Source organism: Hibiscus syriacus, unplaced genomic scaffold (assembly GCF_006381635.1).
Source record: "Hibiscus syriacus cultivar Baekdansim isolate YM2019G1 unplaced genomic scaffold, ASM638163v2 tig00112114_pilon, whole genome shotgun sequence".
Classification (NCBI taxonomy): Eukaryota; Viridiplantae; Streptophyta; class Magnoliopsida; order Malvales; family Malvaceae; genus Hibiscus; species Hibiscus syriacus.
This window is the reverse complement of record NW_024063255.1, coordinates 646,289-717,595: the sequence shown is the minus strand read 5'-3', so window position 1 is coordinate 717,595 and position 71,307 is coordinate 646,289. Positions and strand designations below refer to the sequence as shown.

The 71,307-nt window shown below is 32.0% G+C and overlaps 6 protein-coding genes, 2 non-coding genes and 2 pseudogenes across 11 annotated transcripts; 6 read left to right on the top strand and 4 right to left on the bottom strand.

Annotated features, from left to right (window-relative positions):
• Positions 1–9,127, top strand: part of LOC120174723 — a 19,767-nt pseudogene extending 10,640 nt beyond the window's left edge.
• Positions 9,128–14,609: 5,482 nt separating this feature from the next.
• Positions 14,610–17,630, top strand: LOC120174726 (eukaryotic translation initiation factor 6-2-like). Its single transcript, XM_039181495.1, has 8 exons — positions 14,610–14,691; positions 15,747–15,792; positions 16,004–16,100; positions 16,170–16,255; positions 16,332–16,376; positions 16,554–16,684; positions 17,026–17,136; positions 17,239–17,630. Exons 2-8 carry the CDS (start codon positions 15,783–15,785, stop codon positions 17,494–17,496), a joined length of 738 nt encoding a protein of 245 aa, XP_039037426.1. The 5' UTR covers positions 14,610–14,691; positions 15,747–15,782; the 3' UTR covers positions 17,497–17,630.
• Positions 17,631–19,326: 1,696 nt separating this feature from the next.
• LOC120174724 (protein BTR1-like) lies at positions 19,327–22,057 on the bottom strand. 3 transcript variants are annotated; one of them, XM_039181492.1, is made up of 9 exons: positions 21,989–22,057; positions 21,755–21,871; positions 21,212–21,450; positions 21,029–21,135; positions 20,571–20,764; positions 20,117–20,241; positions 19,714–19,809; positions 19,573–19,634; positions 19,327–19,470 (listed from the first exon to the last, which is right to left on the bottom strand). In XM_039181492.1, coding segments are annotated over exons 1-9 (1,038 nt in total). In that variant the 5' UTR covers positions 21,990–22,057; the 3' UTR covers positions 19,327–19,373. The 3 variants fall into 3 exon arrangements, with proteins under 3 accessions (XP_039037423.1, XP_039037425.1, XP_039037424.1); XM_039181494.1 differs by having other exon boundaries at positions 20,117–20,178; XM_039181493.1 differs by having other exon boundaries at positions 21,755–21,852; positions 22,029–22,051.
• A 5,783-nt stretch (positions 22,058–27,840) lies between these two features.
• LOC120174722 lies at positions 27,841–32,218 on the top strand (annotated as a pseudogene).
• Positions 32,219–33,288: 1,070 nt separating this feature from the next.
• On the bottom strand, positions 33,289–41,739 carry LOC120174729 (centromere protein F-like). The gene is given in 17 exon segments (XM_039181499.1): positions 33,289–33,758; positions 34,314–34,453; positions 34,611–34,703; positions 34,834–34,892; positions 34,895–35,733; positions 35,735–35,949; positions 35,951–36,107; positions 36,109–37,492; positions 37,495–37,842; positions 37,845–37,925; positions 37,928–38,465; positions 39,078–39,099; positions 39,101–39,244; positions 39,328–39,365; positions 39,903–40,046; positions 40,147–40,344; positions 41,591–41,739. Coding segments are annotated over 17 exon segments (4,716 nt in total). The 5' UTR covers positions 41,672–41,739; the 3' UTR covers positions 33,289–33,523.
• Positions 41,740–48,333: 6,594 nt separating this feature from the next.
• On the top strand, positions 48,334–49,170 carry LOC120174728 (ribosomal protein S1, mitochondrial-like). The gene has a single exon (XM_039181497.1). The coding sequence runs from the start codon at positions 48,424–48,426 to the stop codon at positions 49,045–49,047; it is 624 nt and encodes a 207-aa protein (XP_039037428.1). The 5' UTR covers positions 48,334–48,423; the 3' UTR covers positions 49,048–49,170.
• Positions 49,171–51,283: 2,113 nt separating this feature from the next.
• LOC120174727 (dihydrolipoyllysine-residue acetyltransferase component 1 of pyruvate dehydrogenase complex, mitochondrial-like) lies at positions 51,284–61,820 on the top strand. Of its 2 annotated transcripts, none has more exons than XR_005521195.1 (23): positions 51,284–51,494; positions 52,089–52,139; positions 52,531–52,585; positions 52,654–52,687; positions 53,732–53,781; positions 53,884–53,928; positions 54,113–54,186; positions 54,483–54,552; positions 55,561–55,749; positions 55,838–55,882; positions 55,986–56,059; positions 56,647–56,716; positions 56,858–57,253; positions 58,385–58,445; positions 58,680–58,724; positions 58,815–58,898; positions 59,828–59,904; positions 59,976–60,038; positions 60,379–60,449; positions 60,539–60,597; positions 61,039–61,099; positions 61,182–61,262; positions 61,371–61,389. XR_005521195.1 is itself a non-coding variant. In XM_039181496.1 (23 exons), the coding sequence occupies exons 1-23, from the start codon at positions 51,391–51,393 to the stop codon at positions 61,427–61,429; spliced, it is 1,920 nt and encodes a 639-aa protein (XP_039037427.1). In that variant the 5' UTR covers positions 51,284–51,390; the 3' UTR covers positions 61,430–61,820. The 2 variants fall into 2 exon arrangements, 1 of the variants encoding a protein (XP_039037427.1); XM_039181496.1 differs by having other exon boundaries at positions 60,379–60,446; positions 60,534–60,597; positions 61,371–61,820.
• A 681-nt stretch (positions 61,821–62,501) lies between these two features.
• LOC120174579 (mRNA cap guanine-N7 methyltransferase 2-like) lies at positions 62,502–66,591 on the top strand. Its single transcript, XM_039181378.1, has 10 exons — positions 62,502–62,713; positions 63,141–63,235; positions 63,748–63,819; positions 63,926–64,035; positions 64,838–64,960; positions 65,090–65,182; positions 65,436–65,504; positions 65,598–65,686; positions 65,769–65,866; positions 66,290–66,591. Exons 1-10 carry the CDS (start codon positions 62,533–62,535, stop codon positions 66,482–66,484), a joined length of 1,125 nt encoding a protein of 374 aa, XP_039037309.1. The 5' UTR covers positions 62,502–62,532; the 3' UTR covers positions 66,485–66,591.
• Positions 66,592–68,752: 2,161 nt separating this feature from the next.
• TRNAI-AAU lies at positions 68,753–68,827 on the bottom strand. Its single transcript has one exon. It is a non-coding gene; the product is annotated as a tRNA-Ile (tRNA).
• A 1,814-nt stretch (positions 68,828–70,641) lies between these two features.
• TRNAN-GUU lies at positions 70,642–70,715 on the bottom strand. Its single transcript has one exon. It is a non-coding gene; the product is annotated as a tRNA-Asn (tRNA).
• Between the last annotated feature and the right edge of the window lie 592 nt (positions 70,716–71,307).

The following is a 71,307-nucleotide window of genomic DNA, read 5'->3' as shown; positions in this document are numbered from 1 at the left end:
TTGATTCGAACCTTAAAATAGTTTTCCACTGATAATTTAAATCTAAAAAACAAAAAGGTCCCACAAAAGCATTACTTGCCTTATCGGAAAAGCAATGGTGAAAGTGATAAAAAAAAAAAAAGAAAAAAAATGTTGGATTTCGGATGATGTAACGTTTCTCCCAATATTAGGGTTTATGTGAACCTTTGTTGAAATACTGCAAACTAGGCCACAATATCCTTTTTAACCTTTTTCTTCTCTTTTTATTTATGCTCCATTCTCTCATAATTTGTTTCTCATGTTGATTATATACATAGTTTTAAAAGATATATTTAATTAAAAGAAATGATAAAATTATCCATAAAAAGTGGTTGATAGATTTTATAGATTTTTTTGAATTAATTAATGGTATTTGATCTATTTACCGACTAATGCAGATCAGGTACTACATATGCAAGGGCGACCCTCCCAACCCAGTTTGCTCCATTCGCAAACGTCAGGGTTCAAACCTCTGGCCTTGCTTAAGGAATTTAGTATATCATCTCACTATATCAACTGATTGTTGGTTATAGATTTATTTTGATAGATGTAGAAGAGTAAGCATATAAGGGCAAAAAATGAAATATAAATGTTGTTGTTTATTGACTTTTCTAATGAGACATTTTGAATGAGATAGAGGAAGTACTGTTCATTGTCATTTCTTTATTTCCAAATATATTTTGTAATTTTAAATATTTTTAAAATACATCCATCCTTGCAAGTAATTGTTTTTTAACTAAAGTATCCCTATTACTTCAACGGTATTGTTTATTAATTACTATTACTATTATTGTTATTTAGATATTAAAAAGGTAAATTATACTTAGGGTCACTTAATTATAGGTTTGGAAATAAATATGTCACTTTTTTTTTCTAAAATTACAAACATATCACTTAATTTTAATATTATCACAAACATGTCATTATATCGTTAAAATTGAAGTGGGCATCTAATGTGACATATTGTAATGATATTTTTAGTCCTAAAGTTTATACATTCTATTAATTTTATCATATTTTAAAATAATTCAATAATTTGAATCATTCATATTTAAAAAATCTATTGAATTTTTTGTTGTTGTGATTATCAAATCGAGTGAACCCATCAGATAAATAATTGTTAGATAACTACATTCACTTGTAAAGTAGTACAAGTTATTGTTAAACTATTACTATACTAGGAAAACAACATGAAAGTAATATAACATTTATAAGATACAAAAAAGCAATTTAAGAGAGGAATAAAAACTAAAGTGATATGATTTATAAATGCGAAGGTTAAATTTATTAAATTATTTTAGATTAAGACTAAAATGATAAACTGTATAAATTTTAATCATTAAAAATATCGTTATTTCGTTTAATATTTAATGATAGAGTAATATATTTATAATAATATTTTAATTTAATAACATGTTTATAATTTCTAGAAAAATAACTTATTTGTTACCAAATTCATAGTTAAATGAAATTACGTGTAATTTACCGTAAAATTAAATGGTTACAATTATGTGTATTACTATTTAGTATAATAATTGTGCAAATTTTAAATTCAATAAACATGTTAAAGCAGAGTATATTTATGTTGTCAATAAGTGAAGAAAGTTCTGAAATCATCTCAGACTTAGAAAAAATATATGTTATATTGTTTAATTAGGATGGTTATGGGTCTATTGAGTCAGGTTTTTGGCTTACTCGAACTCAACCTAAGTATAACACCTCATTGTATTTCATCTGACTCGATCCGAGTTTAGGTAAATTCCATTCGACTCGAGATATGATCTGATTTTTGGAGTAAAAACATGCACCCAACCTATACACATATATTACTTTTATTAGATAAGATAGGGACCTAAATGAAAAAATATAGAGACGTGTATTATAGCAATTATTCATAAATATACAAAGGTCAATTATAATATTATTTATGAGTTGGGATATGATAAGATATTTTTCATCCTAAACTGGAATTTGACTCAACCCAACCTTATTATTCAAAAAACTCGATATAATTTAAAACCAAATTTTCAATAAAAAGAACTTGATAATATAAAATCAATTCGACTTGAAACTTGTTGAATTTAAGTCGAATGCTTATCTTTAGTTTATAGGGTAAATTACACATTTAGTTCCAAAACTATTACTTTTATTCTATTTTGGTACCCAATTTTTTTTCCAAAATCATACATAATTTTTAGTTCTGATACATGTCATTAAAAAAATTAACAAAACTGTTGATGTGATACTTTTTTTATTTTCTTCAAAGATGTCGTGCCATTATCTAAAGATGATATGTTAATATCACTGTTAAATTTTTAACGATGAGATATTACAATAAAATCTAAATTAATGTTATTCAAGTAAAATGCTTATCCTTAATTTTTATCGTGAATGTGATGTTACAAATTTACGCTACCAATACATTTAATAATAATCCTATAAATAAAGCCGGCTTATAATCGTTATTTGAGAATAATAAAACATTATTTTAAAATTATATTTAATAATAATGAAAAATGTGATATATAATAAAAATAAATGATCGTGTTAGTACATGTTGTGATGATATTATTTCAGCTTGGACATGTTCTTGACCAGGAGATTGTAATTATCTTTTAATGTTTTATGTAATATTTGTTAATATAAATTACAATTTTAGAATTTCATAAGTTTAAATTTTAAAATAATAGAATTCATTAAACGGCTTTAGTAATTAAAGTAAAAGATGTATTTTATAGAAGTATACTAATTACAAGTAATCACAAAAATTCAAAAAATTTCTACGCGCCATTTACAAGGTCTAATTAGGAATTTCATCTCTTAATTCTTTTATATTTAAACTCAAGTACGACAGTTTCTTTCTATTTCTTCCACCAAAAGTTCCTTTTAAACCCCTTGTCCTTTGTGCACCGCCGTCAACGTCTTAATCTACAGAGGTGTCGGATTGTAAAAAAATAATCGTTTATTTCTCATTTTGATGAATATTTCGTCATTTTTAGTTCACATAGTTGATTTTTAGTACGTTTTTTTTCTAGACATCGTTAGAAATTATCGTTGGAGGACTCCACATTAAAGATGAATTTTTCTTTTATAAGAATTTTGATGATTTCTTACAAGACATATTGTGTTGTGTCAACGATAATGAGATATGATGTGAATGTAACGGTGGACGTCTATATCATGGTCTTATTTATATCTATGTATCATTGTGTAAGCGATATTCGGTAAGCATGCTTGTTTATTGCATTTTATATCTTTCTATTACATTAAATCTTTCGATAGAAAAAGTATTTCGCCCTTTTATTTTAAACTATTAGGAAATTAATCTTTTATCCCAAAATTTGATCTTTATACTTTATAAAACACATGAACTTGAACATGCCGATTTTTACTAGGGTCGGCCCAATACATGTGTCAGATGGGCCTTGGCCCAGGACAACATATATTTGAGGGGCATCAGTTTATAAACACATATATACAGTATGTATATATTTGACCCAAAAAATTAACCCAAATCCAATAAAACAAGCTGCCAGCGCCGCACACCAGCTCAAGCCATCCTTGTCGTAATCACCAAATCTACAAGCAGTAACCCAAATCATCAAAATTCAATATCTACTAAATCATCCCCAAAGTCAAAGAAGAAAAAGCAACCTAAATCCCTAAATTTTCGAGATTTTACTTCACCAAATAACGAAGAAAAATCAACAAGAGGATAAGCAGGAGTCGGTGGAAAAAATAGAAAAAGGGAACCATTTCGAGCACAAAAAAGGGGAAGAAAGAGGATTTGAAAAAACCATTCAAGAAAAGGACCATTAGCAAGCAAAATACACGAAAATGGAGTGAGCAAAGGCAACCATTCGATTAAAAATCCTCATCCTATTCGAAACACTTGTAACATAGAGGGTAGGATTTATTATTTACAGAGGTATGGATTTTTCTTAAACAATACCATGCAACCATTTTCTGTTTTTTATTGTTCTTGAATCAAAATAAAAAAGTAAAATAAGGTTAGATGTGTACCGAGGTTATTTGAGTCATCGGAGTCCAAGACCGAAGCTTTAGATTTCTTTCGAGAGGCTGGCCTCATGGCTTTCGATCGGGGAAAAAGAAGTGAGTGGAGAGAAGGGAGAGGGCCGAGCGACTAAGGGTTCTTTGCGTGAGTGGAGTTTAGGGTGTAAATTAATCTTTGACTCACCTTTACATGGCAATAGGAGACACGTTTTGTCTGGTAATACGACAATGGTAGTTTGGAATTAGACACCTACTCATCTCCATGATTCATTGGTCATTTCGATTTTGTGTTTTGAACATTGCAATTTCCAGGCTATTTTCCTTGATTTATGATGTTCTTGCCCCTAACAAACCACACATTTCTCCTCTTATTTTATCCTTTTCACAACTTTTAATTATTATTATCTTTTATCAATGGTCAATTCCCCCTATATGTTCATTTCTTTTGCATATTTTGTTTCTCTAAGGTTTAATTCTGTTTTTGGTCCTTGTACTTTTGCATATATAAATTTTCTATTATAGGGAGGTCATTATCTTTACTGATTCTGAATTTTATCTATAATTTTAGGGTCTATGTTAAGAGTTCATAACTGGATCTTTCAATAATATCATTTCGTTTTAATTCAGACCCTTAAGTAATAACATTGTTTGAATTTTGATTGTGTAGTAGCAAACTTAGTTTGATGAAGAAGAAAAAATAGTGGTTAAATATTTTCGTTCAAGACATTTTTTAGAGTGATTGCTTCTAATTATTTTAATTTCATCATCATTAATTTTCCAGATCAATTGATTGTGAGAAAGAACAAGTGAGAAAGAACAAGTCAACAACATTAACTTCGGTTACCGGTCAGGTTGTATCTTTCCCTACTAATATATTTGTTTTATTGTTTACTTGCTGTTATATTTGTTTTATTGATTACTTTTAAATATGTTGTCTCGAAAACAATCATCGAGTGCCCAAAATAGAAAACGAAAAAATAAAGAACAAGAAATGGCTAATTCTTTACATGGGTCTTTAGATAGATTTATTGTTAGCCTGATTAAACTTTCTAATAATCCGATTGGAAATTCCAATGATTCATCTAATACTTCTAATAATCATATTGTAAATTTATGGGCATAAAATTATTATCTCGCCCAGGGCATTAAAATTCATTGGACCGACCCTAATTTTTACTAATTCTTTTGTACAACAATTGTCGAATATTAATTTATAGCCCAACAATCTAACAATGAAGGTCAATGGTGTTATCTAATTGAACATGTTCCATAGTTTTCAAGATATACGAGATTAAACTCCAAAAAACAAAGTATATTGACCAACTTTTTTATCTTCATCAAGTAGAGGGACTAGTTTTATAATTAATCCTTTTGTTCACTGTTATTTTTTTTAATTAATCACTAATTTTCAATTTATTAATTAAATAATATAAATCAGATTTTTACCATCATTGATTTTTCATACCATACTCTCTTTCCCCCAAACAATTAATTTACCCTTCGTTTTTGGTAAGTAACTTGTTATTTTTTTCCCATTTGGAAATATATAATTATATTAATAATACTAAATCCATTTGGATATTTTGAAAAATTAAATTAGATTTATTACCATATATTTCACACAGCAGTTAACAGTACACAGTAACAGATAGCGATGAAGTAGAAAGTACAATAATTATTTTTACTCAGAAAACCCAAAATAAAAATGTTGAAATTTCTTGCAATTGAAGGTACCCTTTGTTTCTTGTCCGTCAATCAATAAGTCCTTTGTTCTTTCATTTCATTTCATTTCATTTCTTCCTTCATCAACGAAAAAAACCCTTTTTTTGTTCTCCACGCCCGAAAAGTTTCGTTATGAGTCGTGAAACTTCTTTAACTTTAGCTCCGGTACCGACTTCCGGCCCGGCGGCGGCGAATACTGGAGGCTCGGCAACGGCTTTAGCTCCTGGGTTTCGATTCCACCCAACTGATGAAGAGTTGGTTAGCTATTACTTGAAAAGAAAGGTTTCCAACAAGCCAGTCCGGTTCAACGCCATTGCCGAAGCCGATATTTACCGGCATGAGCCTTGGGAACTTTCAGGTATAGTTCATTTTTGGATAGACTGTTGAAATTTGCTCAAGATTTTAGAGGCTAAATGTGAATATAATTGTTAATTTCTGTATTCTTTTTAAAAAAAAACAGAAGCATTAACTGTTTTGTGTTTTATTTTATGAGAACTTTGCTATTATTCTTATGCTGTTTTGCAATGGGTTTACTGTTTGGATTTTTACCTATGGTACTAAAGTTTCTTCTCTGTGATTGTTTTTCAGACAAATCGAAGTTAAAAACGAGAGACCAAGAGTGGTATTTTTTCAGTTATTGGACAGGAAGTATGGGAATGGGGCGAGAATGAACAGAGCTACGAGCCAAGGGTACTGGAAGGCCACGGGGAAAGATCGAGAAGTACGACGCAACAAAAAGCTTATGGCGATGAAAAAGACACTCGTATTCCATAGCGGGAGAGCTCCGGACGGGGTGCGAACAAATTGGGTTATGCATGAGTATAGACTTGTTGAAGAAGAATTAGAAAGAATTGGGGCATTGCAGGTTAGAGACTATACAAACTGATCTCCGTAGCGATAGTGATTTGTTATCCGTGGCCGCGTTTATTTGATATTAGGGCCTACATTTTTATGCATGTTAAGAGATTGCAGCACATTTCAGATAGATTTTGGATGATGAGAGTTATCAATTTTTATCATGAAATACTTGGTGATAATGATTCGTTATCTATGGTTGTGTTCATTTGATATTACAACCTACACTTTTATGCATGTTAAGAGATTGCAGCACATTTCAGATAAATTTTGGATGATGAGAGTTATCAAATTTTATCATGAAATACTTAGTAAATTATGCCTTGGGTGATGGATGAGTCCGCATTGGTCTGATTATATTTATACCGAAGAACTGAAATACTTGAGAGTCGAGACACGTTTTTCTGTATGGGGAAATTATGAAATATGGAATAAGGTGAAAACAAATATGAGCTTGAATTCTTTGTATGTCGTTTGCTTTTGTTTCATTACTGTATGGGATGTTAGAAAATTTAGAAAATAAATAGTAAATGTGATTCCGGATACCACAGTTATGATGCTATCATTCCATTCGGAGGATAATATATATGCATGTAGCTCGTGTTAATTAAGATTCAGACCTTACTCTACAGGATCCATTAGTACTTTCGAAACCTTATGTTTTGAAGCCTTAAAAATATTCTCTACAACCTATTATTTATTTACAATTTTGGAAACTAATGTTGTAAGTATTGTTTCTTTTTGTTTTCTTTTTGCCCCTCTCTCTATCTTTCGAGTGGAGAAGGGGTATGTGCTATGTAGGGTATTCCATAAGAACAATATAGGACCACCCAATGGAAACCGATATGCACCCTTTATTGAGTCGGAATGGGATGATGCGTCAGCAGCTGTGGTTCCGGGACTAGATGCCGGGGATGATGGTGTAGCTGGAAATGATGCAATTGCTGGCAATGATGTGGCATCTGCCGAGAAGGCGGTGAATGAAAGTAATGCTGTCCAAAGGATCGGTTTTGAGCAGGTTTATGCTTTATTTTTTTTTCTCAAAAAATTTCTTGAACAATGGTGAACAAGATTCTGAGATAGCCTATTGAGTTCCCAATTACCGTATTAATTATAAAAGTAAGTTTAATAGTTTGTCCAGAACTGGTCTGAACTTCCAGTAAGTTTTGAGGTAGGAGTTACCGGATTGCTCTTCCTCTTGGCTCCTTCCTAGAGATATTTGAGTTCCGACTTCCCGAGCAATCCTCATGACTAGCTAGGATGGGATGCAATACTAGGTACGGTAGCCTGTGCGATAGAATTAGTCGCTTCCTTTTCTAGATTTTGGATAGTATCCATATGCAATCCTATGTTATAGAAACCGTTCAGTTCCGATAGACATAAGGTTGATACGGTGTGACAGACTGCATATTATTTAGAGCACCTATATGATTGTATTAGGTAAGATATTGAAATTTCAACAGTTCGTCCTCTGCAGTTTCATTCCAATGCCTTTTTTCCTGCATTGTACGGAGCGTAATTGATTGGCTGCACTTGTTTCATGTGTGCATCATATTCTAGTTTCAAAATTCGACATAACAAATCGTTTTTTATACTTAGTTCTGCTACTAATATGTCTTATTTTTTATATTTCCCCCCTTCTTGTACTGATGATGTATGCAACAAAATGTAGAATTCAAACCCTTATGGTGCAAGAACTATAGATAGCTCGACTCCGTTGATTTAGTTTTATCTTTGATGTATAAGGTTTAGCGCTTCCGACTTTCTTTTTTCTCCTTTCTTCCCTGATTATTTGTAGGAAACTATAGTTGTACTATCGAAAAGTCGTTGGCCTCGTCTTCTTACATCTCAGTTGCTTCTAATGCTTCTTTTAAAATGGTTGTAGGAAACTCGATATGCTGGTGAGGATGCTCTGCCTGATGATGAAGTTCCTAGAGACTCATCAGATGAGAGAGCAGATTACCGTATTCCATTGCCTCCATGCAAGGTCGAGGGAGCCAATGATTGCCCTCCGGTATGCGTTCTTAATAGAGAAGCTCCCTTATCTCTGCTCCAGTACAAGAGAAGACGTAATAATGATTCGGCTCCCAACGATACAAATGCTTCTGAGAATTCAACCCGATCAACTCAAGATCGTTGCTCATCAACAACGACAACAGCAGCGACGGTCACGATGTCGCCATCATCCGCGACGACAACTGCAATTTCTGCACTCCTGGAATTTTCTTTAATGGAATCTCTGGAACCCAGACAGAACAGGCCCCGTGTTCCTTCACCGGTATTTGACACTGCTAATCTAGATTCGGTGGTGCCTCCTGGCTGCATGAAACTCATCAATGAATTGCAGAACGAGATCCATAAGATCTCGGTCGAGAGGGAGACGCTGAAGCTTGAAATGATGAGTGCTCAAGCTATGATAAACATCCTCCAGTCGAGAATTGATTACCTTGGCAAGGAGAATGAGGGCCTGAAGAGGAGAAACCTTGAGGGTAGGTACTTGTAATGTCCTCAGATTTTCTTATTCCATGTATGAATAAAATTCCGATGACATTAGAAATTGGGTTTGTTTTTTATTGTTGTTGGACAAATGTTGTAGCTTTTTTCCTGCTTATGAAAGCCCTAGTTGAATACATTTTAAACTCGGTTTATTTCATTTCACAACTTTATTTTACAATATCAAAATTCAATTTAAAGAAAATCTAATTCTTTCATTTCATTGGTCTAACTCATCCTTGGTGACTTAGATTCGATTTTTGTTGTAATATATATATATATATATATATATATATATGTAATATGTGTGGGTTCGAATCTAATTTTATACTAGTCTAATGTTTGAACAATAGTTAGATTAATAATTTAAGAGTTATATTACAAATAAGTACCTAAATATATCATCTTTTTCATTAAGTACTTAATGTATTTTTAAGTCTAAATGAGTACTTAAAGTTATCTTTTTAGTCAACATAAGTATTTAAAATATTCAATCTTTTTCATTTAAGTTCTAAAAAATTGACATGTGATATTAATTAAAGAATAATTTAGGTATTTATATGAAAAAAAAATTGAATATTTTATGTACCTATTTTGACAAAAAAAATACTTTTAAGTATCTATTTTGACAAAAAAAAACAACTTCAAGTACTTAATTTGATAAAAAAAACACTTCAAGTACTTTGATGAAGAAAATAATATACTTTAGGTACTTATTTGTTATATAAGTAATAATTTAATTTCTGTGACATGGACGCTAGTAATGCTCACAGCTGGAGTATTAAAAAGCTGCTGAAACTGAGACATACTGCTCTTCCCATCTTGAATGCTGGTACGATTTACACTAGAGATATTTGGGAAGCTGTTAGAGATAGTAGAAGTAAGGTGTCATGGCATAAATTCATTTGGTTTCCTATGCATATTCCTAAGTTTAGTATGATCTCTTGGATGGCCATCCTTGACAGACTTCCAACTAGGGATAGACTGTCAAGGATGGGTATTGTCTTTGATACTCAATGTGTTCTTTGCAATAAAGCTATCGAATCCAGGAACCATTTTTTTGATGACTGTAACTTTGCCAAATTATTGTGGAATTCTATCTTAAATTTGGCTCATGTGCACAAACCTCTTTTACCTTGGGAAGAAATGACCGAATGGGCTTGTGTTGAATGGAAGGGGAAATCTTTAATCTCCACCTTGCTGAAAATTACATGAACTTCCTACATCTATATGATTTGGGAGGAGAGGAATAGAAGAATCTTCAAACATAAAACTAGAGAAGCTGCTTATCTTCTGTCTCTCATCAAGGACATTGTTCGGATTCAACTAAGTGGGAAGAAGATCAATAGAAACGATTTTTGTAACTATAATATCTGCTGTAATTGGGGCATAGACTAACCTTTATTTTGTTGTATATTGTTTATTCTCCCTGTTGGGACGATTTGTAGTTCTGTTTCTGGATAATAAAATCTTACTTATCCAAAAAATAATAATTTAATTATATATTATAATGATAATCCTTATTATAGTTACTAAAGTTTGAGTAAGTTTTTGTTTTCTCGTGAACTTTCAAAAATTACAAATTGATCACTAATGTTATCGATTTATAACAGAATGATCCCTTGACGTTAACAGTTACTACTAAGATAACGAAATAGTGATGTGGAGCGTTAAGTCAATTGACTTTGTTGTCCAACGGTTAAAATAATTGGTCAAAACCCATCAACATTGTTTTCCTCTCCATCGCTTCATGAGAGATTGAGATTTTAATACAAGAACAAAACAAACAATAAATTGCAATATTGTTAAAGCAACGAGAGCCGAATACATCTATTTTACTTATTCAAATAAACCCGTTGAAAAACCTAGAGATGGATAACCATGCATGGCAAAAAGTGGAGCGTGAGAGCGAAGCAATGGTTGTGTCTCTAAAAAATAAACTGGAAACACTGAGAATAAGTATGAGAATAAGTATATGGACGGAGTCAGGATTCCAATTTAAGGGGGCAAAATATAATTATAGAAAATAAGAGACAAAGTATAATTAACCATAGAAAACGAGGGGGACAAAATCAAAATAAACAAAAATTAGAGCTCTAATTTAATATTTACCCATATTGTTTTTAATAATAAAAAATATAGGGCAGTTCCCCCTCCATGAATAAGTAGCTGCCAACAATAACGTCAATGATGCAGAATCATGGTATGAAGTTGAAGATCAACAATACTAAAAAGAAGAAGAAGAATGACAATGGTTTACAAATGTTGTGGTACTCCAATGAGAGGAAATGCTTATAGTTCTTGTGTTTACCCCAAAATATCAATGACTAAGGCAAAGGCATACATTGACAAAGTCAAAACAAAGTTGCAGGCCTAACTCTTCTCCATTTCAATCTTATAAACTCAAACCTCAATTGTTGATTCTGTTATTAGACCCGAATATAACTTGCTAGCCACCCCTTCCTCTCAAAGTCACGATACACTTCACTGGCATGGCAAACCTGCATTTTGTTAACAGAAAACACAACTTCCCAAATAAAGACTCGCAAAACCACGTGGTTTCTCTGAGTAGCGGCTCATTTTTATCTGGAGCCTAATTATTTTTTATCAGTAATATCTGTTGTTCGGCTCCTTCCTTTCCATTCCCTTCTAATTATGTGCCCTTTATTTTTCCACCCTTTGTTCTTCTTAATCTGATGCTTACATTCCACCATTGAAATACCCGAGTGTTCTTACATCCCTTAACCTATCGCTTAATTACTTGGAAGGACAAATCCCAAAAAGTATAGCCAAGTTTGATGGAGATTCATTCTAAGGAAATGTAAAACTTTACAGGAAACCGATGACGAATGATTGCATAAAAGAAGTTCCCTCGTCGGTAGCTTCAAGTTTGTCACCATCGAGTAAAATCCAAAACTAAAACCAAACTAAAATCGATAAGAGTCAATTCCATTTACCATGGCAACGTGTTAATGCTTGTAGCCACGGCCATGTTTTTTGTACTGTGCATTGTGGTAACCTCCCTCTTTTCAGCAAACTGTAAGACTAAGAATGAAGATGGTGTAAAAGATCAAAGTAAATAAACCGTAAGAAACGAGGTTTGAATATGCTTAAAAGAAGGGTCAAAGTTGAAATCTTTCGTAGTTCTATTTGAGCATGTCAGTGTGATGATGAACCAAAGCTTGTGCCACATGGTGGGATTAATTTCTTCATCCTTGGCAGGAATGTTAATGGCGAGAACAGAGCAAGTTCTAGAGAACGAGAGAGCAAAAGAGGCGCTGATAAAGAATCCAAACAGAGTGAAAGCAGTGGTGAAGATGGTGTTCATGGTGTCGGGCCAAGAAGAGCAAAAGTGCTGCCAACTTGTTGATGAAGATGCGTAAGGAATCATTGGAAGCCAGGGAAGAAGGAATAATGGGTGGAGCTTTGACGCAGTAGCTGTTGCAATTAGTTGAAGAGTCGGTTAACAGGAGTCAAACGAGCTCTCCAGTGTGGCGCAACGGTCTAGGTAAGCGTTTAACGGTCCAGCTGGGCTTTCTGTTACCGACTAATTTGCAACTTCTGAAAGTTTAGTGAAGAAAACAAAAATTTACTCAAACTCTAGTCACCATTTTCTTTAGTTTAGCCTTTTTTTAATAGTAATCCTTATTATAGTTAGAATAAAACTTAAATGGGCCCAACCCAATTCTAAACGGCGCATTGTTTATTCATTTATTTATTCTTAATTTTAAACGGCGTATAATATATGGAATAAAATAAGATAAACGGCTCACTATTTGACTTGATGTCTTTTTCTCTTCTTAAAAGCTTGAGTTAATTATATTATATGTCCTCAAATTATAATATTTATTTTAAATTAATCTTTAAACTTTTGAATATTTTAATTTCATCCTCATACTATGACCATCATTCTAAATTAATCCCTAAACTTTTGAATCATTCAATTTCAACCCCAAGTCATCCAAATATGTAATTAGTTTTAAGTATAGTTTAACCTAAATTTTATTTTTTTCAAACATATAATAATATAACTTGGCCTAATGATTTTATTAACAAAGGATGTGGTTAGTATATACGTATAGTTTAGGATGAAATTGAATTGTTCAAAAAAATTTAGAATGAAGGTCATAGTTTGAAGATGAGAATGAAATGTTTAAGAGTTTGATGACTAATGTAGAATGATCGTCATAGTTTAGAGATAAAATTAGAACATTTAAAAGTTTATGGACTAGTTTAAATTAAAAGTCATAATTTGATAATAATGCAATTAACTCTAAATCTATAAAGAATTATAAATTTTATTAAAATTATACAGAGATTATAAATAATTTTAACAATTATATAAAAATAAAAGAATTCTAACAAATTCTAAAAGATGTATATTATATTACTTTTTATACGTAACCGGGTTAAATTATTAAAATTATTTATTTACATGGAAAATTTTGAATATAACAAATTCGACATATTTTCATAATATTGAATAGATAAAATTAATTTAATTGAAATTTTAAAATATTTTTATAATTATTAAAATTATGTTTATATATCAAATAAACCCTTCAATTGTATTAAAAAATAAGTGAACATCTTATTTGAATAGTATATAAAATGGATCTTTATTTGAAAAATACGGTAAAAAAGTAAAAAAAATAATAATATAAATTTAATTATATTTTTTTTAAAATAAGAGTTCTTTAATCTATAATATTTTAATGAGGACTTATTTGATCGAAATTTTTTATATAAGACTTCTTTTGATCTATTATCTAAATTAGGGAGGCACTTAATTTTTAACTACAATTAGAATGGTCAACATAATATATAAATCTAAATTTATCCATAATAAAATAAATTTTTATATATATTTTTTAAATAATAATTAAAAAATAAACTTCAACCAATCAATTATTTTCACTTTTAATAAATTTAACGATTTTTAGTATACAGTATTAGAAATATAATCATAAACTACGACTCAGACAATAACCTCTCTTCATAAAAGTGAAGGTAAATTATTTATTTAGTATCTAAATTATTACTTTTATTTCACTTTAATATCTAAATTTTATTTATTTTCTCTAAAATCATACATCACGTTTAATTTAAGTTTCAATTTAATATTATGTTGTTAAAATTTAATGATGATGTTGATGTATCACCATAAGATACTATCACATCATCATTGAAAATATAAAAAATATTGGGTCAGCAGCTCGGTTAATCTTTTAACAAAAGGGTGCCAAATTAAAACTTAAATTTTAAAAGTTAAGTATGATATTTAAGAAAAATAAAGTTTGAGTACCATAACATAATAAAAGTAATCATTTAGGTACTAAACATATAATTTACCCTAAAAGAGATCATAATTATTAGAAAAATAGTCATAATTATTTAATTAATATAATAATTAGTTAAAAAGTAATTGTAATTTTTCATAAAACCAAATACTAGCAAAATAGATTTGTTGCTTTAAAAATCCCAGACTTACACAATAACCTCTCTTCAGATATCCCCCAGCCGCCAAACAACCCTTTCTTCTTCCTCCCAAGTCTTCTTCTCCCTTGCCTTCCAACATCAACAAACAATGTAATCTTTCAAAACCCTAAAGTTTATTTGAAAAGTTCTTCTTTTTTCCCTATTGGGTCACGGGATTTGCAGTTATTTCATCACTCTGCTAATATTTGATTGATTTTCTTCATCTCACTGCTTGCTATTCTGTCTCATCTCATATACTCTCTATGTTTATCGGCCACCGCTATTTGAAACCCTCACTTCCTGGGAATTTAGCAGTTTGCTCTGTCCTAAATTATATTATTTTTATTAATAAATCCCCCTTTTATTGGGGCTTTTGTTTACTGTTTGCTAGTTTGGGTTTCTTTGGTTCAATAAGACAAGATTTTTGAGACTTCAATTTTCAGATTCATTTATGTATATTGTAATTCGTGCCTTGGAGCAGCTAATATGTAACATTCTTTCAATGAATCATGATTTTGTTCTTTTTGTTTCTGTTGGCATTTGATGTTTTTCCTGTGGATGCTTAAGGATCAATTTGGAATTGATTGTTATCGGTTTGGATTTATTGTCATCAAATGGAAATTTTTCAAGGAGTCGGTTCAGATGATACAGTTTCGGGCATTTAGTCCAACGATAGGCTCATGTATATCTTAGCAAGTTTTACAGCCCTTCAATATATGCCAGGGATTTGGGTTTATGCCGAAAGTCGAAGTTTAGATTTTTTTGTTCAAACTTTGTTCTAGTTTTGTGAATGAAAATTGTTTTGATGGTTTTATGCTGACCAAAGTATAGATCTTGGAGGAGATGTATAATGAGATTTTCAAAACACGTTTTATGTGTTATTGTTATTTGATATCCAGAAAATTTCTTTTGACCCTTGTTGCGAGGACTTGCTAATGTGATGTTTATTCTTTGTAATCGAAATTGCATAAGTGAGAGCAAAAGTTGGGAGATTTTGGGATAAATTGAAACATTTGGCATAATGTCTGTAAAGTACAAAATTTTGTGCTCTTTCTTGGAGAAGTTCTGTTTGAGTCTCCAATGTGATCAGTTTTGCATGTTTTCTTCAGTACAAAATATTGGTTCTTTTTTTACTGGTTGATTTAAACCCGGCTTTTTTATTGCAGAGGTTGTCATCTTTCATCAATTGTTTCTGCTTGATAATGGCAACTAGTAAGTTTCGTTTCAGCTTTCGGTATGCATATGTATTTATATTTAATCTTCTTTTGATGCGCTAAGATTGTCATAATATTGTTATGGCTTGTATCCCTTATATATAGATTGGCACTTGGAAGTGTTTTTAAATCACTTTTGTTTCGTAGTTTTGCATCATTTTGGAGTAACTATGTCGACAATCATTAGTCTCATATGGTGATTTATGCAGGGCTTCAGTTTGAAAATTCATGTGAAGTTGGAGTCTTTTCCAAGCTGACCAATGCTTACTGCTTGGTTGCAATTGGAGGGTCAGAAAACTTCTATAGGTGAATGTCTTCTGCAGTTTACTTTTCGTATTCTTGATAATATGCTAAGGTTATATTGGTACCTTGCAGTGCTTTTGAGTCGGAGCTGGCAGATGTTATCCCAGTTGTTAAGACCTCTATTGCTGGCACTAGAATAATAGGACGGCTATGTGCTGGTGAGAATTTTTTAAGGCTTTCTGGATCTTATCTGTTACTCTGACTTTGCTTATCCAAGCTTTCTTTGTTCGGCAGGAAATAAGAATGGGCTACTTGTCCCCCACAATACAACAGATCAAGGTAATTTTATGAGTTTTCACGAAGAAGGAAGAGTGGTGTCTTCCTTCTATTGTTATTTTTACTGATTTGGATCTGAATTGTGGCATGTAAACCCTAGAGGCTATTAATCGCATTTTTCCTTTGTGGGCAAATTTTCTACCTTCTAACATTAATGTTGGTTATTCTTTCTTATCGAAGAACTTCAACACTTGCGGAATAGTCTACCAGATCAAGTTGTTGTTCAGCGCATAGAGGAGAAACTGTCTGCTCTTGGGAACTGTATTGCTTGCAATGATCATGTTGCTTTGACACACACTGATCTAGACAAGGTAAACTTATATATGCCATACTAATAATTTATTAAATTATTACCGAGTGCGGTGAAGAGGACCCCGCCTTTCCATTTTATTCGAAGGAGTGAGAACATGTTTGAACTTGCATCAAAATTATTGACTAAACTATGACTTTCGTTGTGGGTCTTTACATCTTGGTTTGAAAGGATCCTTTAAAGATACCTTAACATTGATCTTAGGCCTAATTTCAACTAAAGCTGTCGGTTCCTTTTATGTTTCCAAGTAAAAGATGGCACGAGCATGAATGTGTATTCTTTTGCATCTTTATGATATTAAAATATGTTTATAATGTTCTGGTCGTCCGCAATTTGAACCAGGAAACTGAGGAGATAATCGCAGATGTTCTCGGAGTAGAAGTTTTCAGGCAGACAATTGCTGGTAATATTCTTGTAGGGAGCTACTGTGCCCTTTCTAACAGAGGTGGCTTGGTAAGATTTAATCTCTTCTTTAAGCAACGATAACTACCTCGTATTTTCCCTTTGTATACATATATATATATATTCTGATTTTGGTTGTTGAAATGTTGCAAGGTCCATCCTCATACATCGATTGAGGACTTGGATGAGCTCTCTACGCTTCTTCAAGTTCCATTGGTGGCTGGTACCATAAACCGTGGGAGCGAAGTGATAGCTGCGGGGATGACGGTAAATGACTGGATGGCCTTTTGTGGGTCGGACACCACAGCAACGGAGCTATCTGTGATTGAGAGTGTGTTCAAGCTGAGAGAAGCGCAGCCTACTGCCATTGTTGAGGAGATGAGGAAGTCATTGATTGATAGTTATGTTTAATTTTTTTGTCTGGCTTTTGCGTTTATGTCATTGCTATATTACAATGTTTAATGTGATCTTATTATAAGTTTTATGAAACAAAAGGGGCCTTCTGTGTGATTTTTAAATTTAAGTTGAGAAAACAACGAAATGTATATTGTGAATTCAGTTGATGAAGTTAAGGGTTTTGCTTTTATTTTTTATTTGAGAAGAAAGAAGAAATTTAATTTGCTTAGTTAATATTGGGTTAGCAAGATTTATTTGTTTGATTGTCAATTTTAATTTCTTGAAATAAAGAAATCGAATAAAGGCAATTTTTTAAAACATAATACATAGTAAGATAAAATATATCTTAATTTATAATTTAATTATTCAATTAAAATGTATTTAGAAATATATAAATTTCAGTGACTTAAATATTGGACGGTCTATCATGATAATAATTTTAGTTTCTAAAATTTATAGATTATTTTAATTTGATCTTAATTAAATCAATTGATGAAATCTTTAAATATAAAGAGATAGATTTATGAATTAGTATTAAATTGATAGAAATAAATAATATATAATTTAATATTAAACCTATTATTATATTAGATCGCATCTTTAGTAATTATAAAAATTTAACAATTTGTTACCTATTTGTAATAAATTTTAATTGAGTGACTAAATATTAATTTTCAGAAAAAAGTAAGCCATTTATAACTAAAACTAGTAAATGAGTGACCTATAATATATTTTACCCTACAATGTAATACTCGTAAGTCACCCAAACCCGATGGAATTTGTCTAATATGTTTGCCCTAATTTTCTTTTTTTTTACATCGTTAATTTTTTTCATTTTTTATTATAATGTATTTTTATTTTTCTTATTTTTAAATTTTTAATAATTTTGTCTTTATGATACATTTTCTCTGTTTTTATAGCACGTTTTTATCTGTATTTTTGACGTGTTTTTTCTATGTTTTTTCTAGGATTTGATACGTTGTTTAACTCTAATTTACGATTTATTGATGATTTTTCAATAGCTTAATTCTTTTTTCGTTTGACGATTCAATCAAATATATTCATATTTACATTTTATTCGAGTTTATTTGTTTAAGTTTTTAACATTTTCTTTGTATGATCTTTGTATAATCTTAAGCTAATAATTCTCTTGTATTAATGGTTATAGTAAAATATTGTTATTATGTATTTTAGTTTACAATTATAATTGTAAAAAATTAGTTGCTTGTATTAAACAAAATACACCCAAACCCAATTTAATTTAATTTAAACTCATTTAGAGACTTAAAAACCGAATCCATTCAACAAATCAAAATCCAATTGCCAGTACGAAGATATCCTAATCTGATTATTTTCTAAATCCTAATATGAAGATATCCTACTTGCCTCAATCAACATCACCACCATCATCCTCGACAACAAACTCCTCCGCCATCAACAACGGACTGCTCCGCAATCAACATAAGCATCATCCGACTCAGCAGCGGAATTCCATCAAACTCAAATTTGCATAAATTCAATGTCAAAAAAGGGTATTACCCTCTCAAAATTACAACGATTCAGCCGTCTTAGTGAAAGCATAATATACTAGACACCTGTTACAATTTATTTAACCAAATGACATAATGCTAATTCGAATTCTCAGTCGAGCTATGACAATCTATTCCATCATCTTTTTTCCTTTTTTAAAAAAAAAACAATAAATTTAGTCTGTGTTCCGAAGAGCACCTAATAAGAACTCTGCTTGATAAAAATTTCCCGTTCTTGCTGCTTGCGTCAATGTTGTTGCCTTTGTCAACTCATGAGGATATGTTTCTAGTCAAAACTATATGAGGAAGTTGTAATCGGTTCTATCAACAGACTCAACAAGAATGGTTCGGATAACCGGAAAACTAAGTCATCACCCTCTCAGTGGCATTAGCTACCTTCTGCATTATCATGGACTCCGCTTGACGGACTGCTCTCTGTGATCCGGTGATTGTCACTTTCCTGCCGAAGGTAAAAGATATGGCTTTTAAGAAAAGAAATAAAGAAAACCACATCCTTAACTTACTACTTAGGTAGCAGAACGACAGTGCAGGATTGCTATACCTATCTGTTGTTCCAGACATGAAATCGCCTCTGTCCGATATTTTTATCCTCGCCCCACTTGCCTGCAATGACAAAGCGCTCAAGTTTGGAATATAAGTAAAATAAATGAACCAAATGGTATCTGTTTTATCACTTATAAACCTGACTAATTTCCATGATATTCCTGCCACCACGACCAAGAACCAGGCCGATATGGCCATCTGAAACACCAATAGTGATAGAGTTGCTACGATCCTCCTGGACAGACATATGAAAGACTTGAATCAAGCACAATACATTATTCAATTTAATTTAGAAATAATAAGGATTTAGGAAGATATCAAAATGGGAATAAGACCAAAAATACTGCAACACAAAAGAAATGTGATATAATGCTGCTGAAATGTGTCTGTAAACAGCAACGAAAATGAGAATAGGACCATCTTATATAACCGTATAGAAGTCAAATTAAAACAAATTGATGTAGTTTCTCTTAGCAGTAAACAGAGTAAATAGCGTCAGTTACCACACATTTACAGATAAAGCACGATAGAAAAAGGTGAACCTTTTGATTCGGAAGCTTCCCTCCAGTCCCATTTAGTGGATAGCTCATTGAATTGCAAGTCGCTGTTGCAGCAGAAGGAAGCACATATGCATATGGAATACCATGAAAACCAGAGAAGAAAACACCTAAAAAAAACACCATGCATATGCAACAGATTTTAGTTGGAATAGTGCAACAAATATTATTAAGGATGATGAACCCCCCCCCCCACACACACACCATAAAAAAGCGCTAAACATTTAATGTTTAACATCATACAACCGCTAAAAAGCTAACTTTGCCAAATATGAAAGGTAAATAATATGATTGCATATCAGGATTAAGATACAACTATTAAGGAGGCAGCATGATAAGGCATGATATAGAAAGCAATAGTGGTGCTCATGAAGCAGAGACAAGTAATGCAGGGTAGAAGTCCCTTTAGACTTGGTGGCCAAATAAAAAGAAAAAACACCTGCATATGAAAATGGAGCATTTATAGCTTGTGAGTAGTGAGGGTCTTCACTAAGCTTAGACAGAACCAATTCAATCGCTCGCATCTGCTCATCTAGAGTGCCAGTCAGTGTCACTAGCCTATCATTCAAGCCGTAAAAATTGTTATCCTGTGGAGATATCTTAATGCCAGCTTGGGAATCTTCAATAAATGACCTACAGAAGGGCATAAATAGCATTAAGGAATTGCAATATCTGTTGAAGTATCCAATACTCGAATAAGGGGACAATAACACTGACATCACATAAAACAAGCATTTTTGTGTGTGGGCATTATATTCTCATTTCCTCTGATGCATTAGCACAAAACAGCAAGGATGCTATGAGCTCTTCTTACAAGATGCAAAACAAAAATTATTTCATAGGTCAATTTTCAAATCATATTGATAAAAAATCAGAGTATCCATGTAGATTTCTTACTTTATGGTAGCCCCTCCTTTCCCAATTATGCTGCCACAAGAGCTATTGGGAACAATTAGCCTCACCTTTGTTCTTGGTTTAGCATCATCATTATCTTCAAGATTGAGCTGACAAAGAGAAAACTACATAAGTAATAATTTAAAAGACAAAAAATTTAGAGTTAAAAGTCATCATAAAGATCACCTCATTCAATAATTTCTCAAGGATAAGTTCCATAACTTTGAGTATTTCATCAACTGTTCCAGAGACCATAATGATTCTATCGGATGTTCCCGGGAAAAATTCATGATTGCGCGACAACTGAATTCGAGCTCCTGATTTTGACTGGAAATCTGTAATTGTTGAACCACCCTTTCCAATTACAGAACCAGCCACCGCATTTGAGACAAGAAATCTAACATATGTAGGCTTCTCCCCATTTTCTGACATAAGACGAACAAGAAAAGAAATAATCACTTAGCTCAGAGAATTCCATTTCATTGTTGATGAGGAATTTTGGAAGCAAACATAAAAAGTTCAATCATTAGATCAATCTCACACATTAATCATTACACTAGAAACATAAAATATCCAGATTCAAACAATTTCACACATTAATCATTACATTATAAACAGGAAATAAATTAAGATTAACGTCATTAAGTCAAAAGCAGAGAACAAACAAAAAATAAAAACACAAAATGAAAAGCTTCGACGGAGAAAATGGAAGATCAGATCAGGAATTACCAGAAGTCAGCGATCTAGGCGGCGTCGATGATCTCTTCCTCGCCGCCTCCGGTGATGATACGTAAGACGACTCCGTCGACTCCATTCTCACTCCTCTTGCAGACCTAAACCAAAACAGTAAATCAATAACACTACATAAAGCAAATAAATATACCAAAAACAATAAACGCTGAGCTTATGAAAAATAATCAAAAAAATCGTCTAATTAATATAATGTGAAACAAACGCTGAGATTAATACTTTTTTTTTTACAAAATTTGGTTTCAAAATTTTACTTTTCAGTTCGTAGCGTTTTCTTCTTCTGAGACTCTTGAGCTGAAGGTTTCCTTTTCGTTATATCGCTCACCGGCTGAGTCAGGCTCGTTCGAGTTTATTTTGTTTTGTTGTATAGTTATTTTATATTTTGTTAGTGAACTCAATATCATTTTATTTTGTTTTTGCCATCTAATTACTATTTTAAAATTCATTATTAATATTTTATTTTAATTCCATTTTAACTATTCATTGTAAAAAAATTAATAATAATATTAATATAAGATAATTCACGTTTTTTATTAAAAAATAAAAAAATATCACAAATGTATCTCTCTATCATCTTAATATGAACTCCAAAAATAAATACAACTTAATCCATTTTTAATATAGCTCGAAAAATAAATAGAACATAATCAAAAATTTAATAATATACTTTAAATTAATTAATCAAATCTTAATTTAATTTAAATTTATAAAATAATTTAAATAATCAATTTTAAATAATTCATAAAAGATGATTGTTGTGATAATATAACTAATTGAAAATAACAAATGACTATTAAGATTACATGTTTAATATAATTTATCGAATCTATCCATTGAGTTACCGCGTAAATATATTAGATTAGTAATGGTTTAAGTCTAATTTATCCAATTTAATCGCAGGACACCCACGTGACCTTCAAATATTCAAGGCATAAATAAAATATCCTACATGACTAGGGACAAACACACATTATAGGTGGAAGGGGCAATGTCCTCAACTTTAATGGTCTAATTACATTTTAGGTCACTGAATGTTTTGAAACTATTATAATTAAGTTTTTGTATGTCCCAATTTTTTTTTCATATAATTATTTTTTAGGACACAATCAATTTTAAAATTAATGTAATATTGACATTAAATTTATCTGAATTAATTATTTTTAAAATTTTAAAATTAGTGAAATTAAATTCTTTATCTTTTGTTTTATATGATTTAATTACTTTTAGGATCTTATTTATTTTAAAATTAAATAATTTGTCCCCTCATAGTTCAATCTTAGTTCCGTCCTGGAGAGATATAGGAAGAGAACAAATCTTACTCTATACTTTTACAATATAAGATAATTGACTAATAACTCTTTATCCACATCAAAAAGAGTAAACCATAAGTTATCGGTTTAATCACATTTTCTTCTATCATTTAAATCATCATAAATCATTACCTCGCCTATTATACATCACTTCTGTGTATTAAATGTGTTGAGGTAGAAGTTGTTTGATCTCGCGTGACTTTCATTTTAGTTTCAATTATCATTTTAGATTTTTCGAATTCAAAAATAACAAAAAAATATTTTATTGGAAACATAACATTTTAAGAAAGTAATTAGATCAGTTTATATATATATGAAAACTTTCAACAATCCCACAACATCAAACATCAAAATATATAGATATCAATATATATATATTATGATTGATTTATTTCAAAAAAAATTCGTTACATATTTATTAAAGTTTGAAAGATAAATTTATTCTTAAGTAGAGTGATTTATTTAATTCTGATTTAATCGAGCTTTGAATGAGATTATTTTACAACGGCCTGACCTGAAATTAACTTAACTAAAAAATTAAATATAAATTTAATTTATGAAATATATATAATATCATTAAGATAAAAATATTTTTAATTTTATAAAATATGAAAATAATCAAAATGTACACAGTTGTCTAGGGATGGCAACGGGCCGGGTATTGGTCCCCGTCCCCGTTTTAAAAACCCGTCCCCGCTTAAAAAATCGCGGAATTTAAACGGGATCCCCATCAGGTAATCGGGAAAACCGCGGGGAAACGGGTATCCCCGTTTAGCATAAACGGTTATTTAAACGAGTATCGGGCCGAGTATATATATTTAAATTAAATATATAAATATTATATATATATATTAATTTAAATTAAATTTATTAATATTATATATATATAATAATATTTTTAATATTTATTGGGCGGGTATCGGGGCGGGGATTACCAAACCCGTCCCCATTTAGCATAAATAATTTTTCCCATCCCCGTTTATCATCCCGAACCTGACCCGTTTAATTCAGTTTTTGATTTTTCACGTCAGGTTCAGGGTTTTTTTTGCCATCTCTAAGTTGTCCACTTGTTTGGGCTGAGTTCATCCTTGGGCATGTAGAGTTTTTCTGGACTGATCATGGTTCAACGGGTCATTATTCACGGCTATTTTTTTCAAAATTAAGGGTGTAAATGAATAGAGTTTGAATGAATAAAGTTTATATTCATATTTATTTGTTTATTTTATTTATTTATTTTCTAAGGTATTTATGTTCGTTTAAATTTTAATATCGTGTTAAATTTATTTATTTATTTTGAATGTGTTTGTATTTGTTTGTTTAGCGTTCACGAATATATTCGTTTAACGTTCGTGTAGTGATCACAAACATATCCATCTATATATAAGCAATGTTAACTAAACAAATAAATAAAATAGTGAATTTATGCCACTAGTCCTTAAGCTTTACAGTTTAACTCTAAAATTTACATTATATTCAATTTAGTCCATACATTCACCAATATTTAAAATACAAAAAATAAAAGGAAAAGGTAAACATGGTAAACAAGTTGATACATGATCTTATAAACGAGTTTGTTCATGAACATAAATGAAGTAAACACAACATTGTTCATGTTCGTTCATTTATTAAATGAACATAAAAAATTATTTTACTTGTTTATTTAGCTTAATAAACAAACATAAACAAATATTATACGAATATTTTACGAACAATTCATCGAACACTATGTTCATTTACACCCCTAACCAAATCTTAACCTTTATTTAAAGTGAACCATCTAAAAATTATATTTTATATATAAAAGATATGCCTAAGGATAAAATTTATTTTTAACGTTTGATGAAATAATCACTACAATTTATATTTATTTTTAAAGTATTTTAATCTAATCATTTTATTTCTTATTAAAATAATTTTTTGATGAAAATAGTTAATTAATTATCAATATTTATTATTGATATAATAATTTTATATATATTTAATTTTCGATAAATATATATCATCATTTTTTATGATGTTAAGTATGTCATGTCATCACTTTAAGTAACATAAAATATATCATATTATTAATTTTATTAATTTGACATATACCATGTTAATCATTAAAAAAATATATAAAACTATTATGTTAGTGACTAAAATTATAATATTTTTTATGTTCAATAGCGATTTCAAAAAATAAGAATAGAAGTGATTATTTTATTAAATGTTAAGAGTGATTTTTGATATAATACATATATATATATATATATATATTAATTTTTAAAAAATTTACAAATAGTTTACATTAATTTTAATTTATAATTAAAAATATATAATATAATTTAATATTTATCAAATTTCATAATTCACTTTTAACACTTAATTATCATTTTATCGAACAATATAAATTTTTTATCTAACTTTAGTTAATTTAAAAAATAATATAAAAAATATTAAATTTATAAAAATAATTTTGAAAATTATGATTTTTTAAATAATATGAGGTGATTACAAATTAATATATGTTTAAAATTTTCTCAACCAATTAACAATACACACACATTGTACATACATAACTGCTCGAACATAAATCTTCTAAGGAGAATAAATTCTCTTTACCACTTAAGTCACTTGATAATTTGTAATATTTTGAATTATAATAATTAAATCATGTTCAAACATTATTGTTTCTTATCAATTCAACTTTTAATTATTATTGTAATCAAAACTCGTCCCAAATGATGTGTAGTCCTTGTGTTACTCTTTAAAATGAAACCCCTAAAATATTTTATAATAAAAAATTAATTTGACAAATTTAAAAATATATAAGATATGCAATGTATTTTTACCAAAATTTATCATGAAAAAATATTAAAGATGTTGTCAAAATCTTCGTTTATAACTTTCTCTGTCATTTTTCTAATAATCAAACGGAAAATTTGTTTTTTCTTCAAACGAGAATATCAATATAATACAAAGATTGTACATAGAAGGACCTAAATGACATTTATGTATAGGACTTCTAAATTTTGGACCATGTGACATATCACATGTTATAATTGTCATTGGACAAGTCTAAATATAATTGACTTTAACCTTTAGTTTTTTTCTTCATTATGTCAACATTTAAAACAAATTAATATTATCTCACTTTGATTCGATTTTAATCACTTAATTATTTTTTAAAATCATCATTAATATTACATTTTGATTTCATTTTGATCACCAGTTAAGAAATTAACAAAATTGTTGATGTTGCATTTTTTATTTTTTAATGATAATGTGACATTACCTTATGATAATATGTCAGCATTATCATTATTTTTTAACGGTAGGTGATCAAAAGAAAACCAAAATGCAACATTAGTGATGATTTTGAAAAAATAGTTGAGTGGCTAAAACGAAACCAAAGTAATAGTTGGGTAGCTAAATACTCAATTTACTCTTAAAGTTAAGGCTTAAATGCCCATTGCCCCTAAACTATACGCTTTGTATAAAATTATCCTCTAAAATATTTTTCAAAACATTTTGTCCTCTAAATCGTTATATCATTTACCTCAAATAGTTAACTTCATTAAAAAAATTAAGGGTAAATTACATATTCAGTCACTCAACTATTTTTAAGATTTCATTTTGGTTAACCAATTATATTTTTTTAAATCATCATTAAACTCAAGTTTTTGTACTATTTTAGTTACTGATTATTGAAATGTCACAGGAATGTCAGTTCAACTGGAAATGTCCCACTTTTAGCCTTAAAAAAAGAGGAAATCTCCTCTTTTAATTAAATAACCATTAATCATATATTTATTTATAATTCAAATTATTTTCAAATTGACATATTCTAATTTGTAAGTTCAAATCATTGATGTTTCATAATCAAATTAGATATGAATTTATATTCAGATTTTCGAAATCAAGACAAGATTGCATATAAGATCGGAGCCTGGGAGATAAACCCGTCCACAAAAGTTCTTTTTTGTGAGTAGAAAGTCAGATTAGCTTGTTTGTTTCTATATGTTTGAGTGAGCTCCATTGAAGATAGAATAATTAATGACTAAAATAGAATAAAATTTAAATTTAATAATGATATAAAAAAAATTGTATGATCAAAATGAAACTGTAGCAATAGTTGAGTGATTGAATATGTAATTTATTATTAGTTTTTAATGTAATTAATAATTTGGGATGAACGAAATAAAAATTTAAATTTTAAAGAATAAAATATATCAAAAAATATTTTAGGAAGTAATTGGATACAAAATATATAGTTTAGAATGCATTTTAAGTATAAGATTAATTTTGTGAAAAAATAAAATGTTATATAACTTGTTGTAAATCGGCGCGTCTTTTCCGTAAATAAATTTAGTAATTTTTAAAAATTAAACCAAAATTTATTGAAAAAGCAGAAAAAAAAGCCAAACAGAAAACAGATTTCTGTCTTTTTAATTATAAGTAATTTTATAGCATTCCTCTCGGCTTTGATCCTTCTGCCCCTCTTCTTTTTCTGGATTTTTTCCCTCTCTGAACAAATATAATTTGTGTTTCGGTTTCCTAATCTTGATTTTCAGAGGGGAAAAATCCCACATATCGATCACGGGTACGTCTCTTTAGCCTTAAGTTTTCTTTCATTATCAATCAAATTTTCCTTATTTTCACATTTTCTTTTGATTTGTTGGGTTTTTTGTATTCTTTTGACTTTTGGAATTGTTAGCAGCTGAAGAAATGAGTTGGAGCTCAGTTCTTTTCCGAATTTAGGGTATAGGACATTTTTTTGTATATAAATTTTGAAAGTCAAATTAGGTTATAGCTTTCTAATTTTTGGTATATATATATATATATAAGTAGTTGTGATCTTGGGTAATTTTGAAGGCAAAATGGATGAGATGGGTTGTTCGTATTAGGGAAAAGGATTAGGTGTAGGGGGGAAATGACGGATTTTCAAGCTTTACAACAAAAACCAGAATCCTCTAATGATGTCAGAGATGAACTGGAAAGAGGCTTGGAGGAATTGATGAGAGGGCATTTAGATGATTGTATGTCATTTGCATCCTGCAGTTCTAATAGAAATCCCGAGGATGGAGATGATGAGGGTGATCAGGTTGTTAGGAGGTCTGATCTTGAAGGTGACCATTTAGCTGAGTCATCCGCTGCCAGAAGGCGGGATTCTCAGATTTTGAGTAGATGGGCTGCCCGGCAAGCTCAGGAAATGATAACGACGATGGAGAGAAGGAACAGGGAGTCTGAATTGATGGCTTTAGCCGGTTTACATACTGTTTCGATGCTGGACTCTTCATTCTTGAGAGAGTCGCAGCCACCTTCTTCTAGGAGACAAGGGGGGAATGTTGAGAGGCCCAGTACTCGGGCTTCTTCGATTTTGCAAATGTGGAGGGAGTTGGAGGATGAGCATGCATTGAATAGGGCACGAGAGAGGGTGAGGGAAAGGTTGAGGCAAAGCAATGCTGATAATATTACGACAGTGTTTAGTACAACTTTGTCCGGGAGTCGTGGGAGTGAGAATCATGCAAGTGTTGGAGATGTGAGTGAGAATGAGTATGAGTATGGAACATGGTCACATGATCAAGGTGTGTCACAGAATAATCGTGGGGATAATAATGGGTCTAACAGGGAGCAATCTCCTGATCTCGGCGAAGTAGAGAGAGAAAGGGTGAGGCAGATTGTTCGGGGATGGATGGAGAGTGGGATTTCCGAACATTCATCCAATGCTACCCAAAGGGCCGGCAATCCTAGAGCTGAATGGCTTGGTGAAACTGAGCGTGAGAGAGTTAGAATTGTCCGGGAGTGGGTGCAAACGACTAGTCAGCAGCGAGATGAAGGCCAACCGGAGCATGTTCGGAGGGACTTGAGGAGGTTACGTGGAAGACAAGCTGTAATCGACTTGCTTGTGAGGATTGAAAGAGAAAGACAGAGGGAACTTCAGGGTTTGTTGGAGCACCGTGCTGTATCTGATTTTGCTCATCGCAACCGCATTCAGGTTAGCTGGTTATCATGAAGTTTGTGGTTCTCTAAGATGGTACTATCTCCCATTTATTTGTACATGCTGCAAGACATTCTTTCTTTCAAGAAATTATATTCAGATAAGCTGTGGATGTTTTTTTTAAGCATCCAAGAGTATGTGTTCTTGATAGACCTGATAAAAAGCGCTATATCAGGGTTAAGAGTGAAAGTAACATAATTTTTTTCCTGTAAATATTTATTAAAAATATGTTGATGACTGCATAATCTCACATCTTGTCACGATGTTAATATTATTTTGTGTTCTCATTTTGTCTAGTGAACGGCCTTTCTATCTGTATTTTTCTTTGCATATATAACTATGCTTACTTACCATGATTTTAACTTGGCAGACATTACTCAGAGGTAGATTCTTACGAAGCGAAAGACCTCTTGAACAGGAACAATCATCTACAATTGCAGCAACGGAATTAATTCAGTTAAGCCAACGAAACACTGTATCTGGCTGGAGGTATGAATATTTTCCATTAATTATCACAATAAAGAAGTTTTCACTGTTAATAAAAATGTTTTAATTTTTTTTAAAGGTACTTTGTGTGGCAATAATGTTACATACTGAGGAACTTTGCATATGATATATATAACAAGATGCTTTACTTGAGTAATACTTGGGATATGGTGTTTAGGATTGACAATCTTATTATGTTTTAGTCGATAGTATCCTCCTATTCATGGAATTTGGAAAAACTTAGTTTGATTTTTTTCCCTTCTGTGCTTTTTGGTTTGAGAAGCATAAAAGTAGATATTGCCACAAACAATGAGGGAAATGTGCTGTGTATTGTTTTTTATTGCAGTTCATCTACCCGCCTCTAGTTTATGACTAGACCTATTCTCTGCAAAGCTCTTTTGAGCTTATTCAATCACAAAACTCTCATACTTATACCTTCATTTCCATAACTGCCAATTATTTTACCATTCAGGGAAGGACTCCATAACAGATTAGCAACAATTGCCCAAAACCAAGCTGACGGCAATTCTGAAACCACATCTAGCAATGTTATCAATGAATAGAAATGAACTTCCCCAAACAAACATGTCACCTGATGTCCAAGGTGAAAACAATGAACATGCACAATTTAGGAGTTTGGAAAGTGGCGTCGTCGTGGAGTTGCCTAATCAAACAGGAGATACAGTTAGCAACATGGCAGTTGAGAGCATAAGTTGGCAAGAAAATGCTAACCAAGGTGGGAATTGGCGGGAGACTGACGCCAATGATGAGGGAGGAAACTTGCAACAACCAACATATCCTCAGTTCAATCAATGGAGAGAGGGTGATGCAGAAGTAATGGATACAAATTGGCAAGAAAGTTCAGTTAGTGAGCATCGCCAAGACAATCCTGGAAATGAAAATAGAGAAATGAATCATCAAGAGGAAGCCCAGAGGGATTGGCGTGTGGACCGCTCTCAAGAAGCTGTTGATACTTGGTCAGAAGTGCCTTCTTATCCTCGGAGACACGTCGCTCTATCCCAGCTAGGAGGTTAAATAGATTTCTCCCACCTGAAGATGATAATCTGTATGGTATGGAAATTAGAGAACTTCTGAGCAGGTATGTGACCACATATTTGGTTTTTTACTCTTTTAACATAAAATAGGGGTTCTTTGATGGTTGATTCAATGTAATTTGTAGGAGGAGTGTCTCTAATCTTCTTCGAAGTGGTTTCCGGGAAAGTCTAGACCAGTTAATACAGTCTTATGTGGAAAGACAGGGTCATTCTCCTATTGATTGGGATCTTCACAGAAACTTGCCAACTCCAGCCTCCCCAGATACTGATCAAGAGCAGCAGAGGGGTGAAACAATTGACGATCAGAATGATGCTATTAACAGACCTTCACTGGTGCTACCTTCTCCTCCAGTGCCACCACCACAGCCACTGTGGCATCATGATTTACATCACACTAGATGGTCTAGGCACAACATGCATAGATCAGAAATTGTAAGCCATCTGTCTTAGACTTGCAACTATATAGTACCAAGACTACTGAATCTGATTCAATTTTGTTCTTCATAGAATTCTCTTTTATTAAGTTTTCCCCAAGAATTGTGACTGGTGAAGGTGAAATCAGTCATAATAATCAATTTCAGGCAGAACTCTTTAGGCAACTGATGGACTTGATGATGGTGCTTCTTTTTATCAATTTTAGTTGTCAGCCTTGGGTAGTTCAATAGATGCTGAATATTCTCCTGAAAGGGGCCTTGATCTCTTATTTTTCAGTCCCTGTACATTATTCTGCATCTTTTTCTCACGAGGCTTATTTTCAGCAGGAATGGGAGATGATTAATGATCTGAGAGCTGATATGGCAAGACTCCAGCAGGGCATGAGCAACATGCAGAGGATGCTGGAAGCCTGCATGGATATGCAGCTGGAGTTACAGCGATCTGTCAGGCAGGAAGTCTCTGCTGCTCTGAATTGTTCAGCTGGTGAAAAAGGTTTTAATTCCTCCCAACTGTTTTCATTCCCTCAAAGCATTATTTAGGATTCTTTTATTCATCAGGTAGTTTAGCTTGTTTCTGTTTTTATTTTTCACTTCCATTACAGTTTTGAGTGCAGAAACATCAGGGAACGGGTCCAATTGGGGTCGTGTGAAGAAAGGGACCTGTTGTATTTGTTGTGATAGCCATATTGATTCACTATTGTACAGGTTTACATTCTTAACTTTTCCAAATCTTCCCATTGTCAATACCATATGTGAAAGCATGATACTATAAACTCCTTCGATGCCTGATTCCCGATTATATATCACAATTGTGTGTGTGTGTGTTTTTGTACTTATCGGTTATACAGATGTGGACACATGTGCACTTGTTCAAAATGTGCGAACGAGTTGTTTCGTGGTGGTGGAAAATGTCCGTTGTGTCGAGCACCTATCGTGGAGGTAATCCGTGCATACTCAATACTGTAAAGAGATGAAAGAAGAGAACAAGAATTAACAGAAAGACTGGTATATAGTTAAAAGGCTCCTCAACATGTAGAGGGTCCTAAAGTTTGTTTGTTGCCTGTGTTTCTCTGATTATATGTAGAATGCTATTCAAGTTTATAATTGGAAATAACAATTGGCATCATTGATTCATTCACGCCTAAATAAAATGTCTGTCAGAATTAATCCTTTGTTCATCCTGTTTTTCTCCCTTTCATTGTGAATATTTATTATTATTATTATTATCAATTTCAATATTTTGAAAGAAAAATCTGTGTAGTTTTGTCACAAACTGTGCAACTACTGAAGTACTGAAGTAGAGTGATCTTTACAGTCTTTTGATCCAAAACACCATATTTCATGTGTTACAACACTGCTTTAAATGGTCACGAATGGATAGTGTGGGTTCATATAGTGGTAGAGTTTCGTTCAAAGCATCAAAACCAATAAGCCCACCAAAGACGAATTATGCTTGCTGTCATATAAAAAGCTCATTTTCGAGAGGTTCAATTCATCAAATAAACAAAAATCTAGTCATATTAGGATCCAATGACATTAAATAGATAATTTGAGTTGTTTTAGGATTTCGTCTTGTAGATAGGCTTTTTAATCTGTCAATGGAGTAAATCGAGTTTGTGTTTGATTAGGATATTATTAATTGTAACGAGACTCGCGTATAAATAGAAATTCTCTCTATCTCAATGAAAGACGGATTGACAGAGATTGTATGAGCAAATATGATAAATTATCACTTTTGTTCTGCTTTAGTCATTTAACTATTATTTTTTAAAAATCATACCTAACGTTATATTTTAATTTTATTTTGGTCACGACCGATAAAAAGTAACATAATTATTAACGTGGTATTTTTTTTCCCAATAATGATATGACATTAACTTACGGTGACATGTCAACATCACCATTAATTTTTTAATGGTAGATGACCAAATGGAACCAAAACCTAACATTAGGCATAACTTTGAAACAAAAAATAGTTAAGTTACCAAAATAAAATAAAAATGATAATTAAGATACTAACCGTGTTGTTATCCTATTTAAATTTACTTTTGCGGATGCGGATAATAGAAATCGCGTGGACTTATCAAAGTTGGATATTTAAATATTATCCTTAAATTAGGATAATAAGACAAATTTATTGTAGATGGTAAACAGATTTAATAGATTTGCAAATTCGGATTCAAGTTTAATTTTACTCGAATTATCTTTTTGAATAGTGAATATTTCATGGAATTTATAACATTCTTACGAATCTTATCCTTAAATGATGATATTTGTATATGTATCTCTGTATATTACAATTAGTTTCCAATAAACCCCCTCTTAGCCGACCCTTGATGTAGGACCAATAAACCCGTTGCACTGTTTTGCTTAGTGAATGATCTTCACAGCACCATCCGAAAAATTACATGGTGGGAGATGATAAATCCGTTGTCGGAGGCCGGAGCCGGAGAAAGAATACGACCAAACATATCCTAGAGTTGTCAGAACCAGCGCTTTCTACCACTAGCAGTTCTAAGCTGCATCACAAGTTGCTCCCGCTGATCTTCTACCTCTGCATATTTAAGGCTCATGTGTAGGTACCGTTCGCGTAGATCTTTCAGCTCCGTATCCAGTGCTGATGTCTGGCAGTTGCATCCATCTTTTCTTGCAGCTTCTTCACCTGTCGACTTCTCCGAAGCAGCAGCTGGGTTGAAGGGAACTTCTTTGGATAACAAACTGCGGGCAAGCAAAATACGTAAAGGTCGTTAGCATTCATACGTACGTCTCGATTCTAAACATTCTGATATGGTGGTCCACTTAGGAGCATAAAAACAGTTTAATGTATAAGCCTAATATTCCGCTGCCCATCTAAACCGAGTATAGAATTATCATTGGCACAGCGTTATCCTAACTCGATGCATGAACACATGATAAATCTGGATGTTGAAATTCAAAGGGGAGACAGAGAAAGGGTTTGAGGTTGCAGAAATTCTGATTATCGGAATATTTTAGTTCGAGGCTTAACACGAGGTTTTGATCCTTTTTTTTTTATCAAGTTCATATGATATAGTGCAAAGAATATGGAAATCTAGAGTTATACAAATTCATCCTTTTCATCGTGATTCAAATTCTTAGAACCCAAAAAACGACTAACCGAAGAAGTGTGTGGCTGCACGGTGTGAAACAGAAAATGCACAGAACATATGTAATGGGAATTCCTTGTTTACTAAAATGTAAAAAGCTAAAGAAAGTATATACCATATTTCAGATGTTATATTTTAGAGAGCCTACCTCTTAAGCTGTGCCTTGTACATGTCATTTGCTTCTTGGGCTTCTGCGAGTTCATTTTCAAGATTCTGAATTTTTGACAAAAGATCGACTCCACCTGAAACTTGAGGAGTCTCATTATGGCAGTTTTGGTTATTATTAACCTGAAAAGGAAAGTGGAGTGAGAGAAACATAAGATTCGACCGTCTTTGAGCAGTTTATTACTTTCTCAGTTATAGATAAACTTTGCAAAGAATTGATTGCCCAACCTAAAAGATTAGAGTTAACTAACATGAATTAGAAAACAGTGGACAGAATAACCTGTATGTGATTTTCATCCATATGTTGTAGTTGGTCCGTTTCAGTCGAAAGCTTCTCAGTTGATAGCTGGTTATTGTTCTCTTCTATGTTATTCTAATCAGGAGGAAAAAAAATCAAGTGCATGTGAGAGAGAATTTCAAACAAGAAATGTATAAGAGGGGTTCAAATAATTATATTGATGATAAACTACTAGGCTTGGAATTATGGTAAAGATGTGACTCACATTCTGGAACTTGCTTTCATCCTGATTTATGTGCTTCAGTTCCTCTTCAAGACCTTGGCTTTCTTCAGGCACTCTTCTTTCTCCTCGTCAAGGTACTTTATCTTCCTCTGGAGTTGGCTATTCTCTCTTCTAAACTGGGCCAGCTCATTTTTCAGTGCAGCTTCCTGAGTTCCCAAGGCTTCTCTTGCAGTTAAATCACCCTGCAACCGGAGGACCTTTTCTTCAAGGGCAACTTTCCTACGTTTCAAAGCATCTAATTTAGAAACAGCTTGCTGACTGTTCGAGACTTTCTGGATTAAAAGGGTTTTTTCAACTTTAAGTTCTTCACAGTCTCTGGATACCATTTGGAAAGAAGATTCGAGCCTTTCATTTTCAAACTTGGCCTCACTGATTATTTTTTTAAGAGCTACAATTTCATCTTGAAGGAGCGCTGCTCTCTGCAACTGGACTTTAAGGCTGGAAATTTCTTCTGCCAACTGTTGATTCTCGTACTCAGAAGCTTTGAGTTTCAGTTCAAGCCCTCTAACAGTGCCTTTCAGTTTTTCTTCATTGGATTTGACTTCTTCCAACAAATCTAATATTTTTTCATGGTCAGCCATCAAAATTTCCTGTTTTTGCTTTGCAGCGGCTAACTCTTCCTTAAGTCCCTGTGTCTCGGTTTCAGATTCCACCTGTAAGGCATTGAGTTTGCTCTCAGATACTTTAAGCTTTCCTTGAAGATCTTCTAGAGAAGATTCAAGCATGACTTTATCTGCACGTAAATGAGAAACTTCAAGCACAGCTTCTGATGCTGTTTTCTCCTTTTCATCCTGGGTAGCAGATATCTGTTTGGTGAGGTGAGAAACCTCTCTTTGGAGGTTTTCAACTTCCATTGTCTTTTCCAAGTACTTTTGATTTAACGGGCTCTTCAAGAACAAGGTTTTCTTTCTGCCTCTTGTTCTCTTGAAGAAGTGCTTCTAGCTCGAAGTTAAGGGCTTTCTCTTTCGAGGCTATTTCTTCAAGCATCGAGGAATACTTTTCTTCCAAAGCTTCAACTTCGCTAGCCATGTTGGAAAAAACTTTTTCAGATTCCTTCAGTTCTGCTTCCAAGACTGAACAATGCTCATTTAACTCCGCCCTTTTGCTTCCGTAACTCTCCATTTGCTTTCTGAAGCATACTACATTCTTCAATAAGACTTTCTGTAGTAGCTTGTAGTTTGGGATTAGCAACTTTTAGATACTCACACTCTTCTTGAACTTCTAACCACCGCTTTTGCATCTCTTCCATCTTCTGTCATATCAACCTTTTGTGCCTCCATTTCATTTTCCAGTCTTTTTATCTCTTCCTTAAATTCCATTGCTTGAGATTCTGAATTTTGTAGTTCCAGACGATGAGACTCTCTCTCCTCAGTCAGATACCTTAATTGTGCTTCCAAACCAGAGATCCGTTCTGATAACTGTAGATTTTCTTCTTCTAGTTCAGACAAATGAACTTCCAGTTCCTGTTTACCACTTTCAAGCTCCGTAGATTTCTTTACAAGAACCTGGTTGGCTGAAATCTGTGAATCTATATTGCTATTAAGGACCATCATTTCGCTACGTAAATCTTCCAAGCTTTTAGCAGTAACAGTAGCTTCTCTGAGCATGGTTTCTATGTTTTCCTCCAACTGGTTTTTCTCCTTTTCAACAGAAGAAACCTGAGCTTCTAACTCCTTTTGATGACATCTTAATGCCTCAAGCTCATCGTCCTTTAGCAAATTCTCAGATTTAAGTTTCTCTATCTCAGATATCTTGTCTGACAATTCATTTCCTAGATCACTTGCCTCTTTACTGTATTCGCCAACACCAACAAAACTTTCTCCGAAGAATTGTTTTATCTGGACAAAATTGTTCAAGATAATCTCAACTTGCTGTTTTTGACTTATCAAATCTTTACTTATTAAAATGTCTGAGTCGTCAGAAACAGTTCCCTCAGGATTTGCATGTGAATTAAGAGCATACTGCTTCTTTAAATCAGTTAAAGAGAGTTGAATCTGTTCATGTAACTCAGCAAGCAATGTAGAGACTTCAGTGGCATCAGGTGATTCAGAAATACTGGGTTCTTCAAAGGAAAGAGTAGTATGTTGCTCCTTGCTCTCAATTTCTGTCTGCTGGTAATGCTGTAATTGCTGTTTCAGTTTGTCGATTTCCATCTCCTGTTCTTCTGTTCTGGCACAATAGTTGGAGAGTTCATCATCAAGATAAGAAGCTTTGTCCTTGAAAGATTCCAATTGCAGCTCTAGGTCAGCACATCGATTTCCAAGAACTATAGATTGAATCTGTAAATGATCGGCAGAAGGTACTTCCGGTTCATGTCTAGAAAAAGTATTCTTTTCTGGATGATCAGGTAAAAGAGAATTTGAGATGGTATTATGATCTTTGCTTGATTCTTTGAGCTTAAAATGAAGTTCCAGATTTTCATCAGTAAGCTCGTTGCAATCTCTCTCAAGTTCCTGCACCTTTAGTTTTAGATCTTCAATTTCTTTGATTAGGTCAGAATTATGTTCTTTTTCAGAAGCCATTTTCTTTAAACCTTGGACATCAAGAGCTTCGGACAATTTCATTTCCAAGTTAATGATTTTTTGCTCTTTTTCAGCTACTTTTCCATTCCATTCAGCTTCACTATCCATAAGCGATCGAACCTTGAAGCTTGTTCGGTCTCCATTTCATGGTTCTTTTCTTCCAGAGTTTTCTCCAGAGCCTGAATAGAGCTTTCCAATTTCCTATGTGATTCCTGCAGCAGCTGATGTTGGACCTCTAGATTTCTGTTCTCTGCATGCAGATCTCGTCTTTGTTGTTCAACAATATCACTTTCACCAAAGTCATCCTTTCGTGATTCTTCAAATTCAGATTTTGCTGCAGACAGGTTATCAATTTCTACTTTCTGCTTTTCTATTGTTTCTTCCAGTTCCTGGAGAATGGAAACAAGCTCAATATTTGATTCTTGGGTTTTTTTCAACTGTGAGGCCAAATCAGCATTCTCTCTCTTAGAAATCGGATCTCATCTTCCAACTCCTTTTGAACAGAACCAGTATTTTTAGTCTGAAACTTCAAATTGTTCGCAGCAGCCTGTTCATCTGTGACTCCTCCAGCTGGATCTTTACCTGTTTAACCTCTTGCTTCAAGAAATCACATTCTGCCTGGGATGTTGAAAGTGCAGCCTCAAGACTTTTTTGGTGGTTGGAAAGGTCAATAAATTCCTTCTGAGAATTTTCCAAATCAACCATCAATTTTCGAGCATTCTGTTCCCACATCCTAGCTTCTGCTCGAAGCTCCCCAATTGTAGTTTCTGCAGCTTCCAAGAGATCTTTAGATGAACCAGCATTACGTAGTGGAGAAGAGGGAACAAGACGTGAAGCCCGATTCATGTCTTCTCTTTGGTTATGGGGATGACTTCCAGAACTGGAGACCTTCGGTGCACCAGAGGAGTGGTTTGACCTAGAAGAGTTGTTAAAAGAATAAGATCCACGTGGAGAACTAGTTTGAGAACCAGTTGAATCTTGTCTTCCAATTAGATTGCTTATAACCCCATTATGAGGGGATAAATTTTCTCTTAAGGAACAATCCAAAGAGTCAAAGCTATTGCGCGAGTCTGATGCTGACAAACTTGGTTCCTGAACAGAAACGAGAAGGTTTCGTCAGCCTCAAAAAGGATGGTGCACGGGAAAATAATTGAAAATGCTTGTCATACTGTCTAAGAGGAAAAGTTCAAGACTTCTTGTCACATTCTTTGCAAACTACCAAGCCTACTACCGGTGTTTCTATAATTCGTGTACTTTTAGCTATATTGACTTCTTTTTCATAAGTTTGAGTTGAGAACATAGAAGCCTGGATGTAAAATGTTTAGACTAACTTCACTACTACTTTCATAGCATGTGCTGCTACAGCTTACACCTTAATTTGCTGGAATAATCTCGTAGTCACCATGAAACCTCAGGTATAAATGCAAGCAATCTAGAAAAATGTGTGAAGGTAAAGTTCTTAAACAATGAACTGACAATCTGTGTTCAACAACAAAAGAAGCCTGGTCTTTGGATGGACCAGGTGTCATGGTATCTCAAATTTTCTATAAGTAATGAATTGAAAAATACTTATCTATATATGTATGAATATATTCACATAAAATTTCAGAATTAGTTAAAAGAAACACAATTGCAGAAATGGATGTTGACCAAAGGACGTCTTAACATATCCGCAAAACTAGAAATTATATAAAGGAACCATACCCTGCTAGACAATTCTCCAGGAAGAGGGTACTAAATGATTACTAGAAGAAGATCCAACACTCCTGGTAAATGTACCATCAGAAGCATCAGATTTGGTTTCCAAGTCATCATATACCAGAGAAGCATCCTCCAAATATGACGAATCTGTATCTTTCCATTGCTCATCCCTTTAAACGATACAATAACATTTTTCACAATCATATATAAACTGAATCTCACAAAGTGCGAGGTTTTATGCAAAATGGTAAACCTGCGTTTTTCTCTTGGTGTCAGGCACTGAATCTTAACCTGCAGACAATCATGAAGAATCAAATTTTAACAATAGCATCAGAGAAAGGTGAATAATTGAGCTTCTGCTCCTAACCGAAAACATGTGATTGAGACAGAAAATAAATTTGAGGATGACGTGTTCCTTGACCAGAAACCTTGGTTTGGATACCAAATTTCCAAAACTGTCATCAAATTTATCTGAATAAGCTTAAGTAGTATTGAATCAATTTCAACATAATAATTCCTCCCTCAAAAGTAACTTTACTTTAAGCGATAACTAATTTTCCCTCCATGGATTCACTTTAAGAAACACTGCTAACTTCTATCATCCACTACTTTTATTATGGAATGGTAACATGACTAATCTTTAAGCCATGAAATTACAATTTGGCAACAGAAATACCACACAGCAGCAAGCAATTCAAACTCACAAACTAGATTATCTTGTTCCATAGATTTAAAAGAGAATTCTTCTTTAAAATTATGAAAAAGGTGTTTTTTAACTTTTATATGTCAGCAAAGAAGGGGAAAATACAACTGTTAGGCACTTGAAACAAGAATCAACTCTAGATCTCACTGTAATACTGTTCCATGGTTACATTTCTTTAATGGTAATGAAAGAGGAATTGAACTTTTTGAACTTATGTAGCTAGCAAGGTTAACTGTTGCCTCTCCCAGGAAGCCAGATCTATATGATCCCTACAATAACATCAGTTTAAGTACAGTATTTATAACCCTGACATAAGTCAAGTCAACAACAATAGATAAATCTTCACAAAAGATTAAGGCAAAGTAATACCATGGAAATAACAAGCTTAATTAAGCATTCATCAACCACTTTCGAAGTATCACCGACTGCAATCCAAATAGACTCTGAGAAGCTCTCTGTCCATCGACAATTTCCATTCCGCACCAATGCTTTGCCCGACTTGTTTACAGTTTTTCCGGTATCCACAGAAATAATTGACACGAAAAGCTTGTCCCATCCTTTTGGAACCTTTAAGAATTCAATAATCCAAAATTGTATCAAGAATCACCTAAGTACAACTAGCAACTTAACTAGACAACAACAAGCATCTAATTTTCAAAATAAATCAAGCATCTAAAATTTTTGCTGAAAAAGAAAATTGAACATGTTAAAAAAGGAAACGTAAATTCAATCGAAACGTTACCTTTCCTACTTGCTTTTATACTCCTAGCTTATAGGTTCCTTAAATTTGTTAGACATGACAGGCAAAGAGAAAAAAACATATATACTAAATTTTCAAAAATTTAATATTATCTAGACCAACACCATGTCCAAATAACATAGTGTGTATATATATGGGTTAGGATCCACTACATCTAGTTTCTTTTTATTTTCATTGGACGAGTGTAAATAGACAGCCGGTTATCTCCTTGTTTGTTTTTTTAGTGAATATGTTTTTATTTACTATTGTTAATCTCAACTGTCTATTTTCACTCATCCAACGATCCTAAAATGATGTAAAACTAAAAAACTTTACACTGTGTGAACGATGCTACCTCTCTCTCTATATTTATTAAAAACAAGCATGCATGAAAGCAATCAAACCAGAGCCTAATATAATAAAATCGAAATGTTGTTCTCGCAATTTATCTTTTTAACAGGAATCAAATAATCGTCATTACAATATATCGTGAATATAGTTTAGGGAAAAAATTCCTCAACTGAAATCCAAAAATTCCAAGACAATTTGTATAATCGTTTCAACTACAGTTTCTGGTTCTTAATTAGTTAGTATTTTACAGGCTCAAGATAAAGTCAATGTACAAAATGTAAAACATTATAGAAGTCAAAACCGAAGCGTCAACAGATCTGACTAAAAGAGAATCTAACTAAAAATACAGCCGTTCTTACTGCCCATCACAGATCTTCACAAATTAGAATTAGATTTAAATTGCATAAAAATTCAGCGACAAATTATTTAAAAGTCTATAATTAGAAACTTTCCACAAACTCAATCAGAAATGAAATAATACAAATAAAAAGTATCGCTCAACCATGAAAAAGTAAACTTAAATCTGCAGCGACATTACAGTGAAAACGCAAATTTGAAAAAGGAAACTAAAGAGGAAAAAAACGAAAAATGTTTGAAGTTAAGTTTTTCCGATGTATCAGAGGATTCAATTTTAACATTACAATGAAGTAATAATTCAGAAACTGAATCAAATGAAGAAAAATATAGAAAATATTACAAAGAACTCAGAATGAAAAGAGATACCTGAAGAGCTTGTAAGCTGGAGAACTTGAAATCGAATCTCTCACCAGATTTATCAGACTTCTGCTTGTGTAATCTGAACATATTTTCGTTCTTTTTTGCTCAGATTTTATAATCTTTCAGGTTTCCAGCTTATTTTTGGAAAAATCTTGCTTGGCGTTGAAGAAAATTTAACAAAAAAAGAGAGAGAGAAAAATGAAGAAGAAGATGAAGAAAACAGCTTCGGTTTTTCACATGGCATTAGACCCTGAAAGGGCCCAAAGGCGTTAGCTGTGATTTGGTTTTGAAGTACGTATGAACTGAGATGTTTCCTTTGAAGCTTTATTTATTCCTTTTGGTTTTAATTTTATTTTTTGTGGTTTATTTCTCAAATTCATCCCTCGAAATTTCACAAATCATTTTAATATCCTTCTTCTCTTATATTCCATTTGGCATTTTGTTGTTTGTCCGACTGCTCACTTTTAACTTTCTCTTATTCCATTATTTTCTTAATTTTTATGAAATACCATATTAGGTTCTACGATAACGAAAAACAAACCATCGTATAATAAAAATAAAATATATAGATTTTATTTATTTAAAAATATCTATGAAGAAAAAATCACCAACATAAAAATAAATCATTATAATATCGAAATTTTAAAAATATTATGTCTATACGACTTCTAATGTTCAATCAACAATCCCCATTGTCTATTTATAAGATAATAACTTAATATAAAATAAATCTCATATTACAAAAAATCTTCTCTCATATGAACTTTTATTTTTAATAAAAAAACTAATAAAAATAAGTATAATCGTGTACATAAATGTATGGTAATATCCGTACTTTAAGAGTTTCACCTTCAACTACACTATATATCTCCATTTTCTTTACTAAGTCGTATCACGAATTTTTCGAATCGAACTATTTGTACTAATTTATATCACAAATCTTAACATACTAAATGATGCTTTGAAATATTTATATGATGATATAATAATGTATTGGTTAATTATTGGATTAGGTTGGATCCAAATGTTAACTATTGTTTATATATATAAAGAAATTTAAATTATTATTATTTTTCACACTTATAATATTGAATTAGAGTGGACGGAAAATATTTTATGTACATACATTTTTATTATTTTAAACAATGTGATCTTTACACTATTGTAGGAAGTTGTATGGATCACTTAATACTTTTATGAAGATGTATAAAGAATTCAACGTCTTCTCTTAAGATATACGCTTGTCCACAAGCTAATAACGTCACAGTTTCAAGGACCCTTCTCAAAAACGTCGTGTAGTCTCGATATCTTTTAAAAATTGTCAAGTAATATAAGCGTCTTCCATAGTATAAGGTAGAAATGACCCTAGATAAGAACATAATTGTCTTTGAAGAAAAAAATAGGGTCAATCATGCATTTACTATTTAAACTATCGGTTTTAATCAATTTTATTACTTGAACTTTCAAAATTTTCAAAACAATATCTAAAGTTTAGCTTTTATTTCATTTTAGTACTGTTGTTAAATTTTGAAAAATAAAATAAAAGTCTAGGTATCAAAACTCATTTAGTACCTATATCATACTTAAGTTTTGAAAAAAAATGAAAATTTAGGTATTAAAATGGATTAAAATTGATAGTTTAGGTACTAAATACGTTAAGTTTTTAATAACCGGATATTAAAATGAAATAAAAAGTAAACTTTAGGTATGTTTTTAAAAAAATTGAAAGTTTAGATACTAAAATGAACCAAAATTGATAATTTATGTACTAAATGCATAATTTACCCAAGAAAATATTATGATTTTTTTATTATTCAAGCCAAACGGTCTAAGTAATTAATAGATTATTGTTATTCTTAAGGTATCGAGTATGCACATTCATTATCACATGATTAAGAGTTTTTTAACTGATATTATTTTGTATCCAGCCAAAATTATTAAAATATATATATAATATTTTTATTAAATTTAATTCTAATTTCAATTTGTGAATATCTTGGGGTCAATGTTATTTAAAAATTATGTTAAGATTAGGTAAGTAACAATAGAAGCCCCACCTTCCCATCTTGATTTTACTGAAATTTAAACAACACCATGTGGATGGCTCAACAAAATTATCTATCATGCCGATAAAAAAATTTGAGGTAAAGTATATTTTAGTCCTTAGATTCGAGGAAAAAACCAATTTAATCTATGTTTTTATATATACATATTAGTTTTCTGGGTAAACTACACGTTAGTATCTAAAAGTTCAATTTCATTTCATTTTAGTACTTAAACTTTCATTTGTTCCAAAACAATACCTAACATTTATTTTTTATTTTATTTTAGTATATGTCATTAAAAACTTAACGGAATTGTTGCAAACGTGGCATTTATTATAGGTAAATTACATCATTCATTACTTAACTATCTTTTCACTCCTATTTTGGTCACTAAAGTTTCAAAATTTTCAATTTAACTACTCAACTTTTAAATGCTCATGTTTTAATCACTCTAATTTATTTTATTAATAATTTTGTTACATGACATTTTTATTATTATTTTATTAATATATAATTAAATTTAAAAAATAAATTTGAATGTTAGAGTGATTAAATTAGGAGTATTTTGAAAGTTAAGTAATTAAATTAAAAAAATAAACTTCATTGATCAAAATATGAGTGAAAAGATAGTTTAGTGATTAATGATGTAATTTACCCACATAAAAGTGTCATTTTGTAACAATTCCATTAAGTTTTAATGGTGAGGTACCTAAACGAAACAAAAATTAAATGTTGATATGATTTTGAAATAAATGAAAGTTTAGGTACTAAAACAAAACAAAATAGATAATTTATGTACTAAATGTGTAACTTACCCTAATTTTTTTTATCGTAATTATCTACATTAGTTTTAAAATTAGATTTCTAATCATTTTAATGATATTACATTTTCATATTATATCGCATGTTTAAATTATAAAGATAATATTATATTTTTAAATAATCAATTAATCTATTGAAATGATATAATAGATCCTAAACAAAATTAGGAATTTGTATATTGACGTTATAAATAAACAATTTAAAGAAAATGATCATTAAATTATTACTTGGTAATTGAATTAATTTCAACTATTACACTCATTTGATAGACAACGATCCTAAATCTGTATAAACTTAAAAAAAATTATATTCTATAAGTGAATCCTATATATATATACAATGAACAAAATTATATAAAATTAATAAAATTAACCAAACCAAATACCAAAATATTGTAGATAAAAATTCTTCAAAGTTAATTAAAAATATTTTTAAATAATAAAAACATCATAAACAATATTCAATGTTGCTCAAACTTGGGTCTCACCCTTAGGGATAATATTATTTAAACCTGAATTATTGAAGGTTAATAAATCATCTTGAACAACTGAAACTATTTAAAGGATAATTAAAAATATCTTAAAATAATAAAATATCATTAAAAATATTATTTAGTGTTGTTCAAACTTGGGTCTCACCCTTACAAATAATATTATTTAAACCTGAATTATTGAAGGATAATAACTCATCTTCAACTATTTAATGGATAATATTATTTTATTTATTTTTTGACGTCTCGAGTTTGAGCGTCAGAGATGTCACAGTGAGTATTCAATGTTTGAGATTTATCTTTGAACATATATTATATTATACTTACCCTAAATTAATAAAATAATTCAATATTATATAAGATTAAAATAACTAATGTAGCGGAAGATTTGTTAGTACAATAACTAAATGTATAAATATAAATTAATGAAAATTTTAAATATAATTTAATTAAAAAATAATATTTATAAAACATTAATTTTTAGGTAAATTATACCATTGACCACCTAACTATTTACCCCTTTTACTTTAACTACCATTTTTTCAATTTTGTCAATCGGGTCACCTAACTATTTAAATTTTGTCAATCAAGTCACCTGCCGTTAAATATTAATGGATGAGATGATGTGGCAGTTAATAAAATTTGTATAATTATACATTTAGTCCTCATTACTTATACGTTCTATTAATTTGATCCTAAATTTTATTTAATTCAACAAATTTAATCTTCAATCCGATGGTGACATGTGTCAATGTGTGATTGTATTCTTTTAATATTTTATTTAATAAAATTTTCATCTAATAAAGTGGTCTCACGTGTCACAAATTGAACAGATGAAAAATAAATTAAATAAATAACCACTACTGGTGGGGTTTAAACCTGGGATGCAAGCCGAAAAAACTGAGTGCCTTAACCACTAAGCTAAATAACTAAATTTGTTTTGTATACAAAACATAATCTATATAATCTATAATATAGTTTATGGTATTAAATGACCTTATAACAAAAAATGAAATAATTGAATGGTATGAAAATATAAAACATATATAAACAAATATATGATTGATTAATAAATGAATATATTTTATTTATATTTTAAATTACATTTAATGAAAAAATTAAAATAAAAGTGAATTTAATATGCTATAATTGAAATGTATCATTTTACATATTTTAAATTAATAAATTGTCTTTATTATCTAATTTTATTGAACTGAAATGTATCATATTTTATATTTTAAAATATTATAACGTCGACCAGATTTTAATTTAATTTAACAACTATATATTAAAATAGACTAATTCAATAAAATCAAGTTTCCCTAAAATTTTCTTCAAATATATAATGAATAAATAATAAAATATAAAATTCTTACTCTAACTGTGATATAAACAAGTCAATACATAAGTTAAAATCTTTAAAACGATAAGCCTTCAACTATAAAAAAAATCTAAGCCAACTAAGCTCTTCGTTATATTTCAATTATAATATATTAATTTTTTTTATTTTTCATTAAAATTTAAAATATAAATAAAATACATTCACATATTAATCAATTATAATATTTGTGTGTATATATATATATCATATTATTGTATTATTCAATTATTCCATGTTGGAGCTCTTAGTATGTCATTTTTCCTTTTTATTGCCATTAACTATATATATTATGTCGTGATAGGTTTGTCATTTAAATGGTGCAACCCAATGGTTGGGGTGTTTGCTTCCAAATAGTTAGGTGACCCGATTGATAAAATTGAAAAAATAGTGGTTAAAGTAAAAAGGATAAATAGTTAGGTGGTTAATGGTATAGTTTATCATAAAAACTAATGTTTTTATAAATTTGTATTGTATTTTAATTAAATTATATTTAGATTTTTAACTAATTTATAATTATACATTTAGTTTTTTTTAATTTAATGTTTTATAAATTGATTTAATGGTGGTCATCGTTAACAATGCTCATCCACGCTCGACAAACATGTCATCTTCTCCGTTAATATTTAACGACATGTGGTTTGATTGACAATATTTAAATAATCAGGTGGTCCGATTGACAAAATTGAAAAATCGATTGTTAAAGTAAAAAGGGTAAATAATTAGATGGTCAATGAAAATTGAAAAAAATAGTGGTTAAAGTAAAAAAGATAAATAGTTAGGTGGTTAATGGATAGTTTATCATAAAACTAATGTTTTATAAATATTGTATTGTATTTTAATTAAATTATATTTAGATTTTTAACTAATTTATAATTATACATTTAGTTTTTTTTTAATTTAATGTTTATAAATTGATTTAATGGTGGTCATCGTTAACAATGCTCATCCACGCTCGACAAACATGTCATCTTCTCCGTTAATATTTAACGACATGTGGTTTGATTGACAATATTTAAATAATCAGGTGGTCCGATTGACAAAATTGAAAAATCGATTGTTAAAGTAAAAAGGGTAAATAATTAGATGGTCAATGGTATAGTTTATTCTAAAAACTAATGTTTTATAAATATTGTATTTTAATTAAATTACATTTATATTTTTAACTAATTTATAATTATACGTTTAGTACTTTATAATTTAACATTTTATAAATTAATTTTAATGGTGATCATCGTTAACGGTGCTCATCCACGCTCGACGTACGTGTCATATTCTCCATTAATATTTAAGGACATGTGTCTTAATTTACAATATTTAAATAATTAGATGATCCGATTGATAAACTTGAAAAATTGGTGGTTAAAGTAAAAAAGATAAATAGTTAGGTGGTCAATGGTATAATTTATCCTAAAAACTAATACTTTATAAATATTATATTTTAATTAAAATACGTTTAGATTTTTAACTAATTTATAATAATATGTTTAGTACTTTATAATTTAACGTTTTATAAATTAATTTGATGGTGGTCATTGTTAAAAGTGCACATCCACGTTCGACGAACATTGTAGAAATTTTCTTTTACATATTACATAGATTGTCATGATCAATCTTTAGAGCAAGTGGTTAAAAAACCTCTCAGTTGACATATCTTATCTCTGTTAGATTATACGTTCAATGTTCATTATGAACAAAATTTCTCTTTCTCCTCTACTTAATCTTAAGTAGGAATTGCTCAAAAAATTTAAAGAATTAAGTTATCGTTATGATAAATATACATATATAAAATATATTTCACATGTTTTGAACAAGTATATATCATATCCGATCTAATATTTAATGTCCAAACTTATGATTAGACTGGTAGAAAGACTTTTATTGTGGTACGATGCTAACATTTTAGCGACTTAATTAGAATATTTATAAAGTTTAAGGATTAATTTAGAATCTAAATCATATTTGGGTATGTCTAATGGGTTTAACCCTAAACGAATATTTAATTTGATATTAGTCCAATATTCCAGTTCAGGTTCCACACTGTAACCCTAGCGATCGAATTAAATCCTGCAGAACTCGGGAAAAAGAATAAGGTACCCCAAGGATGAGCACGTATATGAGTCGATTGTTTCCGAGATCAAATTCCAGCATTTTCTTATGCAGTGGACAAGCCATTAAAGCTGATGCTCTACGCTTAAGGGAACAGACTTGGTTGGTGGATGCAGGAATTGGGAGCCCTAGAATTTGTACGCAAGATGAGACCTCCGTTACCGGAAAGGGAGTCAATCGATTCGAGGACAAGGTGGGATTCCTCGACAGCGGAGCGGGGGGCGGCGAGTCACTGGTCAGAAAGCGGATTCTGGAGAGATTCTTCGTCGATTTAGTGAGCGGTGATTCGTTGATCAAAGAGCGAGCCGCCGTTAGGTTTAATGATTTGCTTGGATCGAGGGCTCTCGATGTAGTCGCCGGCGAACCGACCCTCCTTAATCCACGGAGGTTCAGGCAAACCCTAGTTTGGCTTGAACTGAATAGGCTTAGGCGAAGCAATTCAACGGTCAGAGGCTTTTATATTGATAAAGTAAGAGGAGGTTATTCGGTAGCCATCGCTGGTTACGTTGCTTTTCTTCCGTACAATCGTTTCACAACAAGATTGGGCAGAAATTTATCAAATGATCGATTCACCATCGAAAATATTGAACGCAAAAGTAAGAGTGTGGTGGTGTTCTGAGAATTTGGGGGTATTACACCTACATTTGGTGTTTTAATGTTCGATTTTTTAAGACTTATCTTTTGAATGCCAATGTTGTCTCAGTTTCCTTTGGCTTTAAAATAATTGTTTTCGACAGTTTGATAACTATTAAGACTTAAATTATTTGGATTTTGAGATTTGAATGGTTTTGACTATTTTCAATTTTCCCCCTTGAATGTTTGTCTTATGATCATTTAATCTGTTCTACATCAGGTAGGAACTAGCAGAGTTTTAGGCTATTAGTTGGAGTTTTAGGAGTCAATTCCTTGTATTGAAATTTCTAATCTGTTTTGCGATGGAAGGCATGGGGGAATAACAGAGTACTGTTAAAGGGAGTAAATGGTTTACTTTATCCTATTAACAAGGTTTTGTTTTGGAGAGTTGTGATTTGAGGTGTTGGGGATTTGTTCAAAGGCGAATAAAATCCTTCAAATCCGGAATATTCTGCTTGATAATTTCCTTTTTACCTCGCACTAACTCATGGTGCAATGTTAATGGCGTATAAACTAAGAAACTCTTTTATACTATCAGCTTTCCATCTGCTTGCTCTGTTTTACCTTCAAATCCCTCTTAATATCGTTAGTGTTTAAAGTAGAAAGCACATTTTCACTTCCGTTATAGTCTCTTCAAGAATAATGTATCAACTTCAGACTCCTCTTTCTTTAAATAGGGTTCCTTTGCGTCAAATGGTGAAATAGTTTTTGAAGTAACATTACAAGGAGGGAAAGAGGTGTAATGTACTTTCTGTGCATGCTTTGATGACAGTGATGCCCTTGCATTTGTCACTTAAACCGGTTGGATTGGTTCTGATTCAAGTCAATTCGGGTTGGATCGTTTTGGGTTTTATTTTTTTTAGGATTTTGTTCAAGTCACTAGAATTTACGATAATTTCATATCTTAATGGTCTCTTGATATTCATATAATTGTGTGGAAACAAAGTCAATAGTTTGCAATTGGTTTAGGGGATAATTAAGGGCCTATGTGGCCAATACACACATGATAAGGTTTGCCCTCGAGCAACATCATCAGTAGCTGTAGCTACAAATTTATAGCCTATGTATCCACAAATAATCTTCCTTCTAGAGCCTTAGGGGTAAGTAAGCATTCGTTTGAGTTTATATTTTTTGAGTTATTAGAGTTGATGAGTCTTATTTTATAATATATATTTTATTTTTCTTAATACTATTTGATTTAAATTTAAACAATTCTCTATAATAATATACAAAATGCATCTATTGTGTGCTTGTGTGTGTATATATATTTGTTCATATTTTTTTATACTTGATTAATGTGTATCATGTAGAGTTGATGGCTCATCTCAATCTTAAAAATCAATTCATTAATTACTAAACGTTTTGAGTTATTCAAATTTTATTTTATAACTCAACTCGAAGTTGAAAAAAATTCGAGTCAAGTCGAGTCCGGTTTTCTTGAGTCGAAAAAATTATTTTTTTGTAAAGAAAAACACACCATCAAAACCTCAATTAAGAAAAACCCAACCAAATATTCGACCATAAGATTTCATTCGTAAATCTAATCATAAAAGTTGATTGAAATTCGAAATAAATTGAACTAAAATTCAAGTAGATTCGTAAGAGAAAAAACTTATTTTAAAAATTAAATAGAATAATCGAATGTAAATAAAAAATATTCACAAGTATAGTTATAATGAGCTAAAACATCCAAATAAATGGAGAAAAGCAAATACATTCTTGTTGAAGAGGAAAACAAGGAAGGAACGATGCGACAGTTACCAGTGGCACTTGGAGAAAATAAAGGTTAGTTAGAGTTGAAAGAATAAAAACAAAATCTAAATTCCATGTGGCACGAGTTAATTGGTTAAAATTATTCTGGACTCCAAAAATGAAAAATGGGTATACTTTAAGATTCAAAATGAAAATAAATGAAAAATGCAAAGTAGGAAAACAGTTATACTTGGAGTGTTACTTCGTGAATTAAGCCTTAATAGTAATAGAGGGAAAAATTCAGGAGTGATCACTTAAATTTAGGTAATTTTTATTTTTCTTCTTACCATTGAAGTTACTATTTCTATCATTATTGATCTATAACGTAACTTTCTGAACTTAAGTGATGAAAGTATAAAGTAATATCAATGGTAGGGAATATTGTTGTAATTTATTCAATAATTAGTTGCAAAGTCACCGATGGATGCGCTTTGGCTCAGCCATTTTCGATCTGAAGAACAAAAGAACCAACTTTACATTTCACCCCCTTCATTTCCTCTTCTTCCTCTACGAAACTGTAATTTAAATAAAATCGAAGCTGTTAATTCCGACATTCTTTTTCTGAAAGCAATTTTCAATGGCAATTTCACGGCTTAGGAACCCAGTTTTCTCAAGAGCCGTCCCGTCTCTCTTTAGAGCACGTTTTCTATGTTCCTACGCCTCACCCAGATCACTCTCTCGGTATTTATTCTCTTCCTTTCCATTTATGAACTGTATTGGATACTTTCAATGATAATCATCTTATGCATCTGTTTGGAATCTTTTTGGATGGGAAGTAATAATGTTTAGAATTTATTTTCTTTTTTTTTCTGTGCTATTTTTAGTTTTTGAAATCGAATGGAGAATTGCATTTTTGATGTTCTTCTTTTTTTAATTGGAGAAACTAGTGATTTTGAGAGTTGGGTTTGTGAGAATTTCTGTTTTGAAATTAGATAGAGAATTTTATTGCAATGGTGCTTGAAATAAAACTATGGAGAAAAATGTTACCGGATAATCTTTCTTTCTCTCTGTAATTATATATATATATAGCCTTATTTTTTAAGTTACATTATGCATAGTGTTCTTGCTATCTAAGTAATGCTTTCATTTCCAAGTGAAAAATAGCAGTTTGTCATTTTAAGTTAACTCTTACGAGGTAGGAATCTGATTCTTAATTGTGACTTTCCTTTGTCAGTTGTATCATATGATATGTCCTTTAATTCGTGTTAAGTGTAACACCTGGACATGAGTTTCAGTTCTTTTGCTTATATCCTTCTTATCGATTTGCTGCTGCAGCACTTCAAATGTGGAAAGACCTTTCAAGGACTGGAATGGATCTTGCTTAAGGTTTGCATCTATTGACTTCCTATTGTCAAGATTAAATTTTGTTACTACGGCTTTACATGATTTGTTACTCACTTATGCACTAGTTTTACTTTTTCATCATTCATGTTCCTACTTTAAGACCTATACCAATTTAATTTTATCTGTATTTGTAACGATAACCTTTTCTTGCTTGCGTAACACAATTTAAACCAAACAACATTTAGGGAATAACTTTTAACTGGGTTTTGAGTTGGCCGATGTTGTTTTCCCTTCTTATTTTCCTATCCAAAACCAATACAATCTTGTGTAAATAACGAAAGTGGACTAAATTTGATTTAATATGCTTTTATTTGGACATATGTTGCTGGGTTGCATACTTTCTGAGTCTTACCGCTTCTTCCTCTCATGGCAGGCCCAATGCTTTGTTCAGCATATTTGGAGAATGCAGTAATTCATCAAAGCTCAAGGTTGGTATTTAATTACTACTTGCATTGTTCTGCAGTTAGGTTGTTTTCTGATGCAATATGTTTTGCAGTTGCAGATTGGAGTTCGACATTTCTCTTCTGCAGGTATACGGCATCTCTACTTAAACATTTCTCTTCTGCAGATTGTAGTTGCAGATTGCAGTTTTCAAAGTCTTGACAGAGTTCGTCTGAGTGATTTACTATGCATTTCCCCCATTTCCAATAACTGCAAAGTAGATATGATCTTATGATTGGTATCTGAGTCGTAAAAATATTTTACAACTAGAATAGCTTGACCGTTTAATCTCTCTCTCTATCTATTACAAAATGTACTTATTGGATTGGTCTCCTTGTAGAACTTATTGGTTGTTGCATGAATTTCTTGAAATAGAGTCATAACCTAGCACTTGACAAATGCTGGGCACTGGACTTATGTCTTAAATGCTAGTCATGGATATTTATCTACGCAAAGAGCTATTTACTGGTAAACTTCCACAAATTTTTTGTATATGTTGAAGTAAGAGTCATCTATATTTTATTAATCATGTCTTAAATGCTAGTCATGGATATTTATCTACGCAAAGAGCTATTTACTGGTAAACTTCCACAAATTTTTGGTATATGTTGAAGTAAGAGTCATCTATATTTTATTAATCAGAAACAATATTGCATGATGGGTGGTGGAAATTCTAAAAGCCAATTAACTAGATTATTCGGTATTAATGATACAAGGATTATGTATGAGACTGTGGTTCATTATTTTAGATTTCTCATGTTTGCCTCTCTGCTGTCTAAGGACAGATGCTGGTTAGACTAATGCTGAATCAGTATTCAGTAAATTGTCTTTGTGCAAAATCTGTTTGAAAATCTTTTACTTATATTATCTTAATGTTTCAAATTGGAATGTATCACTTTTGGTTAGGTAAGTTAAATAGATTTTCTGGTTTCATAATGCATTGGTGGGGTGTTGGGCCTTAGCCTAGCTTTAAAAGTATGGAGACGGGTTAGAATAGGTTCTAGGTTCATGTCTATTTATCAAAATGGTACATATTTCCTCTATTTTTTTTAGTAACTAGGTTTTGCATGTTTCCTTTCATTGTGATATCTGCCAAAAATTTGTATCCTTGCTTATCATTATGTTTATTACAGACCTTCCTGAGCATACGGTGCTGGGGATGCCTGCTTTGTCTCCAACAATGGTAATATATTTTGGGATGCTAAACATCATAAAATTTCTAGGATATAGATGTTCTCCCGTTATTCCATTGGTCAAGCTTGTGATACTTGTTGCTTCGGTGCAGACCCAAGGTAACATTGCAAAATGGAAGAAGAAAGAAGGAGATAAGGTGAGTTATATAAGTAATTACTGGAAGGTGTAGATTGTATGGACTATGGTCTTTATATCTGAATTATAAATTAAAGATAGTTAAAAAAGAAAAATATCTTGTGGTAAGGTCCAGATTGCAGAGAATTAATTGATTTAATTATTTCGTTGTGATTTAGTTTTCACTTTTCATGCTTATCTAACAGATTGAACCAGGTGATATACTGTGTGAAATAGAGACAGATAAAGCCACACTTGAGTTTGAATGTCTTGAAGAAGGGTAAACTATATTCTTTCCTCTTACTGCTTTAAAATTTTCAACTTCGACAGTGTTTGATTTATGGCATAATTTATTCCTTAGAGTGGCATGTTGGTAATGCCCCTAAATTTGCTCTGCCTATGGGATTTCCAGTTTCCTTTTACAGCTTAGTATTGCTTCATGTGAACCTTCTATACAATTTTCTTGTGGGGTTTCATCTTGCATAAATTGACCAAAGGGTACACCTGAATTATTGAATTTCATATCCATTCTTAATTTCTTTTCCCTTTGCTTATGGTTGGAGTGCTTATCTTCAGGTTTCTGGCCAAGATACTAGTACCTGATGGGTCAAAAGATGTGCCTGTGGGGCAACCCATTGCAGTAATGGTATTTATTCTTTTGTCAATCCTTTAGTGGCATACTATAAATAAATTTATAAATCTGATTCAGATTGAAATTTTCTAGAAGAAAATAGTCTAGCTTGGTGCCTGGGATTTTTCTCTGTCTTCTGTACCATGCTCTTCTACAGCCCTTTCTGATCTAATGAATATCTGCTCTGTGTACCAGTTTTTGCAAGTTAAACACTTCTTATGCTCCTTAGGGTTCGATAATGGTTAAGGAATAACAACAATATAAATAGGACTTACGTTCATAAGATTCATAAAAAGTGATAACATCATTGGAAAAGTACCTTTTTGATTAACAATAAATTTTGATCTTATTCAACAGTGAATAGCTTTTTTTTTTTTGATAGGAATAAAAGGCCTCAATAAACCCCCTTGGTGGTTAACGGAACTTAAAAATAGTTCCTTAATCCACACAAGGAGGAAAGGAGTGCCCTAGGATTCAATAAACTCAAATATAACAAAGTAATACAAACCATCTCCCTCAAGAGATATAAAACCAAAAAGAAACAGCCCTTAACAGAGCATAATTCAACCAATACCCGCCTTAGCTAGGACATCCGCCTCTATATTGGCTGTCCTACTAACCCAACTAATAAAACCTTCAAAAACACTAAGCTTTTGAAGATATCCTTTTTTTTCTTTTCATTTTTTATGCTTTTAATTACTCCCTAAGTCCTGTTTTTGTCTCATGTTGACTTTTAACGTTGTTTTAGGAAGAAAAAGTTTTTGTAGGGGATGTGATGTAAAATAATTCAAATGACAATTTTCCTTGAAAAATTAAATTTTGTTTTTCAGGGGAAACTAAGAAAAAGAGTAGAAAAGGAAATATGACTTTTAATAGTTGAACTTTTCAAAGTCACAATTTGAATGGGACAATTTAAAAACACAAAAGTGACAAATTTATTGGGACAAAGAAAGTAATAATTTTTGTTGAGTACCAACTATGCAATAAACAGTTGGTTAAAACTCATTTGGATGGGTTGACAAGGTTGAGGATGAACAAAATATCGAGAAGATCCCTTCTACACTTGGGGGTGGATCAGATGTCAATGAGAAAACAGCTCCTAAGGATATTGAAAGCTCCAAAGAGGAAGACAAACCAAGTTCTTCTAATGTCAATGCATCAGATCTTCCTCCACACATTGTTATTGGAATGCCAGCACTCTCTCCTACAATGGTAAGAAATTTTAGTTTAAAACATGAACCTACTCTTCTGACATTTTTTACTGAAAAACTTATGTTTGCCCTTTCATATTTCATAACAGAATCAGGGTAACATTTTCAAGTGGACAAAAAAAGAAGGGGACAAGGTTGGTTTTATAAGCACACATTATTAAGATCACTTTAAAATGCTATCTCTTTCTGCTTGAGTGAATCATAACCTTGTTCACATTAATATCTAACTCTGAGCAGATTGAAGTGGGGGACATCATATGTGAGATTGAGACCGACAAAGCAACCCTCGAATTTGAGAGCCTTGAAGAGGGGTAATATTCTTTATTTGCTTTTGAGTTTATTTCTGGTAGCAAGTCTGATGCGAAAGAACGAAATTGATGCCTATAGATAGTGTAGATGCCACACTAGCTTTATTTCTATAGCTGATCATTTGTTATTTTATCCATCCAAAAAGATGAGAAATAGTGAAGTATCAAGCTTAAATCATCCAAACTGGCGCTTATGGAATACTCAATATGACTTAAGATGAATATGACTATGCTCATATACCCCAAAAATCAGGGGGCATAAACATCACTGTGAGGCATAAGCATGAGTTTGCCATAGAACACATATGTAGATGTCATATCTGGTAGTAAGACTAGCAGGGTAAAAATACTTATAAGATGCCAATTTGAGAACACACCATTTTGGAAAAACTGAACTATATAAGTCAAATTCTATGACTTGACCACAAAAGCAGGTTGAGCACAGTTCAATTAAGAAGCAAGGGTGTTTTCTATGGGTTAATAGAAAAGGAAAGGCTTTCTTAGATGTGAGATCGACATGGTTTTCATTTCTGTGAGTAATTTATGTTAATTATAAACTTACAATTGTGAGTTGAAATTGTGGGATGTAGCTATCTAGCAAAGATACTGGCTCCTGAAGGTTCAAAGGACGTGGCTGTGGGACAACCTATTGCAATAACAGTAAGTTGTCATTATGTGCTTTTAAGTTGATTTCATATTGTTGTAAATTGACCTCTTTATGTTTGGTCACTGAATTTTTCGAAGTCAAGTTAATGGTAATGACATCAAGCATATGAGGACTAATGCTTGTTACTTTGCAAGGTTGAAGATCCAAATGATATCGAAGCTGTGAAGAGTTCCGTTGCGGGTGATTCAGCTGTCAAAAAGCAAGAACCAAAGCATCAAGAATCCAAAAGTGAAGTTAAAGAGCAGAAGTCTGGTTTTACAAAGATCAGTCCATCAGCCAAGTTGCTTATTTCGGAATATGGATTAGATGCTAAATCACTTAAGGCATCAGGTCCTCATGGTACTTTGCTTAAAGGGGATGTTTTGGATGCAATTAAGTCTGGAAAAGGATCGTCCAAAATTTCACCATCTGAAAAAAAACCATCACCTCAAACCAGCACTCAGAAATCTCCTTCAGGGAGTCCCGAGTCAAAGACTCATCCACTGCAGTCAGTTTCTTTTGAAGACTTTCCCAATACTCAAATTCGCAAGGTATGTTTCATTGACCAATTATATGGGAACTAAAATGCAAGAGACTTTGGCATTGGACTAACTAACTAGGTCAATATTAAAGATAAAAGTCAACCTATTCATAAACTTAAGGGTAGCTTGATGTAGGAGATTGGGAAAAAATACGCGTAATGAATTCAACATAAGAAAGTTAATATGTATGTGTTAATAACTGATGTTAAAGGCAGATGGTAGTGTTGAATGGTTTGGAATTAAAATGATGCAAGGTACTTTGCCAAATTGGGAATTTTACATGAATTCGTTTGATGGAAGTTAAGGGGAGCTACAGTCAAAGGACTTGGTTTATTGCTTAATAGCTCAGTTGCATTGGAAAGTAAACTATTTTAATCTGAGTTCACCAAAAAGACGGCCTTTATGGTTATTCCACAGTAGATTTACAGAGTATTGATTGAATAGAATAATGAGATCTGACTGAGATGGTTTTCTTATTTTATTTAATTTTATTCTTTTTCTGCTCTACTTGGAAATGAAATAAGGAATCTATAGAATGTGAACCTCGGTATGTTTTGAAATGTCTATGTGAACAAATCAAGATATTTAAGGTATAGAGGGGAGCATGCTGTTTTTTGCTGTGTTCCATTTTCAGGCATGCCTTCCAGATTTTGTTTGAGTCGAATGCATATGGAATGGCCATATAATTAGCAGTGTTCTCAAAATTTAACTGCATTAGAAGTATTTGAAAACGCTAATCTTCCTTTAAGTTCATGCATGTAAATGTCTGATGGCTTTCTATAAATATTTTAATTAATTTTTTAGATAATAAAATACCTTAACTCAAGGAAAGTCTTATTGTTGATTCTTTGTTGTGAAATCTAAGTAGTTCGAAGAAAAAATGCATCTGTTACAGCTATAAGTTCCGTTGAGTGTTGACAACTTTTTCATTTGTTATACTGTCAAATGTTGCTATTAGGACATATTCCAATTGATCTATTTGTTTGGTATTCTTGGATTTCTTCTTTCACACATTTTTATATACTATATATTCAAATGTTGTTCTGATTGTTCTTGATAAGTATGTTGTTTTATATGGTTTAATGAGTTAATGGAGAACTTTGATTCTTTCTTTTTACTGCATTTGTGTTCATTCTGCAGGTTATTGCAAGGAGGTTATTGGAATCTAAACAGACTACACCGCATTTGTATTTATCTTCAGGTAGGAACATAAAATATTTATCTTTTTTATATGTTTAATGAGTTAATGGAGAACTTTGATTCTTTCTTTTTACTGCATTTGTGTTCATTCTGCAGGTTATTGCAAGGAGGTTATTGGAATCTAAACAGACTACACCGCATTTGTATTTATCTTCAGGTAGGAACATAAAATATTTATCTACAAGTTTTAGTATCATTTAATTTTCAAACTTAACAGTTTTATTGTGTTCATCAGATGTTGTACTGGACCCTCTTCTTTCTTTTAGGAAGGAGCTTAAAGGTATTGAATTAATCCCTGTATCATCAGTTTGATTTTTCTTGTTGGTAGCTTGCTTTACTACTGATCGTTCTATGCTTTCTTAATTTGCAGAGAAGCATGATATTAAAGTTTCAGTCAATGACATTGTCATAAAAGCGATTGCAGTTGCTCTGAAAAATGTACCTGAAGCTAATGGTAAGACTAAATTTCATTAAAGTTGGTCCTCGTAGATTTCTTAGTAAACATGGGTAGCCAAGGCAAGGCAACCAATAAGAGCATGACCTATTGTTAGATGTAAATATTCCTAGAGATGTTGGGTGCTATTTCTCTCTTAGGCTAGATTCCAATCTGTTTTACAGATGTAGACATTGGAAGGGACACATTTTTAAACTGTTGCATGTCCAAAAATGTATTTTCCAGTGCTTTTGAATAAGAAAATATTTTGTTTGTATTCTTTTCTATCTTTATGCATATTTTATTGTTGATTTGTTGTCTGAATTATTAGTTGGGGTGTAATCCTCTCTCATTCTGTTCCCAGCGCTGCTTGTTTTTCACACCCACACCAGAACTTAAACATTCCTTAATGAAGGAATTGCCCTTAGACTGTGTGGTCATTTTGTTTCTTACCCATCAGTAAGTATTTATACAGATAGTCGTAGTTGCTGGTCTATAAATGGTTTTCAGCTTAGTTTGAAAAGCATAGTCTGGAAACTGTTTTATTGTTGTATAAAATATTTCTTCACTTCAATATAAATCTGAAGTTAAATTATTACATCAAACTAGATGGGTGTATGATGAACCTTCTCTAATATCCAGATGAGGAAAATTTTGTTTTTGTGTCAATAATATGTGGTTGCACACTGGAAGTTTACTTGGAGTACTAATTTGTTTGAAGAAGTTTCACACTGGAAGGGCACTAAGGGATTAATTGATCAAACAAGTGTGTTTAGTGTCCGCACTAATTATAAGAAATTCCTGCATCAGATTACCAATAATAAGTGCCTTTTTTAGTGGGAAATACGTATATAATTCGTTTTTCTTCAGTGACTATTTAGCTTTCAACAAAAATTATAGCCTTTTTGGCTTATTTCTAACTGAAAATGTTGCTATGTCAATGACTGCAGCTTATTGGGATGTTGAGAAAGGGGAAATAATTTTATGTGATTCTGTTGACATATCAATTGCAGTTGCTACTGAGAAGGTACACATCCTATAACATACTGGTCTCAGGTTTTATGGACCAACCGACTTATTAAATTATTTGCGTTACAGGGTTTAATGACCCCAATTGTAAGGAATGCCGATCAGAAATCCGTTTCATTGATCTCCTCAGAGGTACTTTCATCTTCAACCTCTACCCGCTTTTAGTTTAACAGCATTGTTTTCTCTTTCTTGAGCTTGTTTAGATCTAGGTACACAACACAGATTGAGATGTGCTTGTGTCAGTTTGTCCTTTAAACATGTTGACTAATCAAAAACTCCATATAGATGTAGCTTAAGTTAAACTAGATGTTTAAAACAATCTGCAATGTACTAGATGATAGCCGACAAGGTCAGGATTATATGCTAATTTTCATTCTTTTGATCTTTTTTTTTCCAGTTAATAATTTAGTAATCATCGATTTTCATTCTGGTTTTGGTTTTATCATGCTCATCTCTTTAACTTGGCCATCAGGTAAAGCAACTAGCTGAAAAGGCACGGGCTGGGAAGCTTTTACCAAACGAATTTCAAGGAGGAACATTCAGGTATGAACTTAATATATATGTATGGGATATTAGTTTTCTATTCTACTTTTTTAATATTGAAATAAATTGAGAAATTGTAATTTCTGCAGTTTCAAATCTGGGAATGTTTCCCGTGGACCACTTTTGTGCAATTATAAATCCCCCACAGGTACTCTCTCTCTCACACACAGACACGTTTGCATGCACATATTTGTACATATAAGCTGAGAATGTGCTACATGCTTGCTCATACATGCACCCACCGAGATCATTTATCACAACATCATTTGTCTTCATTGAGAAAACATTAATATAGCTTCAGCCTTATCCCATCCATGAATAATGTTACATTCAGTCCTCAAAAGGAAAATGTAGCTCTGGTCTAATGACATTTTCTTCTACAAAAAGCAATAAATTTGAAAAAGCATACTTCTATTCCATTTGTTGATAATATTCACTTTGAATACAGTGAACTACTCCTAATGTCGTTTTTCTTAAGGGACTTTATCCTAGAGGCAACATTTAGATTATCTAACCACTCTAAAAAATATTGCTATAAAGAGATCTGACATTGCAAGGTGCTATAAATCTTTGTGCGTTATATTGGCAGGCTGGTATCCTTGCCGTCGGTAGAGGAAACAAATTTGTTGAACCAGTGGCTGGAAGTGATGGTAAGTTACCCTTGTCCAGTATGCTTCTTTATATGTTATGCTTCAAAATGTTTTGCATATCATTTATTGAATTCCTGTGCAGGAATTGAGAGGCCTGCAATTGTCACAAAAATGAACTTGACATTATCTGCTGATCATCGTGTTTTTGACGGCAAAGTTGGAGGTATAAATCACTGCTCTAAATACAAATATTCTGAAAGACGATGCAAACCCCATATCTAAAATACCTCAGTATGATACCTGCCTGAGATTTCTGCAATGTTTGTTGCAGGTGCATTTATTTCAGCATTGAAAGCAAACTTCAAAGATATTGGGAGGCTGCTGCTGTGATAACATTGTGTTGAAATCCCAGGAGATTCAGCTATAGTGGAGAGGTCTCTTTCTTCAAGCTTGTTAATAATTCTTCAAACGGATCATTGTTATTTGTCCCAGAAATTTCCATTGCCGTCCTGGTTACCGAAATGGTTACCAACATTCTTTTCAAATCATTCGACTTCTTCACGAGAACCAAATCGTTATTGATCTAAAATTTTGCTTGAAATTTTCATCATATTTTTATGTCTTCTTCAAGGCTGCTCCTGCAATTTCATGTTTCCATCTGAGAAATAAAGATGATGAATGATGGGGAAATGCAAATACTGAAATTTCCATTGACATTTCTTATGTGTACAATTCCTTTTTTCGTGGCTTTAATCGATATTCTGCCGGGTGAATTGATCTATACAAATATAATGAAAACTGCTTACAGAATTTGTATGTCTACAGGTTAGAATCGCAAATATAATTTTAAATATTTTAATATATAATAAAATTTTTTTTTTATGTCATGTCATCAATTGTGTATATATATGAATGTCACGTTAATATTTTAATTCATCTGTATCCATCTAATATGTAAAACCAAATTAATTGTTAATGTATTAAAAAACTAATTATTAACAAATTAATAGATTTCATTCAAATAAAGATTTTTTTTTCAAATAAAACGCTCTTATTAATAATAAAATGTAGATGGAATAGTTAATTAGTAAAATAGAGTATCCTCAAATTTAATTTGGGATTTAATTTACTTGTTATAGTATATGTGAAACTCGTCAAGTGGATGACGAGTCTTATAAAATATAGTAAAAAAAGTAAAACTCATCATATAAAATATATCAAAATTATATGAAACTTGTCACCTCCGCATAATAAGTTCTAAACTCGTCACCTTCATGTGACGAATTTCATGTACATGTAACAAATTATCTAAATCCTAAAATAATTCTCAATCATCTCATTATTCAAAAAAAAAAATCCTCGTATGTATTATTTCCTTAATTTTACCTATTATTAAACCAATCTATGCTTTTACGGTCACATTTTTCTACCCAGCCAATACTACCCGTTTGACTAAGTGGGCGGCAAGAAAAAACAGGAAAAAAAATAAAGAAATGAGTGGGTATCCAGTTCCCGGAGCCGAGGCGGTTCACCATAGACTATACGAGTTCGCTAAAACCGCCCTCATCAAAATATTTGTCCACCCATATGCCACCGTCTGCGACTTGTATTGCTGTGGTGGAGCTGACGCAGAGAAATGGGATGGACCTCAAATCGGCCATTATGTTGGAATTGGTATGGAATTTTCACAAACACCCTCTCCTCATTCCTTTCTTTATTTATCTTAAGTAAATTTCACTATGCAGGAAACGAAAGTGCCCAATCATGCATAATCGAGTTAGGGTTCTTATGGTTTGGTTGGTAGTTTTGCTATGTTGTTTTTGCTTTTTCTAATGTAAAGTGGAAATGCTAACTGTTGAATATATAGGTTCAATGTTCATAGTTCTCGACTTATTGTTAAGTTTACGTGTGTATTGATAGATGATGGTGATTGTTGAAATGGGTTTGAAGTGCTTATTTTGATGATGAATGATTTTCTTGTCCCGGAGTTAGTCTTCAGTAATCTTGCACTGGAGAATGAAACCACGAGTTAAGTTCATGATAGGTTGGTTGTGATTTGTGGTGATTGACAGTAAATGTTAAAAATGAATGTTAATTGCAGATGTTGTGTCACCTGGGATAAATGAAGTGAGGGAAGCATGGGAGAGTCAGCGAAAAAGCTTCACTTCTGAGTTCTTTGAGGCTGATCCTTGCATTGTGAGCTTCTTTTATTACACCCCATTTGGTGAATATGTTCATTTCTTTCCATGTGTGTATGAATATGTATATGTGGAGCAATTTTCCCCTCGTAGAAACTAGATGAAATTTCTTTGATTCTCATTTAGTTCTGATTAAAAATGTTCTTGTCAATGTTACACTTATTCTTTTCTTTACCTTGAGTGTGTGTTTCTGCAATCTTAGTACAAATTTTCCTTAGGAAGCATTATTCCTCATCCTTCTAGCACAATTCTATGCATTTTGTTGATGAAGACGGAAATGTTATTTTTGTGGTGGTTTATAGTAGAAGACTTGACCCATTTGTTACTTTGTTGCAAAAGCTGAAAACCATTTTGATCTATGCTTTTGATCTTTGAATGAAGCTGCCTTCTCTTATTCAATTGTAACTAATATTCTGGTGAAAGTTGCAGTTTAGCCTTTAACTTTAAAAAGGTTGAATCTATTCAATGTTTTTCTCTTCTCCTGCCATTGACTGCATATTCCTTTGACAGGATAATTTGGAAACCCTGTTGCAAGATAAGGACATTCTGGCTGATCTTGTCTGTTGCTTGCAGCATTTGCAGGTACGTTGTATGTAGTTCAATATGTTATATGTGAACATTGGGTTTTGATTTGTCATGAGAACAAATGTGATGAATCTGAAGCGCATTTCTATTCTTCTACTTGCAGTTGGGATTTGAAACTGAAGAGAAGGCAAGGAGACTTCTAAGTAATGTGTCATTTTTGTTGAAACCAGGGGGTTATTTTTTTGGTATCACTCCTGACTCATCTACCATATGGTATGAAATAGTGATTGGAAAATACCTATGTTTCTGGATTTTAATTATCTTTTTCTTTTGATTCATGCTGCACCTGTTTCTGGAATTTGATGATTGCTTAAATGTTTTAGTCTGCTTTAGTTTCTTCTTGCTATTATCTAGTTGATTACTTGATACATATCCCGATCAACAAACATAATCATGTGCAGACCATAAATTCAACTTCTAGGAGAGAGGGTCCCAATTTTCAACAATTGGTTGATGTTAAAACACTTAATGTTCAGAGAAAGATGAGTTGTACTCCGCATGTAGGTTATGAATCTACAAGATCATTGTTGGGATCTATATGCATTTTTACCAGCTTAATATAAGAGCAAGAATGTGAATGTAAATAATAATCTATGTAGGTCTCCTATATGCTGATGTGATTTTGATTGCATTCTGAAATTTCTAGCTTCCAGTAATTGTGTAACATTCAGATTCATCCAGAACTAAGCTTCACACTTCAGATGTATTTATGGAGGAGTTCTGGTTTCCATTTTGGCCATTTAAGTTAGAGAGCCGCAGCAAAACTGTTTCATATAGATTATTATGTCTTTTATTTTTACCAAGGTTGGTCAATATCCTACTTGATGATGGCTCTAACTTTTTTGGGTGATTTTTTTTATTTCTTTCTGTTATACTCAGTTTTATAAGTTACACTCGTATCTTTGGGTGCGTGAGCGACCTTGTGTTCATTTCCATATTTTCGACATGAGATATTGCCTTCATGGAGTTGCCATATGGAGAAAAGCATAAAATATTTGTTATTATGGATGTACAGGGCAAAGTACCAGAAAAATGTTGAAGCGTACCACAACAGAAGTAGCAGTATGAAGCCCAACATCGTTCCCAATTGCATTCGGTCTGAGAGTTACACGATCACCTTTGAAATTGAGGAAGAAAAGTATGTATGAATTTTAGATGTTTCTAAGCTTTTTTAATTATCATATTTGGGTTTGCTCTTCAGAAAATAAAAATGATCATATTTGGGTTATTTATTGAAAACATTTTTGCATCATTCTATTGAATCCAGGTTTCCATTGTTTGGAAAGAAATACCAGTTGAAATTTTCGAGTGATGTCTCTGCTGAGACCCATTGCTTGGTTCATTTTCCAAGCTTAATCAGGTTGATTGTCCTCTACTGATTGTACCTTAAACTTAACCATACTACGTCCTGGTATTCTGTTTTTAGTGTTTGGTTCTGGAAGCTTGCTTGGCAAGGTTAACTTTGATTTTCCTTTTTTAGTGTTTTTAGTGTTTGATTTTCCTTTTCAGATTAACTTTTAACATCTTTTGTTCAATCATATAAATATGTTATCCCTTGTATTTTGACATTTATGTAATCCAGCAATCGACGTCTAATCTGCTGTGCAACTCAGGTTGGCCAGAGAAGCTGGTCTTGAATATGTGGAGATTCAGAACTTAACCGAATTTTACGATGATAACAAGTAGGTGAAACCTTTATTCAATTTTTCCACTATTGAGTTCAATAAATGCTTTGTTGTTCTTGTTCTTAACTATTAATTCCGATTCATTCTCAGATCATTGCTTTCAGGCATGATGCTGAATGCTGGTCCAAATCTTCTGGATCCACGGGGGAGACTTCTTCCTCGATCTTACGATGTTTTAGGTGAATGCTTTCTTACCTGTCTTGTTGGTTCATCATTTCTTGTTCAGGATCTCATTCTTTTGCTGCTGGTTTCCTTTTGCAGGTCTCTATACAACATTTATATTTCAAAAACCTGACCCAGATCTTGTCCCCCCACTTGCAACCCCGTTATTGCCCGAAAGTAGTTACGACCATGATGAGGCAAGTATTTACGACAATAATCTAATAGATCCATAAGCATCTTTCCCCCCGAAGGCCTTTAGTATTCTCATTCAAACTCCATCTAAGATATGCCATTGACCTTAGTTGGATTGGATAATTTCTACATATCTTCAAGGAGGGAAGGATTATACTCTCTTAAACATGGTTGTCAATAAGACCATTAGGCAGTACGGACTATGGCAAATCGGCAATGCCTTTTTGTTCGATAGCTCTAAGCTTCATCTCATAAGATTTATGTTGGTCCGACTCTTTCATTTTCCTAAAGGTATCTGTGTCCGCCACAGACCTCCGAATATACGAGACATTTAGATTCAATACTCACTCCTAGTCCTAGTCCATATAGTATGAGATTCATGGACATACTTGGTTGTATATTTACTGTACTCGGTTATATTGTTCCAGAGCCAGTGGGAAGGGGTTGGATGGGTAGAAGATGAGAAGAATGGACAAGCGGAGCAGCCGCCTCCACCACTACCGTCAATTCCAGCTCCGGCTCCACCACCTCCACCTCCACCTCATGGACTAGGGAAGATAAGTGAGCAGAAGGGGATTCTGGGTCCTGGCCCGGCAGAATTGCGTTTCTCTGAAGCACTCTGACTTGGTAAGTAGTAAAGAAAAAGGTAGGAACTAAGTAGGGGCATTGACTTGTAATGGAAAGTATGAAATAATTACTGTTTACTGCATGCATAGGTTCACTTGAATGAAGTTGTCAACTAGGCCTTGTGCTTCTAGTTTTCTCCACTGCAACTTTTATGTAGGGCCATTATGTTTTTTCAACTTTCCACCATTCAATTTTATATTTTGAATATACCTACGTCCTATGTTGCAACAATATTAGTGTCAATGTCCATCAAACCCGTCGTATATTGGTAAAAGATATCGTTTTAGTTCTAGTTGATATTGGATTAGTCTCCTATGACCCTTCTCCTTTCCCTTATAAAAAACAATAATAGTTCCAATTAGGTATTCATAGTTGGAAATCCAAATCCCTTACAAAATAAAGGTTTAGTATACAAATAAATGTTGAAACTATATTTATTTTTTAATTTAGGCGTGTAAAGGAACCCATTAAGTTGTCTCGGTTGTTCCTCCTAGAGGTCTAAGATTCAAGCAATTGCGTCTGTAGGTGTGTGTTGTCAATGATTAAAAAATTCTGAATAAATATTATCTAAAATAAAAATTAAATATTCAAAGTGTTTTTTATCATTTTAAGGATGAACTATTAACGTTTATAAAAAAATGATCTAATCAATGCATGATACTAATTTTTATTTAAAAAATATTAGGATCTTTAATTTTTTTAAATACCAAAATTCAAAAAATAAAATAAAATAAAGAACAGTGACCTAAATCTAAACGTACAAATCGAAGCTCTATCAAAGCAATTATTCAGACGACCCAAATTTCTATTTGAATATCTCAAATGCAATCATTCGGACGAAATTAGACGACAACAACTTGATTAGGTTTGAATTAAAAGGGGAAATAGAATACCCAAATTTTAAATGAAACAGAACTAGAAGGGGGGCTTGAACCTCAACCTTGTGGTCAAGAATTCCACGCAAGCTCTATTTATTTTAATAAAATTATAATTCAGTGAAAGTGATACCAATCTTAGGTAAGTACATCTTTTAATTATATATCTTAATTTACAATAAATAATAACTTTACGGGCACTTTTATATTCAATTTCAGTAAACGTTAAACTTTTAATTAAAAATTCATAGGACTAAAATAATATACATTATGATAGTTCGAATATATATTTAGAGATGGTCACGGGTCGGATTGGGTTAGGTTGAATTTTTGCCCAGTCTGATTCCGACCCGAGTAGTATACCCCTTCACTCAACTCAATACAAGTTTAGAAAACTTTTACTTGTCTCGAACTCGACCAGAAATAAATAAAAAAACATTTTTTATATTTATTCAATAAAAATATTGGAGAAAATTGAAGAAAGAAATAGAGAAGAATATTATACTAATTATCTTTATATATATAAATGAGGTTATAGTAATACCTCGGGGTCGGGTTAAAGAATTTTCACCTTAAACCTAACCGAATTCAAACCCAAATTTTAAAAATGAAATCTGATCTTATAAAGTCGGGTTGGAAACCATTAAATTTGACTAATCTGATTATCGCTAATCATATTAGATACTTTATCAAATACAAACACCCTATTAAATATTTTAAAAGTAAAACTACCACACTAAATATTTTTTGCCATAGATATGTAAAAAACCTATTTTGGTGTTGTAAAAACTATGAGATACATTCATTAGAATAACTTGAAACACTCAGCCTTTAGCAGAAACATTAATAAACATGTTATTTTCCAAGTATAAACAAGGTGGACTTGAAGGCGAATGAGAAAAGAGAAAGAAAGAATGAAAAGCAAGTGTTGACATTGATGCAGTTAATGAGCAAACATGTATGAAAAAGCAGTACATAATAGTAGCATTACTAACTTGGAAAGGGAGCAGTATAAGAATAATAAAGGTGTTGCAGTTAGCATTAACGGCAATTGCCTTTCCTATAATCAGCCTGAAAGCAAAACCCCATCCTCCCTTGTCCCCGTTGATGTATCGTCTAGATTTCCACCATCTTTATACTTGCTACAACCCGAAGTTGGGCCTTCATCGGCAGGTTTTGGTTGAACTTGATCTCCAACCCCACCCTCCAGCAGGCAGCACTACTTTAACTTCATTGTTATTTTCATTCCCACCTGCTTCGTTAGTGGAACCATTGCCTCTTTGTTCCACCCAGCAGATTGATTCCAATCGGAGGATTGGCCTCCCTCATCAGGAGAAACAATAACATTTAAGTAATTGACGCCGTTTGCAAAAACAAAAAAAAAGTAAAATGGCCATGCAGGTTTCGAACCTGCGACCTTCGCGTTATTAGCACGACGCTCTAACCAACTGAGCTAATAGGCCACTGATTGTTGTCAGACAAATATATTTATATTATTATTAAATTAGATGTTGCAAAACATATCTGCGCTAGGAGAGCTTGAACCTCCGACCTTGTGTTACCATTTATTAAAATTATTTTATAAATGTGGAAAAGGAATCTTTGGACCAAGTGATTTAATATTATAGAATTAAATTTGTATAAAAATAAATAAATTTTAAAATAAGAATAATTTAATAAAATATGCTTCTAAATAATCATATACTCTCTTTGTTGAATATCATAATCTTATATTTCAGTTAAATTAATCAAATAAAGCAACATAATATTCTTTTAATGTGAGCACATTACATAGTTGTATTCTTATATTTGGTCTTTTATCCTTGAACCAAATACATCCGAGAGATGTGGCTACACCATCTTAAAATAACTACATTGCACTCTTAACAAGAGAATTCATGTTCAAACCTTGAAAATAGTTTATTAAGCGGAAATACTACGAATCTGATAAACAAAAGGTTTGAAATTCCAATCAAGATTAAATATAGAAGATAAAAAGTCATAAAATAATTGCATGTAAAAAGAATTACAAAAATTTAATTTCAGAATCATATACTTGTGAATCAAATAATCAAATCCATACATATTTTCATTAGTCGGTTATTATATTTAATATGAATTTAATATATTTTCATTAAATAAGATATTTTGGTAATCGAATTAGATCGAACATTAGTATTTATATTTTTAGGCTTCAATAGTTGAAAGATCTATGTAGTAATGACACTTAGTGTAAATTATTCCAGGACACTCGATTATTAGGCCAATAGTTGAAAGTCAACAATTTCTAGAGCAAGTGATAGTTCTGAAGAATCCCTCTAATTAATTTGTGGGGATCTCTCTTCCTCAATTATTTGCCCTTTGACGGTTTTGAGTTTGTAGGAGCATGTGGGAAGTCACCTTTATTTTTACCTTTTATTGTTTATTTTCTAGTGTTTGTGTGACTTCCTCTGTTTAGGTTTAATGACGACGACGATGGTGGTTGATATGATTTACTACTCCATCGCTAGTCAAACAATGGGTGGTAGTGGTCCAACAATCTTTGTCTAGAAAATTTACTAGCACATACCATCACCGACGATGATTGCACGCCTTGAAAAGTCCTTCTTACGACACTTACACAGACCTCACAACACTAATGTAAGCAACACACCCAAAAGTAAATGATACCAAGAGGATTTTGATGAAATACGATTGGTAACAACCCAGCGACAAACTCCATCGTGAAGCAGTCATGTTGTTCATTAATTACTTGAAGGTCGCATCGAGACAATCGTGAACATCATGATAAATTGATTCCACGACATGTCCAAGAATAATACAAGAAAGACCGTCGGTCATATTCTTCCGAAGAAGTAGAGCCTATGTAAAATTCCTGTGCGTGTTTTTGTTACAGCATCCATGCTAAAAATAAAATGGAGGAGAATGAGGATGAAAGTTACTATCAGTCCTTTATTATTATAGAACAACGTTCCTCTAGCAGCAGCCATTGGAACTTTCTCTAACTTCATTGCTGCCGGCTCCACCTCCACTATTCCAGCCCACCCGCAGGATTGGCTTCCCTGGTCAGGAGAAACAAGCATTACAAATAAAAAGAGAGATTTGGAAAAAGTATCAAACAGTTAAAATTGGCCCATGCAGATTTCGAACTTGACAACTTCTCCTTATTAGCACGACGCTCTAACCAACTGAGATAATGGGCCATTGGCTGTCAATTGACAAATTTATTTATATAGTTAGGGTAACAGATTGAAATTAAAAGTTAAAATGTAAACCAACGCTAGAAGGAGGGCTTGAACCTCCGACCTTGTGGTTAACAGCCACACGCTCTAACCAACTGAGCTATTCCAGCTTTTTAGCTTCTTTTTCCAAACTATCTTTATCTGTTCGTTTATTAAAATTATTTAATACTTACGTGGAAGTAAGGAGTTCTTGGAGCGAGTGATTCCATTATGATAATTCAGAATTATAAATATTAAATAATTAAATTTGTTAAAAATAAAGATAATTTAATAATAAATATCTTTAAATAATCATATATTCTCTTTACTTGAACATTATAATTTTGCATTCTAATTATTCTCTGTAATATAAATACATTGCAAAATCGTATTCTTAGAATTAATCAAATGTCCATGAATCCAGCACATTCTAAGAATATAGCTACATGTATCTAAAGTAATTTCATTGCATTCTTAATAAGAGAATTTATGTTCAAAATGTTCATTTTAGAGTGAGGATTTATACTTATTTCATTCGAATTTTTTCTACTAATATAAATGTAAAATATATTTATGAATCCGTCGTTGCTATAAGTTATATATGTATATATGTATGTTTTGTGGACTGTGGTATTTGCAAGCCTTACGTTATGCTGTTGTTTCTCTGTTGTACGACTTCCTTTCTGGCTTTTTAATGAGAAGATTATATATGTGTTTCTTCAG

Excerpts from the sequence above, each read along its gene's own strand:
- LOC120174726 (XM_039181495.1), top strand. Across the intron at positions 16,101-16,169 it reads GGGTCAGAAAACTTCTATAG|TGCTTTTGAGTCGGAGCTGG; the intron begins GTGAATGTCTTC and ends GGTACCTTGCAG. Across the intron at positions 17,137-17,238 it reads TTTCTAACAGAGGTGGCTTG|GTCCATCCTCATACATCGAT; the intron begins GTAAGATTTAAT and ends AAATGTTGCAAG.
- LOC120174727 (XM_039181496.1), top strand. The coding sequence starts at position 51,391 with ATGGCAATTTCACGGCTTAGGAACCCAGTTTTCTCAAGAGCCGTCCCG. Across the intron at positions 52,688-53,731 it reads TCGACATTTCTCTTCTGCAG|ACCTTCCTGAGCATACGGTG; the intron begins GTATACGGCATC and ends TGTTTATTACAG. Across the intron at positions 60,598-61,038 it reads CAATTATAAATCCCCCACAG|GCTGGTATCCTTGCCGTCGG; the intron begins GTACTCTCTCTC and ends TTATATTGGCAG.
- LOC120174728 (XM_039181497.1), top strand. The coding sequence starts at position 48,424 with ATGAGCACGTATATGAGTCGATTGTTTCCGAGATCAAATTCCAGCATT.
- LOC120174579 (XM_039181378.1), top strand. The coding sequence starts at position 62,533 with ATGAGTGGGTATCCAGTTCCCGGAGCCGAGGCGGTTCACCATAGACTA. Across the intron at positions 63,236-63,747 it reads TTGAGGCTGATCCTTGCATT|GATAATTTGGAAACCCTGTT; the intron begins GTGAGCTTCTTT and ends TTCCTTTGACAG. Across the intron at positions 64,961-65,089 it reads TTTGAAATTGAGGAAGAAAA|GTTTCCATTGTTTGGAAAGA; the intron begins GTATGTATGAAT and ends TATTGAATCCAG.
- LOC120174724 (XM_039181492.1), bottom strand. Across the intron at positions 20,242-20,570 it reads TGCTCCATTTTCATATGCAG|GTGTTTTCTTCTCTGGTTTT; the intron begins GTGTTTTTTCTT and ends TGTTTTTTTTAG. Across the intron at positions 19,810-20,116 it reads GGAAGCTTCCGAATCAAAAG|GAGGATCGTAGCAACTCTAT; the intron begins GTTCACCTTTTT and ends ATGTCTGTCCAG.